The following is a 69,149-nucleotide window of genomic DNA, read 5'->3' as shown; positions in this document are numbered from 1 at the left end:
GTCAAGTCAGCAGCGGCTGAATTTATACTGACTTCAGTGTTCCAGGCTCAAGAGGGCCGGAAGAAACTCCCCCCCCCCCCACCCCAACACACAGCCGAGTCTTAACCAGTTCAAGAGATTGTGCCTAGAGGATGGAAACTATGGGCAGAGGAAGCAAAGTTGACTTCCTGAGGGGATGGGACGGTCAGGGCAGAGGAGGAGTGGATTCCATTCCATTCCATCATTTATTAAAAGCTCTAGAACTCTCGGCTCGGGAAATATAAGGATAAAATCAAAGTCTCTGCTCTTAGGAAGCTTACGGTCGATCTGGATGGGATCATGGGATCACAGAGGGACAGATGGGAGGGACCTCAGAGACCCAGGCTCTCATTTTCCATAGTAAGGGGAAACCGAGGCCAGGAAAGGATTTGCTTCAGGACACACAGCCAAGATTTGAATTCAGGTCCTCTGACTCCAAGTGGGGCATTCTGTCTCCCGCACCACGTAAGCAGACAGAAAGAGGAGGACTTGGCCTTGGGGCTGGCAGCTGGGTAGAAAAGCCCTTTGCTTTTGTCTCTTCCCCACTCCCATATTTTCCTGGCCTTTGCCAGGAAAGGAGGGAAGACCCTCACCAGCTTTCCTGGAACCTCGCTCCCACCTCCTCGCCAGCTGCTTCCCACTCTCTCGCTTTCCCTTCCATTCCCAGGAGGCCTTGAGAAGATGTCATCCTGCCCCTCCCCATCTGACTCCCCTGAATTCATTGGGTGAACCCATGGATCATTCAGGGGCGTCTTTTGGGAGAAAGGGGGGTGAGCAGTGGCCATGGAGGAGGATGCTCCAGGAAGGAGCAGAAGGCGCCCATCTCCCCAAGGCTGATGGATCCTAGGGGAGTGAGCATGCAGGAGGCCTCCAGGTTGCCATCACCATCTGGGTCTGAGCCAGCAGACCCACTATCAAGTGTCCCCTTTGAGCCCCTGCTGCTGCGGGGTCCCCAGAATCTGAATGGTTGTCCAAGCCCCCCCCCCATGTTTTATAGACAGGCCAGAAAGAGGCTGCCTGCTGCGGGTGTCCGAGAGGTTCCTGGGAGGAAGGGGCTGGGGGAACAACCTCCCCACCTAACTCCACCAGCTTTTCTTGGGGACCCAAAGCCCTATGTCTGCGAAAGCTCCTCCCCCCACCCCAGAATAGAGCCTGGCCTCCAGTATCTGCCATTCAAAGCCTTCCATAATCTGCCTCCAGCCTTCACTCCCAACTGTTCTACACTGTCCAGAAATCCTTATCCCAAACTTCCTGTGCTCTATTGTCTCCTCTTCCTCAGCCACTGTGAATGCCCTGTCCCCCATCCCTCTACCTGAGGAAATCCTCCCAGATCCAGCTTGGGATCCCCCCTCCAAGAAGCCCTCCCTGATTTCCTGCTTCCTCCACCAAATCTGGGAGGGATTTTCTTCCTACATCTCCAGTATCTGGGCTGGTTTCTTGAAGGTCCCTTGAAGGCCTCTCCCTCCTGTCTTTGTCCGGCATTGATTTGTGAGCCCGATAGGGGACGGCCCATCAGCCCAGTGCTCTGCCCCTAGGTGTAGACAGCCAGTCTTCTCCTGGCCAGTAGAACGGGACTCCGGAGCTGGAGGACTGGAAGATGGCCAGTGTATCTTCCTCCACCAGGCTCTGGAGAAGTGGGGTGGGGAGCTGCTGCTGCTGTCGCTTGAGCACCTTGAACTTGAGCTTGAACATCCCATTGGTACCTTGGCCACCCCCGGATATCTAGCATTTGGCCCCAGTCCTTTCAGGAACCATTTCTGCCCATCAAGGCCCAGTGGGGGCTTCTGGAGCCCCCCTCTTCCTAGGCCTGAGCCCACCCCCTGTGGGGGTAGAGGGCCGCGGACCTTCAGGATCTCAAAGTACCCGGAGCTGGAGGGATCAGAGTAGCACAGGAGGCAGCAGCCCAGCAGAGTGGAGAGCCCTGGATCCTCTGGGCCTCAGGTAGCTCAGCTCTCCAATCCCAGGAGCCTTTGCACATTAGAAAGCAGTGAGTTCCCGAGTGTTAGTGTTCTACTGGAACCGGAATGGCAGACCCTGCCGGGGGCATCCTGCAGACAGATGCTGCTCTTGTCCAGCCCCTGGCGGCGCCATCCCTGCCTTAGTTCCTGACCTGGATTGCTGAGGGAGGGGCTCGCTGGATGCATCTCTGGGAATGCACCTTCCATTTTTGTCAGATCTCTGGAAAAGGGGAAACTGAGGCTCCCTCACAACAGGGATGGGAGGGAAGGGCTCCCTGCATGCATCTCTGGGACTGCACTTTCCATTTTTTTGTCAGATCTCCAGATGAGGGGGGAAACCGAGGCTCCCAACAGGGGCAAGGACTTGGCAGAAGTCACCCAGGGAGTCCACAGGGGAGCGGGCCAAGGCCCTGGGCCCTTCCCTGGAAGTCTGAGGCTCCTCCCCACGCCTGGGGGCGGGGCCTGCCGGGACAGGACCACTGCTCCCAGCTGTCTGTCCATGGAGCAGGGGCTGCTATTGAAACCATATGAGCCCGGGCTTTTTTCAAGGAGGGGAACTGAAACCAGATGCTCTGGGAAGGAGCCCAGGGAGAAATCGCAGCAAAGTCTTGTTTTCAGTTAACTTGAACTATTTTATTGGCAGAGTTCCTGCTCTTCCCTGTGCAGTCTGCTCCTCCTCCACCCCCTGCATCTGCATGAACCCCCCCCCACCAGACAGGCCTAGTTGGGGGGGGCAGGATGGCTCATCCTGACCCGGGGGGGGGGCACTAGGCAGGCTGGTAGCTTACAGATGTTCCGAGTCTCTGGGGCTTCCCCCAATCTTGGATCCGTCCTCCAGCCGGGCCTCTCAGCACTCCCCTTTCCTCCTTTTAGGAAGGAGACCGGTTGGATCTGAAGGACCATCCATGTTACCTCCTCCCCTTCGGAAAGAGAAGCCTGCTTTAAATCTCCCATGATTCCCCTTGCTCATTCATTCAGCAGCCTCCGATTGAGGGCGGCCTCTCACCCCAGCTGGAGGTGCCCTCCTCTTGCTGCAGCATCCCTCAGAGGGTGCTTCAAGAGCTCACTTCCATGCCCACCTCTGCTATTTCCCACCTGTGTGACCTTGGGCGACTCAGAAAAGCTCCCAAGCCTCAGTTTCCCCTGCGGTAAAATGGGGAAGTGAGCCTCCCACAGCCTTCCCGCCTGCCCGCCAGCTGGCCGTGGTCCCAGGGCTGGGGGGGGGGGCTGGATTTGGGGCTTTTTCTGAGTTTGTGCATTAGAAGTCAGAAGGCATTTTCCCATAGAAAAACGGTCATCAACTGGGGTTAAGTTACCAGGCTAATAATGAACCTGTAACGAGCCTGAAGTCGTAAATCCTCGGTTTCTGTCTTCGTGCCCAGCTCTCGGGGGAGAGGGCGTTTGGAAAGCCAGCTCCGGGTCCCAGGAACAGATCTCCCACCTCAGTCGGGGTGGAGGGTGATCCCGGCCAAGGGTGGGGGCAGGGGGTAGGGTAGTGCCCGATAGCAGGAAGGAGCCCAGTTGGTCCCGAGTTCCGGTCCTCACTCTGCCTTCCTAGCCAGGTGACCTTGAGCAAGTTATCTCCCATGAATCCTCCATTTCCTCAGTTGAAAATCGCAGGGATGGGACCAGACACTCTTTAAGGGACCTTCCAATTTGAGGTCATTTGGGGAGGAAAAAGTCACATAGTCCTGCAACGAGAGGCAGAAGAAGACTGGCCAGGGGCTCCCGAGAGCTCAGAGACCAAACGGAAGCTAACCCGCGGGGCACCAGAGCCCACCCTGCTCCCCAGTCTGGCCACTTCCCTCCTCCCCCTCCCGTGGCCTTTCCACTCCCCTCCATACTTAGTGCCAGGCCCAGGCTAATGTTGACTGGAGAGTCACTGGGTGGGCCCTGAATTTCTCTGTTGGGAAGTCCACCTCAATAGTTACATTCCCCAAGAGGTCTTCTCTGATCTATCGGGCAACCGGTAAGCATTTATTAAGCACCTAGTGTGTGCCAGGCAATTTCTCAACTGTAAACGTGTCTGCCATGGGCAGGTTTATAGGTTTATGACAAAGAAAATGATTACAAAGTAATGTGGGACAGGATTCTAAGAGTTGGAGAAGAGGCAGGCGTGAGGGAGTGGCCGAAGCAGAGGCAAAGATATGGGGAGAAACAGAGGACAGGACGAGGAACCCTAAGAAAGCCAAAATGACTGGATTTTAAAGCCAATGAAGGGGAGCAGAAAAGATTGAGCCAGGTTGCTCCTGGAGGTGATAGGGAGCCACTATTGTTTCATGAGCAGGGGAGTGACCTTGGATCTAGAAAAATCACTTTGACAGCTGAGTGGGAGATGATTGAAGTGGGGAAATACCGCAGGCAAGGAGACCTTCGGCAGTCACTGCCATGACCCAGCTATGAGGTGATGGGGACAGAGGCTGTATTAGAGAAGGGGAATAGTGGAGAGATGCCACGGGGGCAGAAACAAGAATTGCCTCCACTGCCACCCCACTGGGCTGGTGGCAACCTGCCCCCTCTGAACTCACGTATGAATTAATTGGTCAACTGGGGAACAAGGGCAGAAAATGACCCAAGATGTCTTTATTGTAAGATTTTCACAGAGGAGTTTATATATTTAATATTTATATATATTTACATATTTCAAATCTATATTGAATTTATATATATCCCAGAAGGAAGAGGGAGTCACTGGAGTTTATTGAGTAGGAGAGTCACTGAGTCACAGCTTTACTGAAGGAAAATCACTTCAGGAACAGTAGGGAGTAAAAAAGAAACTTCAGACCGGGAAGTCAACTGGGGGATCACTGGAAGGACCTAGGCAAGGCTGGGAAGGATCTGAATCGGGGGAGGGGACCCAAAGAGCCAGATGCGAGCAATCGTGGAGGCAGAAATGGCAAGAACTGGCGTTTGAGTAGTTGTGTGGGGTGCAAGGAAGAGGAAGCCAGGAGGCAAGTGGATGCTGTCAGACTTGGAGTGAGTTTCAATCCTGCCTCAGACACTCATTAACTGGGTGACTTTGGACAAATTGTTCTCTTGGTGCCTGGGTTTCCTCACCTGTAAAGCGAGGATGTGCTAGACAATGGCCTCTAAGAGCAAATCTCTGATTTTGAGACTATGCCAAGTTGCTGATCCTGGGGGACCAGAGGGATGATGAGGCTTTTGGGGGAAATGGAGAAGGTTGGAAGAGGGAGCTCGGTTGTGGACATGTTGTGTTCGGGTTGCCTAGGGGATGTCCAGTTTGAGATATTCACCAGGGCCTGAAGCTCGTGGAGAGCCAGGGGCCTGCTATGTGAGCCTGGGCAGCCTCTGTGGAGAGGCGATCATTCCACTTAAAGGAAGGGAAAAGGCCTAGAGTGTCACATTCACTTTCACGGGGCTCCCTAATCCATGGTGGCACACTGGCTTTTGCCTGTATCAAGTACCCATGTAACAGTATCCGTCTTTTTGGGGGCCTTGGGAACTGTGTCCTTAGCCCCTGCTGGAGCAGTCTCCAGGCCGCATCTGCCCAGGGGTTGCTTCCCGGGACGATGGTTCCAAAGATTCTCAGGTTCACGTCTCCGTTGTTGGCAAGATAGTGGCGGCCGCGTGACGTACACATGCTGCCTCTCCCCTCTCCCCCAGTGTGCCTTGCTCCTTCAGCCAGGCTGACTCGCAGGCCCCATGGGTGGCGGTCGGGATTGCCGGCCCCTTTTTTACCAGAGCCACCTCCCCGTTACGGCGGACCCAAGGACTAGATGGATGGTCTGGGAGATCCTGATGCTCGCAGGGCTCCTGTGCCCGCAATTGGCGGCAGCTGAGGTGGTGACGAGGAAGGTAGGTCCCCCCCCCCAATGACGCGTGTAGGGGCTGAGCTGCAGTGGGTTGCTGACCTGGGAGTCGCCATTTCCGAGGTTTTTGGGTGCAGGGCACTGGACTTTCTCCGACAGGGCCTGAGGGGACATGGGACTAATGTGGTGGAAGCAGGACCAGGAGTGTGGGAAGTGTGATAGCTCTCATTTGCATATCACTTTAAGGGCCCTACTATGCTCTAGTGACAGGTCTGTCACCCAGCATCGGAGACTTTGCATCTCTAATTGTCAGAGAATGCAACTCCCAATGCTCCCAGTATTCCCAGGCCGTGTTCACCCTTCAAGCCAAAGAAAGACCAAAAGGACCCATGGGTGCAAAGAGATTTGGAATGGCGAAGCTGGAAAGCGAGGGGATGCCCATCTGTTGGCAGATGGCTAGCCGGGTTGTGGTGTGTGAATGTGCTGGAAGAAGCTGTGTAGTCAGTGGTCACATAAGGCCCTCCTCGGGACCATAGACCAGAGCCGGACCAGAGCCAGACCGCCCAGACGCCAAGCGGCCCCGGGAGGAGCTCTTGCTCATGGCCCGTTTCTGGGGCGTTCTCGGGGAGCAGACGGCACATGTCTGCCTTGCCTTTTGTGCTGGGGGCTTCCCCAGAATTACAAGGGATACTCAAACTGGGGGCTTTTTCCTGCTGCTTAAGCCTTGCCCCTGGATGGGTGGGCAGGCCAGAAGTTAAACAGCAGGATACTTGTCCCAGTTGCCCTTTCTGCTGACATTCCTGTTCTGTCTCCTGGGCCTCTGAGCCCCGGAACCCTCTCTGATGGCCTTCAGCGGGAAGGCCCAGCACACAGAAGGTGGGGAATAAATGCTTGTGGATGGCACGGAACCGGAGCTGAGGCCGGCAATAGAAAGGCTCCTCTTCATTTTGCTGCCGGTTCCCGGTGCCGCCCAGGACCACAAGCTGGGGCAGTTGGCAGGAAAGCAGCTTCAAATCCCCCAACGGCCTTTGTTTGGGGCATCTGGCAAAGCGTGCCGCGATGGGCAGGGTGGGGGGATCATCCGTACGTGCTGTCGGGGAGGGAGGCCGCTGCTGCTTCTCTTCAGAGGTTCTAGTTACCAGGCACCAGCTGAGGGAAGTTGGGTTGGTAGCCGGGAGAGAAAGGGCATCGGCTCTGGAAGAGCCGTCAAGTGGCCTGGGTCTCGATCTCAGGTCTGCCACTTACAACATGCTTTCATGTTGTGACTTTTTGTCCCTCTCTGGACCTCCGTTGCCCACTTTGTAAAAATGAGGGGCCTGGACTAGATTGGACGTGGCCTAAGGCAACCCCAGTGTGGCCTGAACCCAATCATAACATCATGGGAAAACGAAACAGCTAATGTTTGTGTGCGGTCTCCTGAACCAACCTGTGGTTCGTGGGGGTCCTTATGGAGGATGGAGCTCGACCCTCTTGAGATGGCTTTTGGGTCACTTCCAGCTCGGAATCAGCCCATGCTTCCTTGGGCCACTCATTGGAGTCTGTCTGGGGAGCCCTTCCTTAGAATAAGGTTTGGAAATGTGGAAATCCCAGAGGTCTTTTTTTTTTTCCCATCCAAGGTCCCAGAAGCTCCGGAGGCTGGCTAAGGCCCTTAGCTTTCCTCCCTTCCTTGATGCTTCAGAGAGCTGGATACTTCCTCCCTTCCACCCAGGTACAGGATGGGCTGGACAGGGCAGGGGGGGGGGGGTGTCCCAGCAGTTCCAAGCCCTTCCTCCCCTCAAACTAATATGTCCAATGAATGCAGGCAAGTCTCTATCCAGTTACTGATGAGTTCAGGAGGGATTGTGGGAAGGTGTGAGACCCTCCCATCCCCAGCCAGATGTTGCCAGCATTTGCAACCTTCAAGGTAAGTTGATGTGGAAAGCTGGCAAAGTCACAAAGTGTCCAGGACCTGGATGATCTCATCCAGACCAAATCCTCATTGCAGAGGGGGAAACTGAGATCCAAAGAGGGGAAGCTATTCAGTATTCAGGCTGGATGGGACATTTGGGACCACTGAGTCCAACCCCTTTGTGTAGCAGTGGGGGAGAAACTGAAACTCAGAGAAAGAAGAAACAGCTCAGAGAAGGAAATGGAACTTTGAACCAGGAACTACTAGAGGACTTAGAGGAACTTTTGGGATGATTGAGCCCATATCCCCTCATTTTATAATGGGAAACTGAGGCCAAGAGAAGGGGAAGTGATTTAGGATTACCAACTACAGTGGGTGGAAGGGATTGAATTAAAAAGAATATAGAGGGGCAGCTAGGTCGCACTGCAGCAGATAAAGGACTGGTCCCAGAGTCAGGAGGACCTGGGTTCAAATCCAGACTCAAGACACTTACTAGCTGTGTGAATCTGACCCTGTTTGCCTCTGAAAAACATCCCCCAAAATAAACCCAAAAAACCACATTGGGGAAAAGGAGTATAGAGTCCACCTGGCTTTCCCTTGTGTTTTAGAGGGAGCCAGCACAGGATATCGAGGGAGAGTGGGACCTTAGACACCGGGTGCAAGTCCCTCATGGCCAAGAAGGCCACAATTCCAGAAGGAAAAGCACTTAGGAGCACCCAGGGCATTAGGGATAGCCGGGTAGGACCTTTGACATCAGCTACTGGAACACCCCCATTTTAATTTTTGATGTGGAATGGCTAGATTCTCAAGCCTCCGTTTATAGCTGGGAAGTTGAGGCTCAAGAAGAGGATGAGGTTTGGCCATGCAGGTAGAGAGCAGGGGATCTGGGGTTTGGACCCAGGCCCTCAGGCTCTCCAGCTTTTCCCCACCAACCCAATGGGCAAGTGAGCAGGAAGGTGCGGTCCATCTCCTGTCTTGGAGCATTTGGTGGGTGTTGTCTATGTGAATTGTTCCTCCTGGGGAATTCTGGTGAGCTCTTGGCTCACGCCCCATCTCTCTGATAGGCCCGGCAACGTCTCTACCCATTTACCCAGTCAACTTCACGTCTCCACAAGAAACCCTAGAAGTCAGTCACTTGTGCCAGTGTGACTAGCTAGCTTGCTCTGTGTGTGTGTGTGTGTGTGTGTGTGTGTGTGTGTGTGTGTGTGTGTGTGTTTGAGGGGGGAGGCTGATTTGCTTGGTATAATGAGCTCCTTCAACCAAAATTTCTGAGAACAAGGGCTCCTCCAAAATGTCCCCTTCTCTATGTGGCTCCTACGTTCACCAAGTCTGGGCACAAAAACCAATGGGATGTGTCCCACATGAGAATGGGCCGCTGGGTCTGTGAGGAGCCTGCCTTGTTTTCATGTTATAGACATGGTTTAGTTTTAAGGCTTTGTGGGGACTATGTGTCTCGATCCCAAGGAGCTACCCAGATAAAATCTGGAAGGCACGGGCCGTGGGTCCTTGTTTGTGGAGGCGGCCACGGCACTGAAGGAAGAACTCGACGCGTTGTGGAACCCCGATAAAGCAGACCACGAGTCAACGGCTAGAGAAAGCTTTTATTGGCTGTTATCAGGATAGAACAGGACAGTTAAGACTAGAGATAGTGAAGGACGGCTTGGGACGGGAACAGGTGTCAGGGGTCAGCCCGCCGCCCAACTCCCTCCTTCGGAAAGCATTGGCAGTAAGAAGGCAGACATTTTAAATAAACTCCTTCGACACACACATTCACGCGCTTGCACACAGAATCACATTTTTTTTTTAATTTGAGATTTTATGGCTACTAGAGAGGATGATATAATTTATAAACTAGTGCATATTTACACACTTTCGGAATTAAAGCTGCCTCGTTCGTTCGCAGATTTTCTAAGGGCTCTTTAAGAAGCAAAAGCAAAAAAAAAAACCCCTCTCCCCCCCCTCTCCCTTCCCTCTTCCCCCCCCCCACCCCAAGGGCAGCCAACTCCACCCCAAACTCTCCCGACAAGACTTAACCCAACGGTGCTTCCCACGATTACCTTGGCTTTGTGCCCCCCTCCCCCCTCTTCTCCTACCCCTTTACCCCCAAACTCAAAAAAGCAGCATTAAAAGTAAAGCCTTCATCGTTACAATACCAAATTCAAAATATGCACTTTGCTTAAAAAAAAAAAAAACAAGAAAAAGAAGAAGAAAGGAAAACCCAAATCCTAAAATACATCTAGTGGATAGAAATCAACTCGATAGAAATGTTACTGATTAGCTTTTCGTATTGTTACTTCGGACCGTTGAAGGTGCGAGGTCCAGAAGTTATCACTGCCTTAAAGTTTCCCCCCCCCCCCCCTCCCTATGCAAAGCCCCCCATCCTCCCTCCCCCCCACCCCATCCCCAGTAAGTAAAACAAGACCTCCCTCCTAGTGAAGGTGCCAGAGAAATGCATAGATAGATAGGGGCCGGAGAGAGGGCCCCAAGCGGCCACTAACGAGAAACGGGAGGTTTCTCCCATAAGCCTGAAATCAGAAGCAGATGAGACCCAATGGAAGGAAGGGAAGTGTCTGGGTTTGTTCGGACCCCGGCTTCTTCAGCTGGGGTTCGTGTCCCCGTACGGGGTCTTGTACCTAAACGTGGTGGGGTCGCAAAATTGTGATTTCTCATCATCGGGAAATGTTGGCTTTGTAGCCCAATAAACTCGGGGTTGTATACGAATTTTTTTTGGGGGGGAAAGGGGTCATGGGGGAAAAAGTTTCAGATGCCCTGATTTCGACAGCTGCTGGTGAGAAACTGGGGTGGTGGGGGGGTCATGGAAGCCCCACTGAAATTCTGAGAAAAACCTTCCCTGATGGCCCAGTATCTAAGTCAACACGATCCTTCTGTGATTCTGGGACCTTCAGGGAAAATGGAGGAAAGAAAAGGAGAGCTGGGGAGGGGGAGGCTGTCCTGGGAAGCCTCTCCTCAAACCCCCGTCTCAGGGCTCTTGAGCTCCAGGACGGCAGGAACGAGGAGAGGAGCAGCTATATCACAATGGTTATCGGAGCACGTGACCGTGGGCCGCTGTGCATCGGGTCAGCCGAATGGGTTGCCCAAAAGCTGTAATCGATGACGTCGTGCCACCGGGAGAGAAGAGAGCCAGAGTCTCTCTTCTCCGAAAGGAACCCGGACTGTAGGTGGCTCAGGGTGCAGGTGGATAGAGGGGCCCACCTTGGAAAACAGGAAGCAGGGGAGACGTGGCAATTCTAGCACACCCACGGGTGGCCCGAAGCTGGCCGCGTCTCCCCACCTCCCCTTCTAGCCCTGGCTCATTAAATGGGGAATCCTCGAAGAAGATCCCCAAGAGCGAGCGGAGCAGTGCGGTGCAGTGGAAGGAGCATCGGCCTCCGTTCCAGCTTCTGCTCTGCCACGTGCCCTCTGTCTGATCTTGGGTGCTCCATCGCCCCCCACTCTGAACCTCAGTCTTCTCCATCATTTAAAATAAATGGGGACAAACTAACGACTAAGGTCCTTCCTGGCTCAAAGATTATTGTATTGATGAATGTATGGATGGATCAACATTCTAATTATTATGGTCTGAGGAACAAGCCTGTTCTTTTACCTGCTGGGATTCTACCGCTAAGTCCCTTCGCCCATCCCCTCCCCCTCTCTGCCGCAATGACCTTGAGTGACATTGCTCCTGCTGATCCCCCTGAAGACTTCCCTCGCGGGGCGGGGGCCCGCTGCGGGAAACGGGACCGCTCTCTAACAACTCCCGGGCCTCCGATGCTCTCAGGTGGACGAAGCATCTGCCCTACCGGAATCCCCTGAGGTAGGTCCCATGAGACTAATGTCTCCCTTTCCCAGTTGTGAAAACTGAGGCTGAGGGAGGAGAAGCGGTTTGCTTCTAGTCCCACAGATAGAAAGTGGGGAAGCCCACTTCTATCTGTGACATTTTGGAGAGATGTTTCTCAAGAATATCTTTGGTTCCTCCCCTTACACCCGCCTATCTCCCTGTTGCTTTTGAAAGGTCTCTTAAGGCTTTTGCCCCCAGAGTGATCAAATCGGTGAGGAGAAGAGGCGGACGGGGACGGCCCGTGTCCCACGTCTTCCCCTCACCGCACGTTTTCAACGCCATTTCTGGCCTTGGTAACGGCGGGAGCTGACACGGGTGGTTTCTAGAACCCATTCCAACATCTCAAAGGATACCGTCTGCACCAGACGCATCCTTTGGTCTTTGGAAAGAGCTCGCTGGAGGTGACGTTGCTCTTGGACCACGCAGAATCTGCAAGAGCTTGGGAATCCCTCTCCGAGCAATTTCCCGATTCCACCCCGTTCCGGAGGACGGGGAGGGGGTGTTTTGGGGAAATCTGCATGCAAAAAGCCAGCGGCCAGATTCTCAACGCTCCAGATGGATTCCATTCTTTAGCGCGAGAAAGTGGCAAGGGGGTGGGGGAAAAGGGACCGGTCCCGGTTCTATCCCCCAGCCCCCTTTCCAGGCGCCATCAAATGGCACTTTCTCCGCACATTGGCCACGTGGTCCAAGCGCGCCTCTAACTCTCATTTCCATGTCGTGAATACATTTGTCAATGACAGGATGACAAGGTTGAAAGTGACAAGCAAACCCGGCGCGTTTAAGACGAGGTTTCCCAGCCAGACGCGAGTACTTCCAGCATTCAAACAAGCGAAAATCCAATCCCAACCTAACTCGAAGCACGTCCTAATTACTCTGCCTTTGAAGGTCTTATCACTAAGGGTTTGGGGGGGAGTAACTATTCTTCACAACTCAAGGACTGCCCTGTTTCTAAACAAAACGACTTTCTGAAAAATAAAAGAAAAGAGAAAACCCGGTTTGGGGCGACCGGCTCTTTCTCTCGGTTGGGCCAGTTTAGATGAGATACTCCACAACTTCCAGATCCAGGTGGTCTTGTCCCAGAGAACGGGCGCCCACTTTTCTGTCCACAGCAACAGGGCGGATAATGGGTCCATCTGAAGGGAAGCAGAGACAACAATACACACACACACCCCACACACCCCACACAACACACACACACACACACACACACACACACACAAATTCAAATCAGTTTCTTGGGACAGAAAAATAAGCTTGGGGAACCCTTTAAGTCACTAGTAGGATGGAAGCAGCCCATCCTTGTTTCTACTACCCCCCCTTGCTCTGTTGGGGTTCCAGTCCCTTCTCGGAAGCTGTGCAGACTGGACGCCAGAGGCAGGATCTGCCAACTTTGTCCCCATCCATTCCCCTTGGAAGAGCCTATGAGAGATGCACTCGATGTTATCAGCAATCTCCCTGAGAACATCCAGGTAGGGCCGTCCTGAGCCGTTAGGCCCCAAAGAGACCCGACGGACCCCAAGGGCAAGCCAGGAAGCTCCACAAACTCTCGAGGGAGCACGTTACCCGATGCAGAGAGTGAATCACCTACCTGCCTTGTCGGAATTATAGGCCAAGTTTGGAGTAGGGAAATGAGCCGGTCCGTGGCTGGCGGCTGGATGGAGAGAAGGCGGAGCAGCGGCCCCAGTGGCGGCCCCAGCAGCGGCCCCAGCAGCAGCCCCAGCGGCGGCCCCGACAGCGGCCCCAGCGGTGGCCCCGGCAGCAGCGGGAGCAGCAACAGCGGTACCGGTGGCGGCGGCGGCGGTAGCGGCGGCAAGAGTGGGAGCTGCGGAAGGGATGTTAGCCACAGCGGTGGCCGCGGCCGCTGCCTCGGGCCCGGGCCCGGCGATGGTGGTGGTAGTGGCAGGGGCAACGGCGGCAGTGGCTGCGGTGGCGGCAGTGGCATTGGCGGCGGCGGTTTTGGTTGGGTCGGCTCCCCGATCCGTCTGGGTGCTACAGTCACGGCTGCCTGTCTTGGAGTGAGCTGAAAGTGGTGGGGAAGATGGGATAGAAGGGATGCATAACTCAGAGTGGCATTCTGTGCCCAGGAGGACACCTGTGAAGGGAAGAGGAGAAGGGATGGGAAACCCTCTGGTGACTACAGAGGTATACCAATCGGCGTCCTTCCTGCGAGCCAAGGAGAGTCCCGTCCCCTTCCCCAATGCCCCGAGAGTCTGTCTGATTCCCGACAGGAAATAAGGCGGGGAGGCTTTGCAGCCCCATCCCTACGCTGCCCTCCATCAGGGAACAAGCAAAGCTGAGGTGTTTCACTAGGAACTGTCTCGTCTATCCTGTTATCCGAGCTAGAAGTTGTTATGAAGACTGACAACAGTAATAATACCATAAGCTGCCGGTCCTCTCACATAGCCCAATTTGGGAAGCAGGACTATTACTAGCCCCATTCTAGAGATGAGGAAACCGAGGCAAGCTGAGGTGTGAGAGTCTTTGCTCAGGGTCACACAGCTAACCAAGATCTTCCTGACTCCAAGGCTAACGCCACCTACCGAGGCACACTGTCTCTTCCCTTCTTGTGATCAAAGCTACTAGGAGCCGGTCAGGGACACTCAGACCAAGGCCCGCCAGCCCCACGGAGGGATAAAAGGCAGGGAAGACAAATGTCCTGCCGGAGCTCCAACAAGCCCGTTTTCTCAAAGCACAACAGCTAGCACACTACCCAAAAGGCCTCAGCCCGGCATCGAATGGGGAACCGCTGGATCGCTTGGAGAATTTTCTCTCTCCAAATATCGGGGGCTCTAAGCGTCCCATCATTCGGCCAATGGGATTCTTCTCTTCCGGTCTGGCAAAGCATCCCCAGCTCTCCCCCAGCTCTAGGAGGGGAAGGCAGAGAGGGAAGGAGAAAGGAAGGGAGACAGGGATGAAGGGAGAGCAATGGATGGGGAGGGGAGGAGATGAAGGGAGAGCCAGAAAGAGAGAGAACAAAGGTGGAAGGAAGGGAGGGAAGAAAGGAGGGAGAGCCGGACACGCAGAGACAGAGATAGACGTGGAGCAGTTTGATTTCACTTTCTGAGAAACTGTAAAAAAAAAGTCTCTTCTGTGTATGTGAGAAGAAGGGGAGGAAAGAGAGAGAGAGAGAGGGGAGGGGAAGACAAAGGAGGGAAAGGAGAGAAGGGAGAGGGGGAGCTCACTTAACGCCCCTGAGTGGGTCTGAGGCTAGACCTGGGAGACAAGAAAACAATCCTGCCGGTGGCACCCAGTAGCCGTGTAAGCTCTCTGAGCCCCGGGCCGGTGTAAGTAAGTTGCTGCACTGCACAGATGGAGGGACCTTCCGCACCAGGAAGTTTGAGGTCCCGAGAGTGGCAAGAACAAAACGCCCTGGGACCAGTGGGCTGCGTAGACTTCCTAAGTCTTGCTCGAAAGAGCAACCCGGGTCTTCTTGAGTTGCAGTTGTCCCGCATGTGGGCACCTGCAAATCCCGCTCTTTCGTGTAAAAGAAGAAAAGAAATGCCTTGAGTTCAGGTCAGTGGGACAGCAAGGGACCCGGGAGGGCAAAGGTCGCTCTACTTGCTGAACCTGGAGCTCAGATCCATCCTCCCTCCGGCTCTGCAGGAGCAGGGGTCATCTAACGGAGGGCACCGGGCAAAGCCATTTCAAAGACTCAGTCTCACTTGCATTGGAGGTATTGTCACTGACTCTGGGAGCAGTGAAGAGAGCTGGGAGAGATGCACTTTGACCCGGTTGCTGTGTGATCCTCTCCAAGTCCCTTATATCTCTCAATGCTCTGGGCAAGTCTTAAAAGACTAAAAGTTCAAATAAGTCACTGATGGCTTTCCACCGATAAAAACGACAGCTTCCTCTCCACACCTCCGAACAATGGGATTCTAAATCACTACAGTGTTGTGGGAGTATGTTCAGAGGGGGAAAAACCATGTAAATCCATTGCTTATGAGTTAACAAGATCAATTATATTATTTTAATAAAATCTGGAAATTTAAAAACTGAGGTTCGTTTCAGATCAGATAAACATAAGTGACTCTTACTGTGTAAAAGGCCCTAAGGTCACAAAGGCACTAACAAAACAGGCCCTGCCCTTAAGGGCTCCTGGCCTTCCCCGGCTTTCCCACTTTGGTGAGTCCACTGCAATCTCGGCCATTTTCCCAGTCAACCCACCGGGTGCCGTCTGTGGCCTCGGGAGCTGAGCCGGAAGGGCCTTGATGCCTGAAGCAGTACTCGCCCTACCTGCCGCACGTATCATAGAGATCTTGTAGACTCATCAAGACCCCCTGGCACGTGGGAACAAGCTACAATGTCCTCACTTTGGGGAATACTATCCTGAAGAGGTCAAGAAAGACCTCCACGACTAACGTGGAGCCAGGCCAGGCTGACCGGCAGTAGCATGGCATGTCCAAATCTCCTCCTTGCCCCTACCCAGCAGCCCCAGCTTCATGCCCCTGGCCATGGCCTCGACAATGGAGAGTTATTAAGTGCCTGGGCCACAGGAGACATCCCTGCTGGATGGTCGTTTGCCGTAGCCTGCTCCTAGCTGCTGGACAGCTCCCCTCCCCTTGCTGGGTGGCCAGCCTCCCTGAGGAGCATCACTTCTCCCAGCGGCTCCCTATTCATTACCTAAACTCCCCTTCCAGCTCTTGTTCTCTCTCTTCTCTTCCAGGATGGGGGTGCTGCTGAGGGTGGAGGAGTGAGGAATCAAACCTGAGCCGGTGTTGGAAATGGACATCAGAGACTTTGCCGGACGCATGGGTGTCAGCTGTTCGATCTTGCTGGGCTCCTTCCGGGAGCGCTGCTGGAGGACTTTAATCATGGCGTCCTTTTCAATGATCTGGGCATGAAGAGTCTTAATCCTGTGGGGGAAAGCGTGGGAAAACAGCCTTTGGGCCTTGGGGGACACTTGGGCCAAAGCAGAAATCAGCAAGCGTGGGCCGTTTGGGAGAATGATGGGAAAGAGACAGTGAGAGGAGTGTCAGGGGATCGGGGACCTCTTCCCGAGAAGTCAGAAATCTTCGGGGGCACCAAGGAGATGGCCGAGAACGGCCAGCGTCTGGGGAGGGACGCCAGCTTGGAAGAATCTGGGGGGGGGGGGAAGAAACGTGCAGGGTCTAGCTCCTCGCTTTAATCGCTCGACTTCATCCCTCTGACTGCAACGACCAGAGAGTGGTAACGAGAAGATGAGGGGATCGCATCTTCTCGGGAAAAAGGGAAAAAAGATGGCAACCGAATTGAAAGGACGGGCCAGGGGGTGATACTACAGCTCCACTGGTACCCCTGGGCCTGGCGCCCAGGGGATCCAGATTGGCGCCGCCGCCCCAATTACCTGCCCTCCATATCAAGGCACCTTCTGTTGGCCAGCAGGATCTCTTCCTCCTCCTTCTGGATCCGTGCCTCCAGAGACTTGTCATAGCTGGTATTGGGAGAGTGGCTGCTGCCACTGGTCGTGTCCCTAAATCAGGAAAGCATAAAAGGATGGTGGGAGGGCCGCCAAGTCCAGGAGGGCTCTCTTCCTTCAGGGGAATTTCCAGAAAGCTTCGAACCGGAGTCAACCCACTTGAGGGTGGTGACCCAGAGAGACTCCGGATTCTGCACCCAAGTTCTCCCATCTTAGGGCAGGGTTATAGGAACAATAACTTGGACTAGATCACCGAGGACCATTTCTGAGAGCCAGGAACCATCCTCAGGAAACAGGTCAGTTCCCTCAGATGATGGTCCACTTCCCCATCCCAACTCAGGTCTTTAGCTTGGGCCTACACACTCCAGGGAGGTCTAGCTTTGCCTTTCCTTCCAGCCTCCAAGGTAAGCAGGACACATCCCTTCCTGCCTCTCTTCTTCCTCCCCCTCCCCCTGCCACAAAAGGCCCTCTCTTCTGCAGCCAAGCTAGAGACCAGAGGCAATATCCAGCCCGCATGGAACAGACAAAGCCAGGAACCTTCAGGAGCGAGGGGGAGCACAGCAACAAACAGGACACGGGCCCTAAGGACCCCTCAAACGTCAATCAGCCACACAGTCCCCAGCTAGTACCCAACACCTAAGGCTCCCCCCAAAGCTGCAAGAGTCCCAGAAAGAACCATCACACTGCTGCCGCTCCGGCCCTCTGTTTGGCAGGAATCAGAGCGACACGGGCTCCTTACCAAAGGTAGTCTGGCCATGGGCTGTTGAGGGGAGAATTGGGGCAATCGGTCATTGGGAGGCTCCAGGACTCACTTGAAGCACACCTGGGCCAGCAGCGGCCGCTAGTATCACTGACTACGCCTCTGGTCTTCCAAGGACCCGAGCCCTTTTCAGTAGGGCACTCGATCTTTGCTCCTGATAAAGGGGGACTCCACTACCAAAGCCTGAGGCTCAGGGAGGCCATGGGCCTCCTGTACATCTGGGCCTGAAGAAGGAAACCAGGCAACAGGTCTAGGGGAAAGTGGGGGAAAGAGAGAAACTAGGCCAGGAGAGCCCAAACACCAGGAAAGTGCTCAGAGGCCCAGAGGCAGAAGAGGGCACCTCCAGTCGCAGCAGCACCAGAGTCGGGGCTGCTAAAGTGGGTCCCAGTGGCTGACTGTGTGCCTCAAACAAGGTAGCGGATGAAGGGACTGTGTCAAGTGACCTCTAAGGGTCCTCCCAGCTCTCGGCCTGGGCTCCTGGATCTATGGGAAGTAGGCAAAGGCTAATTTTACAGGGAAGGGCTGGGGCCAAGCCAGGGCCAGCTGCCACTCGCACCGAGTAAGAAGCTACTTTGGTGGCCCTGAGCCTCGTCAGATAATTGAGATGGAGAATCCGAGAACCTCAGGCATGATGCCTGCAAACGTGGGGTCACTGGAAGAATTCTTCAGAGGAAACAGCCAGAGAGGCCCCCAGCACGAGAGAGGGCTCCCTTATCAGCTTGGATTTAGGGGCAGAGCATCTAATGCCAGTGGGAAACTGAGACACAGAGAAGTGAAGCGACTAGACCAAGATGACCAGCGGTAGCGAGACTATGGTCTTCCATCTCCCCCAATCCAGCGCTCTTTTTCTTAAATCGCACCACTTTAAATGAATTCGACCAGCTCTTGGAAAGCACCTACTATGTGCTAGGGAGAGCACTAGGCCAAAAATGGAGCAGCTCCCACCCTCGAGCATCTCTCTCCTGTTCACCGGGAGCGGACCCCCATGTGACGGGAGGCCGAAATGCTCCAGATCTGCTCTGGCGCACGCAACATCTCCTCTATCGTTAAGACCCATGAAAATTTGGTGCTGGGGATTCAGAGGGACAGTGCGGCAGCAGGAAGACAAGGACTTCACCGGATGAAAACAAACACACGTTCCATCGAATGACACGCAACATTTAGCCTCAAAGAAACTGCTTGGGATACGCCATACTTAGTTTCTAAGAATTTCTTAGAAATTCTCCAAATGAATTTCTCCCCTGCTGATATTATTAGCATATGAAAATAGGTAAGGAGACTCTTCAAAATTCTAAGGTTCTAATTTGGCTCTAATCTCCATTTTGGGGGTGTATTGGACGTAGTCCTCACCTCTCTCTAAAAATGTAACGTGTCAATACAACTACACCGTGGCAGTCGGAGAGTATAAAATCGGCAGATATGCAATAATTCTTGGGAAACGGAAATGCGACATGAATCAAAGGAAAGAACAACATCAAATATAAGAGAGACCTTCTGTGAAGAATATTCCACCATTCCTGAGGTAGACCTCTCTGAGTGGAGCCTTCACTGATGTGAGATCTAGTGAGGGAAGGAAGATATATGAGATAAAAAAAAGCTTATTATGACAGCAGAGCAGAAGGGAAACCCGGCTAGGGAATTAATTATTCAGTCATCACTCTTCGGATGGGCCCTTCTGATGGACATGCAACAAACTGGATCGAGCAGATCGAAAAACCGTATCTCAAAGGCAGGCCGCCCAAGGCCTCGACCAACATCTGAACTCAGAGCCGCTTGCCTTCTATCCGTGTCTGGATGAACGAAGCTTAGGCACCCCCCCACTCCAGCCGTGTAGCCACCTCCGGCACGGAGATGAAGCCCGGTGCTTCGGATGCTCGGGACCGCTCCTCAGAACAAGCTCCTCACACAAAAGGGCCGTGCGGAGGAAGCGCTGGGTTTCGATTCGGGGTGAATTATTATCCCTAGCTTAGGTTGCAAGCCAAAATGTGCACGAGCAACCAGTGTACGTGATGGATCCATCGACAGAGCTCCGAGTTCAAATTCCAGCTCTTCCACTTTTAAAACTCTGGCTAAGTCTTTTGGATTCAGTTCTTGCCTCTGAAAAATGAGGCAGTTGGACTAGAAAGCCTGGAAGGTCCTTTGTGGCTCTAGACCTAACCAACGAGACTGAAACACGTCCTGGGTGCTAGTGCTACAAAAAGAGCTGTGAGGTCAGAGGCCACCAATGGGAAAGAAGAATTATAAGAAAGAATGGACCAAATAAGTGATTAGGAGAGAGAGGCACTTTTCACTAAGCCGGAGGTTTTATCTCACTTCCTTCAGACTGTTAAAGTTGAGGGAACTCAAAGCAGGTAATTGTTGGAGGGGCTGGGGAAAACCAGGTGCTAGAACATACTTTGGATAGAGCCGTGAACTGCTCCAACCGTTCTGGCAAATAAGCTGAAATTCTACCAGAAAAATCACTAACTTGGCCATGCCCTTTGACCCAGAAACACCAGTACAAGGTACCCCCCTCCAGCAAAGGTCAAAGAGAGGGAAAGGTTCCATATAATACCGGATTATTTATAGCAGCACTCTTGACGGTAGCAAGAGAAGCAAAGCCAAGTGCCCAGCGAGAGGACAACAGTGTGACCAATTGGGCCATAAGAGACAGTTTTGTTTGTCTCTGCAATAAGAGGTGTTCGCCCGCTGCTTCTCGAATGACCGGATTTGAGTTAATTTGCCCGTCCCGCCCAAGACACACACTGACTAACCATACATGTCGGGATGCTGGATCTTTTGGCCCGTGATTCTGGCTAAGGAGGAACACGCTATCTGTCGGGAGCTGAGCGACCCCTATCTTTCATCTAAAACTTGCCATAATTCGACTGGTAAAGGAAAAGAAAAAGAAAGTTCTTTTCCATTTTTCCCTCCCCCCATCCTCTCTGAGAAGGAGAAAGAACCATCAGGCCCGCTCATTTACTGGCGGCCAAGAACAGGGCCTTCAGATATTATTTCCCAAAGGGCAAGAACGGCCTCATGTTTGGTGCACGCCTCCAACCCTACTTGGCTATGGAATGGCGATGGGCCCTCCCCACCCCCGATGGGCCCAAAGAACCGGAGTGGAACAGAGATGGGAGCCACCCGATCTCCCTGGCTCTTTTGGAAAGCTGAGCATGGATTACTTTGGCCTAAAATCCAATCGGTTCTCAACGGTGTACCTGCTCGCCCTCACGCTCTGCAGTGGATTTGATTCAAGCATCTAGAAGGCTCTTTGGGTTCTAGGTACTGGGATATGGGACACAGAGCATTCCCACCCTCAAGGAGCAGTTTGATGGATAGAATGCTGGGCCTAGAGTTGGGAGCTGACATCGAGCCTCAAACACTCACTAGCTGTGTGATTTGGGGCAAGTGTGTCTCTGTTTCCTCTGCGGTAAAATGGGGGTAATAACAGCCCCTCCCTCCCTTGTGGTGGAGAACAAATGGGATCCTAATTGTAAAGCCTGGCACACTGTAAGGGCTTAATCAATGCTTAACCCCGCCCCAATTACACAAAATAATGGTAAGCAATGTCAGGAGGCTGCACATACTAACAACTTGGAAGCTTGAGAAAGACCTGAGGGAAAAGGAGGCACTTGAGTTGCGCTAAGGAAGGAAGCGAAGGCTTCTGAGCCATGGAGGTGAGTACGGAGGACATTCCAAGTCTGCGAACCAGCCTACACAAAGGCAAGGAGGCGGGAAGCAGAATGTCAAGAGGCTCGGGACGGCCAGTGGGCCGGTTTGACGGGAACTGGATCGGAGGCCCGCGACGGCTGGCTGGCAGAAGGAGGGGGGAACGGAGCCCCGAGTGGCAATACCGGGCGTGAAGCAGCCACTACAAAGACTCCCTCCCGAGTCTTCCGAAGGCGGCGGCAGCAGGGAGGGAGCCGCAGAGCCCCCACCTTTCTTACCTGTGTGCGGCTACGGTGGCTGCGGTCTCCAAGGCAAACTGCCTCATCACCGTCTCCTCCAAGTACTTCTGCTCCCACTTAGTCATGTCGGCCTCCAGAGCCAGGATGCGTTCTTCCTTCTCGCGGAGGAGCTCCATGAGGGCCGAGGCACTGTACTCCGCAAGGTTGGTCACCTGTGAGGTACCCTGACGCTGGCGGCACAAATCCCTCAAATTAGGGCCCGCCTCATTGGGCAAAGGCGCCTCTTTTCTGGGCATGGCCAAGGAAATCGAAGCCTTCCTAAGGCCACCCAACCCTGACAGAACCTCGCCAAGATGGACCTTCAGGAGAAAAACAGCCTTCATCGCATGCACCAGGATTGAAAGCCACAAGAGACCTCCTCCCTTATTGTGAGAGAAGGGAAGGGGCTTACCCAAGGTCCCATGGGGCACAGGACTCAGCAGAGGCAGGATTGAAACCTGGGTCCCCTGACTGAATCCAGAACACTTTCCACCCCCACCCCCCACCACTGTTTGTTGGTGGCCCTACTATGGTGAGATTGTGGGGAAATAATGACTGGAGGAAGACAGGGGTGGGCGGTATCAGACATAGTTCCCTGGATGACCTTGGTAAGGCCCTTTACCTCCCTGGGCCTCAGTTTCCCTCTCTTCATAATCAAGGGGTTCAGCCTGGATGCCCTCAATGGTCCCTTACGGGCATTCATCTGTCCCTAGAGGGTTTCTAGTGGTTGTATGGAAATGATGCCACTAGCGGGCCCAGGGTACTAGAGCTCTGTGGCTAAAGGGGCTCTTCCTCTGCTCCTGGGAACCCATGCCTGAGTATCTATTTCAGAAGCAGCTCTGGGCTCAGGGGAGTGAGATGGAAGACCCTGAGCTTGGGGGAGGGGGTGAGATGGGAGACTCTGGGCTCCTCTTCTTCCTTAGGGAAGCCTCCCACCAGCATGCACTGTGAGGGAGGGAGCTCAGCCCAGTAACCTAGATAGTGGGAGCCGCTCAGCGGTGCCGCAGGATGCCCTCCGAGGGCCCCTGCTTGCCCCTACCTGCTGCAAGCGCAGGGACTCCAGCTCCCTCTCCAGCCGGGCCCGAAGGCGGTTCTCGAGCTGCTCTCGCTTCTCGCAGGCGGCCTGCAGCTGCATCAGAGCCTGCTGCATCTTCTCTACCTTCTCCACATACACTTGTTTCTTCTTAAGCTGAAGAGGAGGATGGCAAGGGGCAAGAAGGGAAGAGGCTCAGTTGGACCCCAAAGCCAGGCCAGCTCTGCCTCTGGGATCCAACAGGTCTCTCGCAGGGGTTGCGCAGGTGGGGAGGCCACAGCCAGAAAGTACTAGAATGGCTCCCGAGCCCCTGAATCCTCCAGAATCCCACCGTCCTTGTGCTTACCCCAATCTAGCCCACTCACAATCTCTGTATTCAAGGGTTGAAGAGAATCTCCGCCCCCCAAGAAAGAGTCTGGGCCTGCTGTCCAAAGGGCCCCAGAGGTGCCAGGTTCTAACTGTGCTTCTATGATGACCGGGGCCCATTGAGTTCCCTGGACTGGACCTCACTTTGCTCTGCAAAGTCTCGGGGCCAAACGAGATCCAGGAAAAGTCTGTGTGCTGTAAAGAGGTAAGTGATGTGCAGACAAAATCAATGCAGGGGAATTGGAAGAGGAGGAGTGGATCAGGAAAGGCTTCTCCTAAGAGCAGCTCCCCAAGTGGAGCTGTGAAGGAACGAGAGGTTTTATGGGAGGCAGAACCTTCCGGGGATAAGGGGCTGGTCTATACAAAGACAAAAAGGTGAGAGACGGACAGGATGTTGGATAGGAGAGAAGGGCAGGAATACAGATGAAGGAGGGATTATGGGAAATCAGGCCAACGAGCTTCCCTTCTGCCTTTGACTTTCTGTGATCTTAAGTCCCTTCCCGTCTTTGGGACTCAGTTTTTTCCTCAGTAGAATCAAGAGGTTCAACTAGACATCTCATAGCCCCTTTCAGATGTACAACCCCATGGTACCCCAGCCCAGCCTTAACCGAGTCCTAGTTCTTGATGTGCTGGCTCCCAGCACCTTCCTGCGCTCCCATCGGACTCCACCACAAGGAACGGCTTCCTTGTGACGTCGACAGCCCGGGCCAAGCCCTGCCTCTGGCGCACTGGCACGAGGCAGATTCCCGCCCTGAGTAAGGCGGAGTCACTGTCAAATGTCAAATGGAAAATGTTTCATCAAAACAACACAGGGCAGTGCAGAGAATATGGATTTGTGGCTTTCGAAGTCAACATGTGGCCATGGGGGGTGGATACCACGACTCTAGGGATTCTTTCTCAGACTAGAAGTAGGAGAGGCCGGCTCTGGGGACGGGGAATCTCCTCCTGGCCACTGGGCCTATCACAGGCCTGGGCCCTATCTGTATGTGAGACAGAGACAGACAGAGAGGAAGAGAGAGAGACAGAATGGAGAGAGGAAAAGAAAAACAGACACAAGGCCAGAAAGACAAAATGAGAAAGAGATAGAAGCAGAGAGAGAGACCAAGAGACAGAGACAGAAAGATACAAAAAGAGACAGAGACAGAGGCAGATCAAGGAAGAGAGAAAGACAGGGAACAGAGAAAGAAAAAGAAAGAAAAACAGAAACAGAGAGAGACTGAGAGAGAGGGAAAGAGAAAGAGAAAGAGGAGAGAGAAGGAGACAGAAACAGAGAGAGAGAGAGAGAGAGAGAGAGAGAGAGAGAGAGAGAGAGAGAGAGAGAGAGAGAGAGAGAGAGAGAGGAAGGGAGAGACAGAGAAAAACAGAGAGGAAAAGAAAGAAAGAGAAATACAGAGACAGAAAGAGAGATAGAAAAAGAGACAGAAATAAAGAGATAGACAGATACAGAGAGCGACAGAGAGACAGACAGGAAGTGAGAGAAAACAGAGAGAGGAAAAGACAGAAATACAAAGGCAGACAGAGAAAGAGACAGAGAAGGGGAGGGAGGGAGAGACAGAAAAAGAAAAAAGGGGAGAGAGACAGAGAGAGACAGAGAGAGACAGAGAGAGACAGAGAGATGCCCACCTGGCTGCCTCTTTTCCCATCTTCCTCCTTCACTGCAATCTCAATGGCCTCTATTTCGGATTTCTCTGACAGAGTCCCTCGCCTGCCCCCTGCACCATCTTGTTGCTGTCCTTAGGCTCCCCCAGCAGCTTCAGTCTTTGCCCCCCCCAGCTCTCTGGTGACCCCGCTACTCCGCTGACACTTCAGACTCAGTAGTGGCCTCCTCAAATCAGTTCAACAGCATCTTCTCCCTCTCTAATCTCCGGGATCCCTTGGACGCTCCCAAATCCCAGCATCCCGGAAAGTCCGTCCCTTGCTTTGGCTTGTACATCCTTGCCTTCACCCTTGACCTCTGGGGCCCCCTCCCGCGGCATGGCTTCCTCCCGCCCCCACCCCCTCAGCAGGACCCGGGGCCTCCGTCCTTGGCCCCCGTCTCCCTCCGCTCATTCCCCCAGAACACATTCCAGAGCGCCTCCCCGAGCCCTGCCTCCCGCTCCCCTTCCTGGCTCCGAGGCAGACGCTCCCCGGGCAGAACCTCAAGCTTCGCGGGGACCAGCCCCTCGCCACGAGCCCCCGAGCCCGCTCTCGGCTCTGCTTTCTCCTCACAGTCTCCTGTGGGGCAACCTCACTCTAGTTCTCCCCCCAGCTCCCAATGCAATAGCTCCCAGTCCCGCTCCTTCTCCCCTGCCATCAATCTTCCATCCGCCCCAGCTCTGCTCGCACAGGACGATCCGGGCCTCCCGCCTGGCTTGTTGCAACAGCCTCAAGCCGGCCCCTGTTTCCAGTCGCCCCATACAGGAGGCCAAGGTAATCTTCCCAAAGTCTCTCTTCCCCCCTGTCAACAATCTTCAACGACTTCCCGTCCCATACAGGACGTGGTCCAAACTCCTCAGCTGGCCACTCAAGGCTCTCCCTAATCTGGCCTTGGCCAGTATTTCCGACATTATCTTTGCCCCCACCCCCACCCCGATCGATCCCCCATCTGCTTCCACTGTCCCGGGCCGTACGGCCGCCGCCTCCCACGCTTGGATGCCGGCCCTCATTCTTTGCTATCTACCATCACCGGGAGTTCTTCCCTCCCAAGCCGCCCCCAACTCCCCACGTCTGCCTGCTCCCACCTCCCCCGCGACCAACAGAGCTGTTGTCAACATTCGTTACCCAGAGTTGGTCCCGCATGTACCATGCAAGCCCCACCTCCTGGGGCCGCCCCCCCCACCATTGGCACAGGATCCCCAATCTGAAGCCAGAGAGGCCCTCTGGGGCCAGCTAGTCCAACCCTCTCGGTTTACCCGAGGCCGTGCTCCAAACAGACATCACAGGCAGGATTTGAACATGCATCCTGAGAACCAGTGAGCCCTCCCCACCACGTTATCCCGTCTCCCTTCAAAACTCAGCACATAAATGCTGATTGGCTAAAAAAAATCAGAAATAATAACTGATGTCCTGTGAGGTAAGGGTCATTAAGTCCACTTTCCAGAGGAGGAAACTGAGGCACAGGGCAGTGCCTTTGCCAACTTAACTTTTCTGGACCTCAGTTTCCCTCACTGTAAGATGAAATGGTTGAACTGGGTGACTCCTGGGCGTGGTCCAAGGAAACCCGGCAGTGTGTGGGGGCAGAGAGGGCGGAAGGCTTTCCAAACTAGGCTCGGGGCCGGATGCAGGAGGCAAGGGAGGCTCGGCACGTGGCCGGGCAAACGCTCTGCTCTTTCCATCCCTCCACTGAAATCATCAGAATAGGGTCCCAGGCATTTGGCAGGCCTCCGGCCCGCCTTCTGAGTCAGGAAAATTTGATCCCTGCAAGTAAATACATGGTGCCATCCCTACTCCCCATCTGACAACTGTGAGTGTCGTTCAAACTGTGTGAGCGTGTGTGTGTGTGTGTGTGTGTGTGTGTGTGCGCTCGTGCACCGACAGGGTACACTCACCCCTGTGCCCTCCTGAAACTCTGCCTCTCTTTTTATCACCTAAAGAAAAAAAAAACTTCCTAAGTGACCTGGGTCCGTCTGTGGGATGGGCACGGGGCCTTGGGACTGGGTGCCAGCCGCCCACATGCTGGTTAACACACGGCTTTGAGATAAGTCCTTCCTCTGGAGAGTCGGGGGCTGGGCTATGGGCTTTCCAAGGGCCCCTCAAGCCGGCGATCAGTGGCCCTTTGGCCGTCAGGCTGGGAAACCCAGAGACCCCTGCTCAGAATCAGGTTTTTAAATCAAACATAAAAAAAATCAATTATATTGGGATCCGGCTGTCAAAATTAAAAAGCAGGGGCAGCCAGGTGGCCCAGTGGATAGAGCACCAGCTCTGAAGTCAGGAGGACCTGAGTTCAAATCTGGCCTCAAACACTTAACCCCAATTGCCTCAGCAAAAAAACAAAAACAAAAAACAAAAAACAAAAAAAACCCCCAGAAATTAAAAATTAAAAAGCAAATTTGTAGGAGCATCCCTGTTCTGGACCCTACAATCTTGCTCAGCAGCTGGTGAAGCAGAGGATCTCAGTTCAAGTCCTACTTGACCCTCACCAGCTGGGAATCTATGGGCAAGTACCTTAATCTGGGCCTCAGTTCCCTCCTGTGCCAGATGGGAGTAATACCTCCAAGAGTGGCTTCCTCACCCGAAGGAGATGGAGCCGAGAAAAGCTTTGTTTCATTTTGCTTCCCCTCCTCCGTCTCTCTTAGTCTGGGAATAATTCAGACACGGTCACAAAATGGGCCCAAATTCTCCCGTGCCACGGAGCCCACACGGAGCATGTGTCGGCTACTTTAAGGTGTCACATCCCGCTCCTGGGCTTCCCGTGGCCATGGCCACTTGCCCAGCACCTTTCCTGAGAGCAATGATGAGGGTTAAACAATCCAGCTCAAACTGGGGACAAGTGGGACTTCTACCTGGATAAACACTGGGGCCACAGTCTGAGGGCGCAAATATTCCCCATTGTGGTGAGGGTACTCAGGGGCGGCGTCCAGTAACACGGCCTCCGCTGAGGTCCTTCTGAGGCCATTGGCCGCTAAGCTGGGTCTTCCCCCCTTCTCTTATTCCCTTAGAGCCACCCCAACTTCACGCACAAAAGCCATTTTTTTCAGCTGTCCCCAAAGAAGCCCTCACATGCCTCCCCGCCCCTCTTCAGCCTCCTAGGGAATGCAGCCTCTCAGGAGCCTTCTGCAAGCTCAGCTGGGTTTGACTTAGCCCCTGGCTCCAAAAAAAGAGCTCTGCCCAAGCAATCTCGGGAATACTATCCCGTATTAGGAGAGCGGTCGAGCCCGCTGCCGGCTCATCATCCTGCCTTGTCCTTTCCCATCCTGGCACAGCCTGAAAGAAATCTAGAGTGGAGGAGCGATCACCTCAAGGAACTAGCCACCAAAGACCCAGGAGCTCCTGGGTAATGGCGAGGAGTCTGGGAGCAGCCCTCAATCTAAGGATTTTAAATGGCTTTTCCAAGACCGGCATCAAGGCAGAAATGAGAAACCCTGAGGTTGGAGATGGCTGACGGCAGCCAAAACTGGTGGGTCATTATGGTTCACAAAAGGGTCCGAACCATACCGAGATATGACTCCAGCCAAACTCACAATCCCTGCTCTGTTTATCTGAACTGGCAAGGCTCTGGGGTTTGGGGAATTCTTCTAGTCGGTCAGTGGACGGAGAGCTGTCTCCACCTTATGAGATCTGTCATTAATCATTATCGCTGGGAGGATCCAAAGACCGCAAGCTATCGGAGCAGGGAGAGACTTTAGGGGGCGGCCGGCACAACCCAATAAATGGCTGACCAAGAATCTCTGCTCTGCCATATTGGAAGGGCCAGGCGTCTGGCTTACGGAGCACTGGCAAGGGAGAACCTGCTGCTTCCTGAGGCGGTTGATTGCATTTGGGAAGAGAAAAGGCTCACTAAATCCCATTAGGAGTTCACATCAAGCCAAATGCCATCTCTCCTTCCCCTGGTGCTCCTCATCCTGCTCTCGAGGGCAAAGCGGGATAAGGCTAACCCTCCTACGCATCTTAAGTCTTTTCTTCTCCACACTGAACAGCCCCATTTCCTTGACACAGCCTCTCTCTGACCGACCCTAAGCCCCTTCCTTTGTTTTCTAGAAGACAAAAACAACATCCAAATAGGGTAACGGACTCAGGATCGCATTAGATCTGAGCCGGTAGGAGACCGGAGGGACTGGCCAATCCAAGCCCTCCGTTTTAGAAAGCAAAGCAGGGGCCTCCGCTGGGCAGAGGATTTGCCCAAGGTTCGAGAGCCATTGGCTATCAGAGCCAAGGCTTAAAAAGCCAGGTCTCTTCCCATCTTCTCAAAGGCCCCTTTGAACCAGTTGGCTGTGGCAGGAGTCACCCATCCTTATGGAAATCATCCACCTCCCCCAACATGACTCAAAAGAAGCCATGCAGAAATAGGGTAGAGTGAGTGTCAGCCAGAGGGGGGAGCAACCAGTGGGAAGAGCGACTTTTGTGGGACCACCGAGGAAGGGAGCAACCGAATGTCCGAAGATTCGAGCTTCCCCAAAGTCGATTCCCCTGGCCCTCGGTAATCAAAAAGGCGCCGGCTCAGAAAAGGTTAAGGTAGCTCCCTCTGCCCGTATTCTCCCTGGCTATCATGCCAGCCTGAATCTGGCAAATGGAAATAGCTGGCACTCTCGCCAGCCCTCCCACAGTCAGCTCTGTCCTTTCCTGTTGAACTCCACACACAGTCAAAAGGCCCACCCGCAGCATCTCCCTCTCCCATCCTGCCAAGGCCTTTTTTCCCACCATCCCGGCAACAATTACCCAAGCATCGGCCGGGCCCCGGATCCTCTTGACAGCAGCCGGCCAGAAGCCTGGGCAGCCCTGAGCCTCGTGGGCAGAGATGCCAGGCATCTGTTGAATCTCTGCTGCGAGGTCGGCTGGGGGCTGGGAGGGGATTCGAGGGGCTGGCGCCGGAGGGCCATTTGGATAGGAGAGCGCCACGGCCGCCGCAGAAGACCGAGGTCCTCGACGCCGGGCCCGAACGAGCCCCTGGCCCTCTTCGTTCGTACCTCCGTGACCCAAAATATAGAGCCGAGTCTCGGAAGACACCGGCCACCCAAGGTCCTGGCTGCTCACTAGCGGCAAGGCCGGGCTGACGAGGATTCCCAGATCAAATCCCCATGTGTCTTAGCCATGGTACTACACCATCTCCTCCCTGGGCAAGCATCCACAGAGGAGGGCTGGCGAGAGTCTCCGGACTGGACTCGGAGAAAGGCAACAGAACGATTCTGGAAGGGCTGTGTCAGCCCCTAGTACCAGCCTCTTCTAGGGCTCCATGCCAGTCTTTGGCCTGGAACGCAAGAGGGTGAGGAGCTTGGTGGGATGAAGAGGAAGGAACAGCCTTTGGAGAAGCCCGATGGTTCACCCCCAGAAAGAGGCGAGGCAGTCCAAAACAGAAGCTGATCACCAGGCTGTACCCCAAGACCTCTCGCTCCTAACCAATCAGGCTGCGGCCTTGTCTTGCCCTCGAACTCACTCCTGCGGCAACCTGTGGTTTTATCGGTAAGGACGCTCCCTCTCCCCTCTCGCTAATAACTCCTCCCTGCGTACACACATCACCTCCAACTGAGTAGATGGTCTCAGGCTGGCATGACTTGGACAGGCCATGAAGAGGCCCTGGGAAAACAGAACATCCAGAGTGTCCAGGGAAAGGAACAGTCGAACAGAAGCTCTGTGGGGACAAGGACGGCCTCACCTTTGTTTTCTAAACTCCCCTGCCTGGCACAGCGCCCGGAACATAAACTAGTGCTTGAGAGATGTTAAGTGAATTGTCATTTCCTTACAGAGAGTTCCCTATGTGGCTTTGGGCTCAGACTAATAAGACTTGGAGTAAAAGTCCAGTTGGACAAGTCTGTCTCTTGGTGCCTCAATTTCCCCAGGAAGTACTGCTTAGTTAAGGTCTACAGGTAGGCATCTACAGTCAAAACGCCCTGCCCATCACCTGTCTGAAACCTTCCCACTTTCACTTAACCCACAAGTCCCACCCCCTCCCAGAGGCCCTTGTTTTTTTGATGGATCAATAACAGCTCAGTGCTATCAGATTTGTGCTGAATTTTCATTCATTTGATCTGGACGGAGAAGACTGAAGTCACCCACATGTCCCGAGCTTGCTCCCCTGGCTCTGCCTTCCTGCTCTCCCCTCCCTTGTTCCTTTGCTCCTGGAGGAGCCAGGCCAGCTCTCGGGGCCCTCTGTGCCGTCACTTCTGGGAGCCGGCCTTGCTCACCATTTCCTCCCTTCTCTACCGTGTTCTGCTCCTCGTGCTGACTGGCCTCCTAGTTTGGGACTCACCGTCCCAGCCATGTGCTGCCAAAAACCCTTTGCCGACCTCGCTCAGACTGTCATCTGGTGCTCTGGCTCCTCAAAAGGGAACCCCCCCCCCCGCTGCCTCTGTTCCCTACCGAGCCGTAAGACCGGTCCCCATTCCAGTGGAACCACTGCTCCACTGCTCTCCAGCTGCCATTGCCAATGGCGTCTTCATGGTGAAAGTCAATGGTCTGAGCTTAGCCCTGGTTCTCCTGGGGATTTCTAGAGCCAGGCCACTGCTGGATCCTCTCTCCCTATGGGCTGCTCTGACAGGGCTCTCTCCCGACTCTCTGATCTGGACAGAGGGTCAGTCACTGGTTCATCTTACACCTAATGGTGGCAACAGGAAGCCTTCCCAAAAGGTCTCCCCATATTCCCCTGATCTACAACCTTCAGTGGTTCCTTATTGCCCAGGGGTAAAACACAAAGTCCTCGGCCTGAGATTCACTCAAAGCTCTCCCCGATTTGCCAGCTTTGCCAACATGGAGGAGGAGGATTCTGCATCATTTCCAAAGCCCCAGGCTGGATGTGCTTGGACTACGGAGGGCTTGTGGGGTCAGGGAGGGTTTCTCTGTCCATTTGCTTCTATCGTTCCCCCTTCACCTCTAGCGCTCACCCTGCAAGGGCCCTTGCCCCAAAGAGAAAAAGAATCGTCCCGTGGCCCCCCAGAGAGCCGGGGCTGTCACGACAGCCGATTCCCCTCGGGCCGGAGGAAACCGGACCCAAGCAGGAGCCCCGAATTCGGGCTGGATCGCAGCAGCACCGGGCAAGCGAGCCCAGGGCAGCTTCCCTTACACCGCACGAGGGAGACCAGGCGGCTGCCCCCCGGGAGCAGGCCCGGGTCTCATCTGCTGCTGGAAGGAAGGGGGCAGGGAACCGGGAGGGGGAAGCCAGTTGAATCTCACTAAGCTGTGGTTTCAAGGCTGTACACATGCTAGTGGTCATCAGGTCTGAGAATCTGGAAGAAATTATGGGGCCTCTGAGATTTTGCTGAGTAGGAAGTAAAGCAAAGACAGGATGTAAAACACACACACACACACACACACACACACACACACACACACACACACACGTAACCCCCTCAGGCTCTGGGCTGCTTCTCCCAGCCAAGAGCTGGTCTCATCAACTCCACCCCCTTTTACAACACAAACTTGGAACTTCTGTACAATTACAGAAACCAGGGGTCCGGCCAAGGCAGCCATCCCAAGGTGGTTCCCGCGGCTGGTAGCCACTGGCTGGCGTCATTCGGCCAGTACAATCGGAGAGGGCGCCGGGAGGCTTCGGGTCGAAGCCTCACGAGCACCTCGAAAAGCCGCCCCCTCTCTCTTGGTCTGCGCCCCTTCCTCATTCCGTGGAGTTTTGGATGGTTCCGCCCAGCTCGGACGACGGAAAGCCGTCACCTCGCCATCTCGAGGCCCCCTCGTTTACGTGATTACACTGAGAATCGCCCCCCCCCCCAAAGGCCCTCAGAAACCTTAACCACGCCATGGACCTGGCTGGGCCGAAGCAAGGAACAAAGGAGCGATTTCACAGAATTCTTCTACCGGAGCCAAACCAATGGGAAAGACAGATGCTCACCTCACCCGTTCCGTGGTTCTTCCGCTGTGAGCACAGCCTCCAGTGCTGGAGGCTGAACCCCCTTCCCTTCCTCTGGCGTGAGAAAACAAAAAGGAAGCAGAGACCCAAAAAGAGAACAAGCCTGGAAACCAACGCAGAGCCAGGGCACCAAGGGTCCCCGCAGATCTTTTGGTGTGCTGAGGAAACTCCTGTTTGAGCTGCCCCCCTGTGGCAAGGGGATTTGTACCCCAGGCAGTCGGAGGCAAAGCAAAACACAGGGCCCGGAAACCCTTCGGCTGCCCGGATTTCTCTCCACAGAGCAATGCTGCCCGTCTTCCCCCCTACAAAGTCCCCTCTCGGGTCCCTCCAACTCCCACCGCCAATCAACCCTCTAACCCCCAGCTGTCCAGGTCATTTCACCAGTGACCCTGCCTCCCTCCCTCCCCAACTCAAAAGGTAAAGCACCATGTTTACTCCACACCCCAGTGTTCTAGCCACGTGTCCCAGAGACTCAGTCCACTGGCAGGGAGCAGCCCTTGGGTGCCATCTACCCTAAGACTTCTCTGCTTTCACGCCCTCGTCCTAAGCTTCAGGGTCAAACCCAACCACCAGAGGGACGGGCAGCACAACCACTAGCCCACCGGGAATGGGCAGATAAAAAGCACTCTGACCTTTTGCCCTTAGCTTGCCAGGTACCACACTTGTAGACTCACTCAATGCCATCTCTTCTCTATTTGGTCCTTCCTCTCTACCTCCCCCCGCCCCGGGCAACCTGGACTCTGCCCCCGTGTCCCCTGGCTCTGATAGGTGGCTTCCTATTCCGGTCTATACCCCACTGCCATTTGGGAGCCCTAAGAATGGAACCCTAACAATCCTAACCTTTACCAGCTCTTCTCTCTGGGTCATGTTCCTCTGTTGGCATGGAAGCTCCTTGAGGGCAGGGACTGTCTCGCTTTGGGGGTTTGGGATCCCAACATTTAGCCAAGGCACCAAATAAGAACTCAACTGATGCTTTCTCTGTCTATCTGACCCAGGTCCAGCATGGGGCCACGGGACAATGGGAGGGTTTTCCAAATCTCCTTGTGTACCCTCACCCAAAGGTAATGTCCACAGGCACTCTGACGTCCCGCAGAAACCGCATGAGCGATGGCACCCATCCTCTCAGGAGGTGGCCAGGCCCCAGCAGCCACAGCCACGGATGGGAGGTGGACTTTCCTATCTCCTCCTGCCCCCCATACCAAACCGTACCTCATCCTCCAGCTTCACCACCTTAGCCTGGGCATTGTTCAGGGCCTGGTCCCGGATTTCAATATGGCGCCGCTGGTCCTCGTTGGTGGAGCGCACGGCTGTCAATTCGATCTCCAGCTTCTCCTTCTCCCGCTGGGTCTCTTTATCTGGCGGACAAGAGGGAGTCAGCACCGTCTCCCAACTCCTTGCCCGACCAAACCCCCACGAGCGACTCCATCGTTTCTGTTGGGACATCCCATGGCCCCGAACTGGAGAGAGTGGGCTAGAGGAGGGCTCCGGGCCCAGCGGCCAGGTTCTGGCCCAGACGCTTCCCATTTCACGTCTGAATTTCCTCACTGGGGAAAGCACAGTGACAGGTGCTGTCAACCCGATGGGGTTCCGTGGCCTCACCAAGATCAGATACTTTTGGAACCTCAGAACCCGACAGAAATATGGGCTGCTGCCCTGTGCTGTAAAAGGCTAAAGCCCTGGCTGCAAATGGCACCAAAAGGTGGAGAAGGTGGCTTAAGGCCCCTGCCTCTCGCTTCCTTAATGGACACGGTGTGCCAAAGGGGTCACCTTCCCAAGCTCTTACATTTTAATAGAGCAGTAAATATGATACCAAATAAAATGTACTTGAACCCCCAATCTGACCCTTTCAAGTGGAACATTATTTCTGGGCTGTGAGCAAGGCCAAAATTAGGTTTTCCCTGGAGACCAGATGTTGCCTGGGCCGACCGCCCTCCCCTTCTTCCCCCCCCCCCCCCCCCCCCCCCCCCCCCCCCCCCCCCCCCCCCCCCGGCCAAACTCTGCATCTGTTTTTCTCCTTGGAAGGCATTCCTTTTCCAAAGGTCTGGTGGCAAAATGAGAAGGTGTCCTCCTGCCTTCTGGGTCGGGCTGGAGAAAGCCATTACGGCCTCCCCCCTGTCTCATCCCCAGACTGGGCTGAATGGGCTGGAGAAACATGAGCTCTCCCGGGGAGAACTGGGACTAACAAACAAACAAACAAACACTTCCTGTCTGTGCGCCCAGTGCCTGCTCTCCTTTTCTGTGGCCGACGGTTGTTAAGTCCCGGCTCCCGACAGACTGAGCTGGGTTTGGGGGGCAGGGAGAGAGGGCTAGGGCTCCCATTTAAACCCCTGAGGGTGGACCTAGGCAGCAGACAGCATCCCACTAGCCCTTGGGTGAATTCTTTCTATCACTTATTCCTCAAACTGGGAGGCCAGGGTGGCAAAGGAGGGTGCCCCGTCCCCTGCCCCGCCCAGCCCAACCCTCCAAGGAGAAGCTGAAATGTTCGTATTGACCTTGCAAACAGTCTGGGAAAATCAAGCTCTCGTGGAGTTTCGGAGGGTTTGCCTCCAAAGTCCCTGGCACATCGTCGCTCTGCCTTTCATTTACTTAAACGGAAACAGTCGCCGGTCAAGTTTTAATGAACAAAGTGATGTTCAGAATCACTTCCAGGAAATGGATTAAAAATTCGAATGAAAAATCCAGTCAAGACCAAGGCCTGGGTCCCTGTTTGGTGGGTCCGTTGCTGCCCACCCTCTGGCCATGAGCGCCCCCTGAGGTCTGCCCTGGGGGCTGATGGTGACAGCGGCCCAGTCTATGCCAGCTTCTCTCCCAATTTAGCTCCTTGGCCCTTGCTTGGAGTGACCATGTAGGGTAGGTGGCTCCATGCTCATTTACAAGTGTGCTTTCTGAGCTCATTTGTGGGTCAACTGGACACACACACACACACGCACACACACACGCACGCACACACACGCACGCACGCACACACACACACAGCGAGCCCTGTCCGGGGTGGAAAATTCTTTTGGAGGCATGAGCTATTAGAGTTCTAAGACCTTTTCCAAGCAGGTTAATAAAAACCTGGTGTGAACAGGTGGGAAGCGGGCAGTTGTCTAAGTTGAGGTCTGAGCTCAGCTCTTTGGATTCAGGCCCTATCAAGTTCAGGCTGGCAGGGAGGGCCCTTTGCTTGGGTGCTCGGCATCCTGGGAGGGCTCAATAAGCACCACAGCCCTGTCCTGTTGAACCGGAGGGCCCAAAATACTGGCTGAAGGCAGCGTGGACAGAAAGGCAAGACCGGCCGAGCAAGGCCCACCGAGGTGGCCTTCCTCCTGCCTCACCCACTCCCAATGGGCTTTGCCCTTCCCCTTCCTCACAGCCCTGTCCAGAGAGAGAACCGGATCCCCAGTGTCCAGAGAAGGGCCCTCTCCTGCTCTCCTGCTTCCTGCCTTTATTCCTTGTTTCTAGCTGCACGTGCATGCCCCAGGCTGACTGGGCCCTGCCTCTAGCACCTGGCTCAGGACCCACTGCGTCGGCCTGTTGCCCGGCCCTGCCAAGTCCTCCTACATCCTGGGATGAACCCTCTTGAGACAAGTCCCTTCCTCTAGTCCTCTTCTTCTTCTTCTTCTTCTTCTTCTTTTTTTTTTAGAGGGGGCAGCCCTGGGGCAAAGAGTCAGCCCTTTGGGTTCTGCTTTGGCTTGCCGGGTGGGGTCAGGCTGGATGTGGCCAGGCTCTTCCTCTCTCTGGGCCTCAGTTGCCCTCACCTTAAAACGAGCCGATTCTTGCCCTGTTCACCTCACAGAGATAGGGGCTACCTTGAATGTGGCTTATTTTGCAGATGAGGAAACTGAGGCCAGAGAGTGAACAACTTGCCTAAAGGAGTATGGGAGGCTAGTTTCTCCAACTCCAGAGGCCTCTCTCCCCTGGCTGACAGATTCTCTTCTTCATGTTTCACAATTCCCTCCACGTGAGCCTTCCCCTGGCACAGCGGGGCCAGGACCTCGGGGCCCCAACGGCCCACCTGCCAACAGGCCGAATCGAGCTGAGGGTCGACGGGCCCCCTTGCTTTCCGTCCTCCAACCGGAGGGCTTGAGACACACAGGCTCGGTTAATCCCATCCGTAAAGGGGGCGAAGCGGCCTGGCCACGAGCTTCACCTTTCAAACCCAGAGCCAAACCCAGGCAGGAATATCAAAGGGGTCCCCTCTGCCTCCACGCCCTTTGCTCCAGCCAACCCAGCCGGGCTTTGCAAAGCCCCGCTGGAGGACAGACTTTCATTTCCCAAAGCTTGCCCCGCCAGGGAGCCGGCCCAGACACCCAGCCGGGAGAGAGTGAAAGCGACATCCTGGCATCGGGACACCAGGCAGACCGCAGGGAATGCAGATTATCGGCAGAGGAGCGGGCCAACGGCAAGAGGTGGCTGTGGGGGAGGGCCGTGGCAGCTTTGAAACCAGGGGACAACGACCTCACAAAAAGAGACCAGGGCGGCCGGGTCAAAGCCTCGGCGGAAGAGGCTGGAGGCTGCTTTGGAGGCCCTTTCCACCAGCCAAGCCCCAGTGGGAGCCTTTGGGGGCATCTACAGAGAGGGAGAGCATCCGGGCAGCTCTGCACTCACAGACAGACCTCTCGGAAGCTCTTCTGCACCTCCCCCCCCACCATGTGATTAGGACACTTGGCAGGAATTAAGCCTTATATGGCTGGGTGGAGCCCATTATGGACTCCCAAGAAAGGAGGGTGAATTCCCCGTTACTAACCAAAGGGCACTTGGAAGACAATGGAAGGCTATTAGCAGGCAGGCCCAGCTCCTCCCTGCCCGACCACAGGCCAATTCTGGCCAGGCAGTGCTCCCCACAGTCGGGAAATGCCCCACCATCCTCCAGACGTAGGCCGAGGGCCTTCATCGCTGAAGCTTCTGTGAGACTGGGAGCCTGGGGGGGGGGGCGTGCCCTCACCTCCCACCAGAGCCCCCGGGGCTCTTCTGAGGGTTGGCCAGACCCAAGTGGGCCCAGAGTCGGCTTTCAGGACGCCTTGGGGAAAACTGTTCGGTCGGGGTGCCAGGTCCAACACCCCAGGGCCCACTTACTCTGTGCGAAGAGCTGGGAGATGGTCTTCCGGGTGTCCTCCGAGCCCTCGTGCTCCTTTTCAGCAAGCTGCTTGTTGGCTGTCTCCATGCGCTCTGTGGGATTGCAGAGGGTCACTAGGCGGGCTTCCGACCACATGGGTTTTTTGCCCCTTGGACACAGTCCCTGCCGAGACCAGCTCGTTCCTTTCTTTCCAAACCCGGGAATGGGGGACTATTACTATCTGACCCCAAAGCTGAAACCCTGGAGGAAGTTGGCCCAGCAGGGAGGCAGAGGGAAAAAATCACACGACGCCATCTCCTCCTCCATGTTGAGAAAACAACTATGAACCAGTTGGACCCACAGCTTCTGTGACCTGAGAGGAGGAGCCTCATCCCCAGGGCAGCCCAGAGCCTCTGGAGCAACAGAAGTGGCGGCAGCTTGGCCCTAGGGGGCAGAACCAGCAACAGCGGGTGGAAAGGGAGCCATGTTCAGTCACAGTGCTGACCGTGAGAACATCCGAGTATGGTCTGGGCTGCCTGGGGGATCCAGGCCCCGAGGGGGTCACCAACAAGGGCCGGATGGCCGCTTGCTGGGGGCTTTGTCAGAGGGCGGAGCCCTGTCGGGCCAAGATGCCCTGTGGGGTCCCTGCCAAAACTGGGCCTCTAACTGAAGCAGATGAGTACCACTGGAAGGCAGAAGACACGACTTCGAAGGCCGGCTTTGCCACCTCCTATAGGGGCACTTAGCACAGCGCCTGGCACAGGGTGGGCACTTGGAGAAATTTCGACTGAATGATCGAGAATGACCTTGGGCTAAGCCCTTTGGATTTTCCAGCCTTAGTTTCCTCCTCTGTGGAATGGGGGAGGTTGGCCCTGATGGCCTCTGGACTCTGAGGTGATCCTGCGAATCTGAAAAAAGGCTTAGAGATCATCTGGCCCCATCCTGCCTCTCCCCACTTTACAGAAAGGAAATGAACTGGAGAGGGAACCAGGACCCAGATGTCTCCAGCTCCAGGGCTGGAAGGGATGTCACCATAGATAAGCTGAGGTCTTGGTCAGACGAGGGGCTCAGCTGGAGGGCCTGTACGAGCCTTTCTGGCCTATGGCCCCGGAGGCCGAGAAGGCCAAGCTGCCCAGTGGGCAGCTCCCATCCTACCTCTGGGCCAGATCTTCCATGCTGGTGTGGCTTCCCTACACTTCCTCTTCTCGGATGCAAACCCTGCCAGGGTCCTCCAACCCACCCTCCCGTGACTCTCCTAAGTGCTCAGTTTTCAAGAAGACAGGATCCAAAGGACCCTTGTCTCTCCTTCGCTCTTGCTCCTGGCTTTTAGGCGATGCTAGAAGTGAAAGCAGAGAGGGGCTACTAGAGTTACCTAAGGCTGAGCCCTTCCTGCCAACCCTGATGGGCAAAGGGGCACATTGGGGCAGGCCGGGGAGAATGCCAGCTTCAAAGGTGGGCACCTCCGCCACCTCAGAGTGGGCCCCTCCCCAGCTTTGTGGCAGATGTCAAATCACCCACTCTTTCACCAAAGAGAAAAAAAGACCCTCAGGAATCACTGGGTGGCTAAGCCTGTGCTCATCAGAAGGCTTGTATAGCTAGGAAGTCCCTCAGGTGTGCCGCCCTCTCCCCACCCGTGTCAGTCTGCCTGTCACCCTCCCTCCCCTTTCTCTATCTTCCCATCTGTCTCTTCTGTCTGTGACTGCCCCCCTCCCGCCCCATGGGCTAGACGAGGCCGAGGGAGCAGCGTCCCAGCCAGGAAGTGCTCAGTGTTCACGTTAGTTCTACCTTGGGAGCAGAGGAGCTGTCCCACAACCCTTCCGGTTCAATTCTGAGCTCCCTTCTTGAGGGCTGCCTACTTGGGCAGGTCCTTGCCCAGCTGGAAAGATAAGGAGGAATGGCAGAAAAAATTCTGACTTGGGTGTGAGGAACCCCAGATTCAAATCCAAGATTAGTCCCGTTACTACTTGGGTGACCGTGGGTAAATCTGGCTGTCTCTGAGCCTCTGTTTCCTCCTCTGTAAAATGGGGGTGAAGAAAACTAAATGGTTCTGAGATCCTCTCCCCATTCATCAAGCACGCCTCTAACTCACTTCTCTGCTCTATCCATCCCCAGAATTGGGGCCCACATCCCAACTGAACACATTCCACTCTTCAGCTCTTTTCCCAGATTCCCTGTGGTGTCAGCCTGCAGAGGAGCTCACCTCGAAGGTCCCGGTTAAAATCATGGAGTCTCCGGATCTCCCCCTCGAGCTTGTTTCTCATGGCTTTCTCCAGGGTCTCCCGCTTGGAAGAGGTCTTCACCAGGTTTTCATAGGCCTCTGAGACACGCTGGATCTCTGTCTCCAGCTAAAAAGAGGCCCGAAAGCAGAAAGCCACTTAGTTTTGGCGCACGGGAGGGAGAAGAAAGCATCAGCCTCTAGCTTGTCCCCTCGAGATGTGATACAGATGAGTTCAGGGAGCAAGAGGAAGCGCTGACAATACCACTACTAGGCCTGGATCCCAAAGGCATGAAAGAAAAAGCAAGAGGAGCCATATGTACCAAAATATCTGGAGCATTTTTTTTTGTGGTGGCAAAGAATTAGAAATTGGGAGGACGCCCATCAATTGGGGAACAGCTGACCAAGTGCTGAGACTCTATAGTGAGGGAATACTACCGTGGCAAAAGCAGCAGGCTTTCAGGGAAAAACCTGGAAAGACATGAACTGACGCAAAGTGAAATGAGCAGAACCAGGAAAATACTGTATACGGTAACGGCAAGGTTGTCCAAGGATTGACTGGGAATGACCTAAATTATTTTCGGCAATCCAAAACAGGCCCAAAGGCCTCATGATAAAAACCGCTATCTGCCTCCAGAGAAAGAACGGATGGAATCTCAACCCACATTGAAGCGCTTCCTTCCTTCCTTCCTTCCTTCCTTCCTTCCTTCCTTCCTTCCTTCCTTCCTTCCTTTCCTTTCTCTCTCTCTCTCTCTCTCTCTCTCTCTCTCTCTCTCTCTCTCTCCCCTCTCTTCCTTCCTTCCTTCCTTTCTTATTTTCCTTTCTCTCTCTCTTTCCTTCCTTCCTTTCCTTTCTCTTTCTCTCCTTCCTTCCTTCCTTTCTTCCTTTCTTTCTTTGCTCTCTCCCCTTCCTTCCTTCCTTCCTTCCTTCCTTCCTTCCTTCCTTCCTTCCTTCCTTCCTTTCCTCTCTCTCTCCTTCCTTCCTTCCTTTCTTTCTTTTTGTTAGTTTTCTTCCATAAAATGACCAATGTGAAAATGTATTTGACATGTGTAACCTATATCAGATTGCTTACTGTCTCAAAGAAGGGGGAGGGGAAGGGAGACAAATATAGAATTTGGAGCTCAAAACTTAAAAAAAAGAATGTTAAATTTTGTTTTACATGTAATTGGGTGGAAATGTTTTTTTTCTTTTTTCCAAGAGTAAGAGCTGACACGTCCACCAGAAGAGCTCTCCATTCTGGCGAGTTCGGAAGTTAGGATTTCCCCATGACCTTGGTTCGGCCTAGCTGAAAAAAATGGCCCCAATTTGTCCTACATAGCGGATCTCAGAGATAAGGGACCCACATGAGCAACAATGTCCGTGGCGGCCCTTTTTGTAGTGGCAAGGAACTGGAAACTGAGCCGATGCCCATCGTCAGGGAACGGCTGAATGAGTTACGGTCTATGAGTGTTCTGGAATATTCTTGTTCTGTAGGAGGATCTCGGAGTTGAAAGGGGTTCTGAAGGCTGTCTGGTCAACAAGTGAATAGGCTTTTGCCAAATGCCTACTCTGTGCCGGCCACTGGTGCCCCCTAAGGAAGGCGGTGAGCTCTGAGTGACCTGCACAAGTACGGGGCTGGCCCCTGCGTTACGTCGTTCGTTCCCGCTTGCAAGATCCCTGTGATGGAGACACGGAGATGACTTTCTCCATTTTACCATACAGAGACTGAGTGATGTGCCTAAGGTCACACAGCACCCCAGAGCTGGGACCAAAGAGCCTGGCCTGGAGTTCTAGTCTTTAGTTTGGGATACTCTTTCACCTCTCAGGAAAAAAAAAAATGAGATGGAAGCTTAGAAAACAAGTTCGTTTCTCACCTGGGGGCATTTAGAGTCTGGAGGAAAGTCCTGACCTAGCTCCCTCCAGCCAAGTTCTAGGTCCCTTATTGAACCTGGCCAAGTCCAGGACTATTTTCCTTACCAAGCTCCAATAGAATTGGGGCCTGGAGGCCTGCACTCTATACCTGGGACCGTCATGGGTGGATGAAAGGGAAGGCCTGGCTGGACAGTGGGGAAGGGATCGGTCCCTTGGCCCAAGGATCATTGGGGGCTGAGGTGAGATGTTCTCAGGACATCGGCAGCCTTGTGGGGCAGCCGGTGGGGCAGCTAGGTGGTCATGTGGACCCGCCGGCCAAGGCCTCGTCCAACAAGTTGCACTAGGCAGTGCAGGAGTCCCACACGAGCGTCTCCCTTAACTTCTGTTCTGTCTTACCTTGAAGTTACGTGACCTGGGTCTGCCCTGACTCTGCTATTCTGCACTTCTGTGTCCCTAAATGAGTCCCGCCCTCTCGGGGCTCCCTCAGCTTCCTTCTTTGTATAATGAGGGGACCGGACAAGACGGTCTCCAAGGCTCCCCTCAGCTCTATGTCTGTGGCCCCATGATGGACCCAGAAGCACATCTCCACCCACAATACACCTCTCTGTGACCCTTCCATTGGGCCACACTTAGATTCCTCCCCTTTGGGCTCCAGGTCAAAGTCAGAGCCTCCCACCCTCCCCATGGAGAGTCTGGCCATCCCTCTGGAAAAGAGGTCGAGAACATGGAAGGACTCCGGGTGGGGGAGGGCAGAGAGGGGAAGGCGGACATGCTTTGTAAACTCCTCGGTGCCCTCCCCCTCCCCCTAAACACAGGGCAACGGCTCTCTAGCACATTCCCTGTCTACCAATCCCAAGCAGGGAGCCGACTTCCTCCTGGAGGCAAGGCATCTGGGCAGCTCCAGGACGATGTCAACCATTAACCAGCTCGGCCGACTGGGAGGTTGAAGTAGACGCTAATGGGAGAGGCCGTGGTCGGCGCCCTCGTTGAACGGCTGCCCGCTACCGTCTCCCTGCTGAACAAGCCCGGGGCCAGACCCGGACGCTCAGGCTGTAAGACCCTGAGCCTCTGTTCAACAATCAACTTCCCAACTTCTCTCGAGCGTCTCCTAAGGACGCAGAGAGCACCGCTCGGGGGCTTTCCCCTCCCCGGCCCTACCTCCAATGCACACTCGCAGCTCTCCTTCCCCAGAGTTCACAGGGGAGGGAGGGTCTGTTCGGGGCCCAGAGGGGACATGGTGGCAAAATGGTGGCTCCGCTCACTGGCCTCCACGGGAAGCTGAGAACCAGTGGCCCGACTAGTGGAAGTGCTTGAGCCCCAGGCCTCGGACGCACATAGGACCGGTCTCTGAGTTGTTACCAGTCATGCAACTTTCGGAAAACCAAAACCCCTGACCCTACCAGAACCCCACCCCCACCACCCCAATTTCTTAAGGAGAGCAGGAGGGGCTGTGGTAGGAAATAGGTTCTCTCAGATTTTATCTTTTTTTTTTTTTCCTGAGGCATTTGAAGTTAAGTGACTCGCCCAGGGTCACACAGCCAGGAAAAGTGTCTGAGGGTGGATTTGAACTCAGGACCTCCTGACTCTAAGGCCCATGCTCTATCCACTGCGTCATCTAGCTGCCCGCTCTCTCAGCTTTTAAACAACTCTAACTGGGACTGGAGCTGAGGGCGAAAGGTGTGATCTCTCTAAGGAACGATGCTGCATTTCCCATCTCCAGGGCTCTGCCTCAGCCATCCCTCCCTGATGGAGACCCTACCTTCTGCAGCTTTGTCACTTTGTCATAGTAGGTGTCTAGCTCCTGGCGCAGGGAGCGGTTTTCGTCCGAGAGAACCTCCACCATCTGCTGCGCTCTGTAGACGATGGTGTACGGGTCCGACGGCATGGACTGGTAGGGCGAGGGGAGCTGCTGAGCCCGAGGCATGGCCGCGTAGGCTTCTCCCGGCTGCTGCTGGCCCGGATTGGGCTGGCCCTGGCGGTACGAATCCCCCTGGTGGCCCTGACTAGGCAGGAGCAGCTGCTGGGGTCTGGCCAGCAGAGGGTTGGGCTCTCCCTGGTTCTGGCCCAGGGGGTGCTGCTGCTGCGCAGGTGATGGCCTGGTCGTGGGTGGAGACTGGAGCAGGTTCAGGGACCCCAGTGACGTCACGGAAGATGTGGGGCTGTGATGGTGAGGGGTCCTGGGCTGCAGGGAGATGTCCTGGGCCGGTCTGAAAAGCAGGAAGAACACGTTTGGTAAATTTGGAAGCAGGGGGGTCGAGGAAAGGAGTAGGGGGTGGTCCCTGTGGGAGGGGGGAGGGGTAGGAAAGGGCCGCAATCCAACCAGACAGTCCATGCACCTTCAGTGTCCAATCCTCTGTCTGCGGGTTCCAGGCTAGAGGAAGCACTTGGAAGGGAAGTTAGAGTGGGGATTAGTAGCAAACCCATCGGCCCAGTATAAGTGGCTACGGAAGAGCCTTCTCCCATAAGCACAAGGGGCAGCCACCGCCAACACACTTTACGGATGAAGCGACCAAAGCTCGGAGGGCTTCCGTGGGAAGAGTGAACAGCGTCAGAAGCAGATCTAGGTCCAAGTCCGGGTCTCCTCGAGCACCTCATAGTGCGTCTCCGTCTCCCTTCCTGGGCCCTTCTCCTCAAAGCTCATGCCCGCTCTCTGTGATGGCCCGAGCTAATGGACCAAAACACGCTTGGGTCTCTTGTCTGTGAGCGGTGGGAATGAACTTTCACCAAAGGGGCTGCCCTCTGGCTTTGCCCACCGCAAGGCCTCTGTTCTGATGAGCGATTCAGCTCTGCCATCTGCTCGCAACTCTAGAGAATCAGCCGAATCACCCACCCTTCTCATGCTTGCTCTCAACCTGAGGACCTGAGTGCGAGTCTTGCCTGACGCTGCATCTGTGTGGCAAACCACAGCTTGGAGCCACGTGTGAGCCCTATTCACTCATGCGCTTGGCAGACATTGATTAAGGGTCTACTGAATTTAAGGGTCTGTGTCCAGGAAAGAGAACCTGCAACTATATCCCATAATCCCCCAGGGTCAGAACCTGAAGGCTACTCCAAAAGACATGCCCAAAACACCAAGAACACCGAACAGCCGGTGCCCGGCGCTTCCAATAGTGCCAGCTATTGGTGGGACCACCGCCACTGAGGGCCCCATATTTCACTCTATTTCAGATATAGTCAGAGCACTGTCAGCCAGACCAAGTCCCCCGCTTCACAAAAGGAGAAACCGAGGTTCAGTCACTGAGAAGTGACTCAGGCCCAGGCTTCCGTGGTGACTCGATGGCAGGGCCGGGAGCGGCCCGACCGCTGACTCCGAGGCCGTCTGCCCCATATCCCTATTGGCAGCCAACCTGCCGGCCATCCGTACTGCTGAGAGTTCTGAGTTAAGCTCTCATACGGGGCAAGTCCCAATAACAGAACCATTGTCCATTTTTCCCGTGGGGCTCAGGGCTAACATGACTAGAAGAACATAAGGGCCGGATGGTTTTGCGTCTCCCAGCGCCCAGCACAGAGCCCAGCACAGAGCCCAGCCCTAGGACAGATTAAGGGTCCGGCTTCCAGCGTCCAAGAGGGATTATTTCCTTGGACGGCCACACGCCTTACACCAGGAGACACGGATGACTGCATCCGGAGACCCGGGCAGCCACTCTGATTCAGATACTCAGTCTCCATGGGAATCATGGGACTCTGATGCCGGCTCATGTTCCTCCTCCCCGGACCCGGGGTTCGGGACTAGTCTAGGAGTACAAACATGGAGTAAGAACAGAAGCCGCAGAGGCAGGCTCTTCTGGCTCGGAGCCCCCCCGGGAGTGTGGGGAGTCAGTGAGCAGCCTGGGACACTCCTAGCGAGCCACCCAAGGACCTCTCCAGTGTAGCCAGGGGCAAGGATAGGGAGCAAGGATGGATACTTTAGATTTTGCTCTCCAGAGGACTTGGTGCCATTTCTTCAACAGAAAGACTGGCTGCAGGGCCACGAAAGAACAAGATCCTCCCAGAAACCTTAGCTCTCAGCAGCCTCGCCCTCCCCTCCCTTCCAGGCCACCTTCTTAAGAAGAGCTTGTCCCATGGACGTTAATGGGCCTGACCCACCCAGCACTCTCCTGGACTCCATCAGTCCAAATCCCGGGGTTCCGCTGTACTTTGGAGGGCCCCGAGTCCCCTTCCTTCCTGCAGCCTTTAGCCCAGGAGAGCCTCCGCCATTCCCCCTCAGCATTCGGCCAGGTTTCTGGGTCTCCTCCCGTCCCTGGCCAGGCGGGGACTGTCTCAATCCCCCTGGGCTGCTTTTAGAAAACAAAAGCCTCCCACAAACAGAAAGGCAACAGGAGAGCAGCCCCGGGCAGGAAGGTTTTCCTCCCTACTAGGCGGGTCACTTGACCTCTGTGTATTCAGCTCTCACATCTGTCTCCCCCTCCCCCCCCCAGGACAGCTAACTCACAGACCCCCTTTAAGGACTCCACCAGAGAATGCCCAGGAACCCAGGCGTCCTGGAAAACAAACTATGTAGATTCAAGAAGGATGGCTACGTGTATTTGTAAGGAGACCAAACCATCCCAGAACAGCCCAGGAGGGATTTGATTCCACAGGGGCCACCCGGAGTTTGCTCTTCTGGGCCCTGCCCAGCTGGGGGTGGGGGTGAGGGAGGGGGTTCTGACCCACCCCGGCCCTCTGGAAGCTTAGCATGGAGTCAGAATAAGGGAGGGGAGGGAGCTCGGCCACACCCGGGCCGTCCTCCCCAAGCTCACTAGCTGGAGGAAACACGGCAGCTACAGCAGCTGGACCTGTCAGGCTCAGCCACTCAAGGGTTACTCTGGAAGGGGCTCCTGTGGCAGTGGTGGTGGGGGGGGGGGGGCTCCCGTACTAAGGGGGTGTTCTCTTTCAGGCCTGTAGTCGGAGAGCAGAAGCAGGCTTCCCTCGGGCTCTCCTGGGCCCAATCAGGCCCTCGCTGAACAAGCTCTTCTGGCTTTCTGGGGCCTGGGCCTCCCACCTCCCCCTGTGCCGGCCCCTGGCCCCCGCAGCCAGACTGCACGGGCTGGCCAATCCTGGCCAAGGAGTCGGGGCTCTTCTGGGGGCAAAGGGAAAGGAGACAGCCGCGCCTCAGTTTCTCGGGCTGTAGACAGAAGGGAAGGGTGCTATAACACAGCCCTCCCCTCATTGGCTATTGTGAAGGGGAAGGGAGTTCCTTGCCAGATCCCATCTGGATCCCAGCAGCCACCCAGACAGGCAAAGCTGGCCGGCCTTAGCCGGCTCTGTGGCCAGAGCGAGACCTGAAGTCCCCTCTCTCCTCTCCCCCATCGGGCGGCCCCCCTAGGGAAGCTCCCCAGGCACCTCCCGGAAGCCGGCAGGGCTGACTCGCTGCCCCTTTGCAACGCTAACCATGCGAGCCAAGCGGGCACAGACAAAAGCATCACATGATCCCACCCCGACCTCACCGGTCCCCCGGCCTGCCGCCGGACGGCTCGATCCAGGTACCCCGGGTGCCCAGCCTGGAGCCCACCCGGCCTTCCTCGGTGCCTCCCCCCGCTCCCATCCCTCTGGGTCCAGGAGGGCGGCCCCTGGCACCGGGCGAAGCCACGGGCCTGGAAGCTGAGCGGCCCTCGCGGCGGGAGCCCCGGGCCTTTCTTTCCCGGCCTCTCCGGCGGGGAATCGGAGAGGGCCGGGCCTCCTCTCGCCCAAGCTGCACTGTAAGGTCACTCTTAAATTCCACCGAACAATGATTGAAAGAAACCTCAGACCTGGGCAAGAGTTCAACAATTGAAAGGAGGTGGCCGCTTTCTTTATAAACAAAAATAATCTTTTTTTTTTTTCAAAAGGTTTTCTTCTTTTCTTTGCTTAACAAAGCATTCAATCAATGGATAACCCTAGTGTGCAGAAAGCGTCCGGGTAGAGGCGGACAAAGGTTTGGAGCTGTTCCGGCGGCGTTCTTTCCCGGGTTCCCATCTGCAGGGTTATGGCGCTGACTAAGGCTCCCAAGTGGGGCCTTTCTTTTGCTCCCTCCTGTCTCATAGGGCGACTCGACAGCAGAGCTTGGACTAAATTACCAGCAAGCCGCTTTCCAACTCGAAAATTCTCCCATTCTGATTCTTCCCCTTTCTTTTCTGTTCTTTTCTTTTTGGGGGGGGGTGGAGGAGGGGAGGAGGAGGGAAATAAAAGGATTCTTTTTTCTCTCCAGCTCCCCAGTTAATCTCCAGGCCTTCCCAGAGCCTCCCTAGCAGAGGAGGATTTAGCAGCAATTTGCTACACAGTTACTCGACATCCAGCTCTGTCATTTGCGGATTAAGGACCAAATTTCCCCTTCTAATTGGTGGGCTTCCTCACAGAGCTAACCGAGCTCCGGGAGACGGGAGCTGGCCACGAGACAGCCCGCCACGGCCTCCTCGAGCATCGCCCGTCTCTCCGGACCCCTCCGACAAGCGCTTCCCACACGCTCGGAGCGCCCCCCCCCTCCCCGGAACAGAGCCGAAGCGTTCTCCCCCCACCCAAAAGGGTCCCGGTTCTCATCTCCACACAGCCCCAAGTCCCAGAAATGGAACCCCAGCCAGCAGCACACAGGGCCACGCCAGGCATACCCACGGAAAGAAATCCTGCCAAAAGGCCGATTTTCCCGGATTGGCTTTTTCCGGGACGGAGAGATCAGCAGATAGCTGAGGGGGGAAGAGACAATGACAAGTTATTGGGCCAGAGTTTCGGCAGTTACATTTCCCCGCTGGTTTAATCAGTAATGGAAAGGGGGGAAATGTTCCCTCTCGGGGCCTTTTATCATTTATTTAGGCAGATCAAAAGGCCGTTCCCCCTTCCAGATTCAAGCTGTAAATGCCATTGAACAATACCGGAGAATGAGTTCTGAAAGTAGCTCTCCCAGGAAGGCGGGTGGGCTACTTCCAGACCCCACCTCCCCGGCCCTGGCCCCCGGCCCAAGACACTGAGATTCTCTTTCCCTAACTGCCCCCCCCCCTCCCCGGCAGCCCCCGAGCTAACCAGATGCCGGCCGGGTCTGAGGAAGCCAGCCTTAGTTCCAGCTCCCACCTCTCCTCCCGCTTCAGCTGACGGAGCAGGGAGGACCTGGGCTCAGGCCCTTCATTTAAGCCAGACCGTGTAGTAACCCATTTCCCATTCTGAGCCGGTTATCAAGATGGTGGCTCGAGAGGGATTTGACTTTTGAAACTCGTGCAGAAGAGACTGCATGGGAATGAAGGAACTCCCAGAACTGATGGTTTACCTTCACCCTACGACTGGGCCCCTAAAGGAGCAGAGGCCTTCTCCAGAGGTCCCTAAGCGACTTGGGGACGAAAGGCTCTTTGCCTGCTGACTGACCCAGTAAGAAGAGAAACAGGGGACAAGTAGTGAAGCTCGAGGCTCGTGGGATTTGGTCTAGAAAGGTCCTTACGGAGACCTTAAGCCACAGCTTTGAGTTTTAGGGCAGAAGGACCTCAGCTCCAGAGAGCTGACGCACAGGAATAGAGCCCCCGTTTCCCAAGAGGATCCCAGTGCTTGCTCTACTGCACTACCGAGAGTAACGTTCCGATACTTCTAGGTCGCTTGCGTACTGAGCCTTCAAACCCAAAGCCGTATTTGCTCTGGTTGCAGAGAATGGGAGCAACGAGAGACCAACGCGTGTCGTTAGCAAGCATCGCACCGGGTCTTCCCGACTTCAAGGATGGACGAGAAGACAGCCACTTTATTGAGCCACCCCCCCGCACCAAGCTTCTTCCCCATCCCACCTAGCCAAGTGCCCCCATGCTAAAGGAAAATTCCAAAGCTACAGTATGGACAGGCAGAGTTGCGCAGGGCGGAGACACTGCTCACCTGCTTGCTCCATACTCAGGGGGATGCTGGTACCTCATCATAGGCCCCTCCATTCTCCCGGGCTGGCTCAGACGATGTTCACCGAAGAAGTGCCCGGCCTCTTGAGGCTTGCAGACCAGAGACGGGTTGGGCACACCCTTGAACGGATAGTCGGGAGGGGGACCCCGGTGCTCCATGGCCTTCATGCTGGGCTGAGCCGGTGCTGGTCCTGGGTTCTTGTAATAGTCACCGGAACCGGCAGGGTTTTTGTAGAGGTTTCGGGGCCCAGCTGCCCGGGGCGGGGAGGGTGGCCGGAAGCTCTCCGCCGGGGGGCGTGGGGTTTCCCCACCCCCCCGGGGCCTTGGTGGGGCCCAGCCCCCCCCACCAGGGCGGGGCCCCCTCGGCGGCCCCGCTCAGGACCTGGCCCTCGGGTGGGGGTCTTCGCTTTCTCCGGGGGGACCTTCCCTGCGGGACTTTGGACCCGGCCCCTCCGGCCCCCATTTGCTGGGGGTGAGAGGCGGCACGGGCGGCTGGTGCCCCGGGGATCTGGGGTGGTGGCTTCCCTGAGGGGAGCTTGGTTTCTTCGCACCCTCCCCAGACGGTTCCCCCCGCCAGGGGGTGGCGGGCCCCCGGCTTGCTGGGGGGAGGGTTAAGTTCTGCTGGGTGCCAGGAAAGCTTTCCCTGCGGGCCAGCCCTGGGGGCCGGGGGTTTATCATCCCAAAGTCGGGGCCTTGTGGGCTGAGAGCGAACGTGGCTGCTTGGGCTGCCCTTGACCTATAATGGGGACACAGGCAAAGTCTGAACCGGGGGGCCCCTGGAGGGGCCCAGCGGGCCCCCACCCACCCACTGGCACCCAGCTGACCGCTGCCTGCCGCCCGGGCCTAGTGACCAGAAGGGCCCTGGGGTTTAGGCCCCCAACCCGGCACCCCCGGGCCTTCCCCACAACACAGCAAAGCCATGGACCTTTAAGGTTAAAAGGGGCCGGGGTTTAAAAAAACCCAAGGGAAAAGGGGGAGGGGGAGAAAAAGAAAAGGGAAAAGGGGAAAAAGAGGGGGGAGGGAAAAAGGAAGGAGGGGGGGAAAAAAGGGGAGGAGGGAGGAAGAAAGAAAAGGAAAGGGAGGGAAAGGAGGGGGGGGAAAGGAGGAGAAAGGAAAAGAAGGGAGGAAGGAGGAGAGAAAGGAAAGAAGGGAAGGGAGGAAAGGGGAAAGAGGGAGGAGGGGAAAGGGGAGGGGGGGGAGGGAAGGGGGAGGGGAGAGAAGAAGGGGGAAAGGAAAAAGGGAGGAGGGGAGGGGGAGAGGAAAAAGGGGGAAGGAGGGAAAAGGGAGGAGGGGAGGGGAAAAAAAAAGAGGAGGGGGAAAAAAGGGGGGGAAAAAAGGGGAAGAGGGGAGAGAGGGGGAGGGAAGGGGAAGGGGAAGGAGGAGAAAAGGGGGGAAAAAGGGGGGGGAAAGGAGGGAGGGAGGAAGGGGAGGGGAAAAGGGAGGAGGGAAGGGAAGGGAGGGGAAAGAAAAAGGAGGGAGGGGAAAAAGGGGAGGGGAAAGGAAAGGGGGAAGAGGGGGAAAGGGAAGGGGGAGGGGAAGGGGGAGAGAAAAGGGGAGGAGGGGAGGGGGAAAGGGAAGGGAGGGGAAGGGAAGAGAAAAAGGGAAGGGAGGGAAAAGGAAAAAAGGGGAAGGAGGAGGAGGAAAGGGAGGGGAAAGGAGGGAAGGAGGGGAAGGGGAAGAAAAGAGAGGGGGAAAGGGGGAAAGGGGAAAGGAGGGGGGAAGGGGAAGGGAAAGGGGAGGAGGGAGGGGGAAAGAAAAGGGGAGGGGGGGGGAGGGGGAAAAGGGGGGGAAGGGGGAAAAGGAGAGAAAGGGGGGAAAAGGGGAAAAAGGAGGAGGGAGGGGGGGAGGGAGGGGAAAGGAGGAAAGGGAAAGAAAAGGGGAAGGGGAGGGGGGAGGAGGGGAGAAAGGGGGGGGGAAAGGGAGGGGAAAGGGGAGGGGGGGGGAAAAAGGAAGGGGGGGGGAAAAGGAAGGGAGGGGGGGGGAGGGAAAAGGGAAAAAGGGGGAAAAAAAGAGGGGGAAAGGAAAGGGGGGGGGGGGAAAAAGGGGGGGAGGGGGGGAAAGGGGGGGGGGAAAAAGGAGAGGCCCCGGGCGGGGCCCCCCCCAAATTAGGAGGGTTTGGGCTTTTTATTTGGGCCCCGGGGGCTTTCCCAAAAAGGGGGGCAGGGCCCCCCCTCCCGGGGGCCCGGGGCCCCCCCCCGGCCCAAACCCCTTTTCCCCGGGGGGTTTGGGGTGGGCCCTTTCCCGCCCCTTCCCCAGCCCCCCTGCCCCCTGGCCACCCGGGGGGGCCCCCGGGTTTACCCCCCTTCCCGGGGGTTTTAAACCCCCAAAAATTTTTCCCCCCCAAATCAGGAAAAAGGGGTGGATGGTTCAGTGAAAAAGCTGAGGCTCAGGCCCTAATGAGTAGCCTGCTCAAGGCTACGCTTTGGGAGGCTTGTCTTTAGTAAGTTCTGCCCGGCGGTGCTGGCCGCTAAAGGCAGGAGCTCCCAGGCTGCCCTGGGCGGTGAGCTGACCATACCCATGGTGCAGACATTAGTTTTCAAGTGTGTTGGAGTTTGGAGATGGAGCCGATTCCAGGGCTGGTTCGGGGCCTCACATGCATCGTCAGTGTTTCTTGAGCCGTCGGGCCAGAGGTGGAGGCCACGGCCTCAAGAGTTGGCCAGCCCCGGCATTGCGGTAGTGGAGGCTCGGGGGCCCGGCATCGGAACCCTCGCCCACTCCTGCTCTCCACCAGAAGAGGCCATTGGCCGGTCCCCCTCACAGGGGTCTCACTCTGCCAGCTCCCTTCCTTACGCCTTTTCCTCAGATCAGGGGTCCTCCAAGTACGGCCCTTGGGCCAGATGCAGCAGCTGAGGACGTTTATCCCCCTCCCCCAGGGCTAGGAAGTTTCTTTTTTTAAAGGCCCCCAAAACAAAGTTTTTGTTTTTCCTCTAGTCCGGCCTCCGACAGTCTGAGGGACAGTGACCTGGCCCCCTAGTTCAAAAGTTTGAGGCCCCTGCCTTAGATAGTCAAAGAACCTTTCACACTCATGTTAAAGACCAAGGTGCCAGGGGTCAGGTACTTGGGCCCCCAGCCCTTTATCTCTAACCACAGCCTTTCAAATCTCCCCCGCCCCTGGCTCTGCAAACACAAGCCCCTTGCCTCCGGGTCACCGTGGGAGTGCAGGCAGAACCTGGGGGGGCACAAAGGCTGCCTTGCCCCCTAGTCCCCCAGCCACTTCGCACCCCTGGCTGCCCTCCCTGGAGCCTACCCCAGGCCACAGGCCCCTCCGGGAGTAACTGTCATTCCCATTCCTGGACCTCTTCCCCCCTGGTGGTGACCCCCACTCCTCCCCACTCCGTGCCAACTCCATCCCATCCCAGAAGCCCCCAGCTGGTAACTGCTGTGTCAGGCCTTTCGTAAGTCCTGAGCACTTCAACATGCAGACGGAGCCCTCTGAGTAAAACCCCAAAGAGTGCTGGGACTCTCTCCCCTGCCGCCCCAGACAAAACAAATGGCGAAGAACGTGAAGGAACCCAGAGGCCGAGCTACAGCTGCTCCCCATTATTTGCCTCTGTCACCCCCCCCCCAAGGAAAGGGAAGTTGTCCTTACCTATTTCTGCTCTCCTTTGGGAAACCTTGGAGAAGGAAGAGGCTTTTTGTTCAAACACTGACCAACAGCCTGGTCTTCCTGCCACTTGGTCTGTCTCCCTTACCCAAAGGCCTTTGCGGTTGGGTAAGGCTGATCTGATCCTGCTGGGCGTCCAACCACTGGCCACTCTGAAATGATCAGAAAAGGAAGGAGGGGGAAAAACAACCCATTCCGTTTAACTATGGGCCAGCAGGCACCCAAAGCAGCCCTTTGGGTGTCCAGCTCCCGCTTCCTCCCATAATGCAGACTTTTAATGAGTTACGGATTGCCTCCACTGGAGCAGAAAGGGACGTCAGAGTCCAACAGCCGGGTCTGAACGCTCGTGTGTGCCCTGAGGTGCGGGACCCGAGCTTGTTATGTCTGGGCCTCTAGGAGCTGGGAAGGGGCAGGTCATGCCCGCAGCAGCGGGCACCTCCAATGATACCTGGGGGCACAGCGGGAGCAGCCCGTCAGCAGGTCATTAAGGCCTTCAGAGGGCAGGGATGATGCTGGGCAGTGTGTTCCCTCCTCAACCGATGGAGCCGGCCTCCGCTGAGCACTAAGTTGGGTCCCAGGGCCATCACCTTATGCTTTGAAGGGGCTCTCTGCTTGGGGAAGTCAATGGCAACCTGCCACTTGGCAGATGAGAAAACTGAGACTCAGGAAAGGGCTTGCCCCAAATTATTCAGCTAATATATAGCCTGGCTTAGACCCAGACTTGATGCCAATGGTTAGAGAAGGCATACCCGGGCTCCCTAATGGACACACTACCCTGTGGGATTTGTCTTAACCACTCAGGGCGCCTCCCCCTCCTGTCCAGACTGCCACCCGGCCAGGCCACATCCTGCAAACGGACCCTTCCTCTATCTCAGTGTGGCCTGGCTCTACCTCGGTCCCATCCGGCCACCTCCAAAGCCACGTCTCCCCAGCAGCGAGAGCACGGGAGAGTCTCGGGTGAGACGCACACGAAGCACGTGGCCGACAATTCCCCAGGCCCGGCTTCAGTGGGCGACTCGCGTCGCTCCCAGAAAAAGCTGGAAGTGGAAACCAAGGGCAGAGGAGTCCGGGGGCTGAGCCAGGTGGCCCACATTTTCAAAGCACAACCCAAACAGTGACGCGCCTAAAAGCAGCGCGCCCAATCACAAAGCCCGCCGACTAACGGAACCCGCTTTCCCAGCACTGCTGCCAACAGGCAAAAAAGAAGAAAAGATTTAGGAGAACTTGGCAGCTACCGGCGACCACGGCCCGGGGCAAAATGGTGGCCCACTGCGGCCTATATATTCCAGGGCTTGGGTCCCAGCTTGGGGGCGGCTTTGAATCAGCCCTAATGGGAAGATGGGTACTGTTAGATTCTGCCCCGGGTGTGTGGCCCCCCAACCCTAAGGATTCTCCATCCTATAGTCATGGGAAGGGAGGGCTGGGGCGAGCTGGGGAGGCAGCTCTCAGGGTCAACTCCCAGCTCATCTCTTTTTTTTTTTTTTTCTTGAGGCAATTAGGGTTAAGTCACTTGCCCAGGGTCACACTGCTTGGAAGTGTTCAGTGTGTGAGGCCAGATTTGAACTCAGGGCAGGGCAGCTCATCACTTCAGACCAACGGCCATTCCCGATTAACTCTCCCTCATCTGGACCCAGCCGAGCATCCGGCCCCGGGCCTTCAACGGGCAGGGTTGCAGATTGCTGTTGAGGCTTGAGCGATTTGGCTGGGATGAGGCGACAAGTTCCTCCCCTCCCTAGCCCCCCGCTTTATTTTTTTTAACTTCTACTTAAAAGAGGAAGAGAAATCAGTCTGAGGAAAAGCTTGCCATATCCCTTTCTAGTTTACAGAATTTTCTCAAAGCCTCATGGGTCAGCTCCATGTCAAGAGGCATAGATTGAAGGGGGAAAACATTGTTTATTTTGCTTTTCAGAGAAAGAAAAGGAAAAGGAGCCCTGCCATGTTCAGAAACGAAAATAGAACGAGCTCGGTGGCCTTCAAACAGCAAGCCGGCCCCAAGCACGCCACGGCGTCGGACGCGGCACCGCTGGGGAGAAGGCCTGGGAGGGAAGGATATCCGGGGTTCTCCCTCCTTGAGGAGCGGGGATCACAGGAAGAATAACAAGGTAGTGGGCCCAGCTAGAGCCGACCACTCCCCTCCGAGGCTCACCTCTGACCTCTCCCGCCACACACCGAGGCCGAGTCCCTGAGCTGCCGCCTTGCAAGGCAGGCATGGGCAGGGACCCCATTTTCACCGTCAGAGTCCATTGTGGCAACCCGAGCGGGCAGGAGAGGCCCTCCCCCACGGCCTACTGGGATTTGCCTGGGAAATCCCAGTTAGTGCGGCCCGTCCAGCCCGACCCCCTGCTGGGAGTTAAGGGAAAGACTTAGGGAACACCAACAGACACACCCACGGCCCCCCGCATCCACACCACCCGCCTCAGGCAACAAGGGCAAGATGGCAGCAAAATGTTCATGCTGTTCTTGCCTCCGGCCTCGGACACACTCGGACTCAAGCTGCCCCACAGACAACGTCCCTGGACAAGTCAGGAAATGTCACCCCTTTGGGCCTCAGTTTCTTGTTCTATAAAATGACGTCCAAGGCTCCTTGTAGCTCGGAATCTACGAGCTCACGGGCCTGATCCATCTAGCTCTGGGGAAGAAGACAAATGCAACTTGAGGCTTGGTTTCCCCTGGCTAACTTTCTCTAGGATTCAGTGACAATTGTGGCCTTGGGCACCAGGCTTACTTTGCCCCTCTGTTCTCTTGGACCAGACTCTGAATCAAAATCATCTCCTAGAACTTAAAGCCAGAAGCCCCGTGGGGCAGAAAGAACAGCTGATTGGGACCTGAGGACCTGGATTCAAATCCTGGCTCTGTGTGACTCTGGGCAAGTGATTCCCATTTCAGGCCTCAGTTTCCTCCTCTGTAAAATGGGAGAGTAGGACTAAATGACCTCTGAGGTCTTTTCTAGTTCTAAATCTTCCCAAACCCAAGCTTTGGGCCAAAAGATCACGTGAGGGCCATTGCCCCCTAAGTCAATGCCCTCTCCAGGCCACATCTATAGCGTCATCAGGGAAAGGGGCTACAGACTCTGCCATGAACACCGATGCCCTCTGGGACCACAGGGTTGGGACCCGCCGGGCCAGGGCTGATTGGCAGCTGCTGGAAAATTCCTGTGACTCAAGCCCAGATGAGGGCAGCAGGCCGAGGCCCGAGGCTCCGTGTGCACTCTTGGGTCTCATTAGTGGCGGTGGGCTCCAGGGTGGGTGGGCTCCCGGCTCTCAAGGTCCCCTCCTGGTTTTTGGTCCCCCAAAGTAAGGGAGCATGAGCCAGGCCCCCCCGTACTCTAGGCCTGGGGAAGGCCACGGTTGCTGGACCACCCCCAGAGAGGCGCCCGCCCCCGTTCCTAGGAGACGAGGAGCTCTTTCTGTACATCTTGTTCCAAGTCTTATCTGAGTCAAGATGGCAAAAGCTTTCTTGGCCAGCTCTCGGAACAAGAAGAGACCTTTACGAATGTGTCCCGAGACTGCTCGGCACCCTCCCTGTGGCCCCCCCCAATCCACCTTTCCAGAGAAGCCACCCCACCGTCCCCCGTGGCCTCCTGGGCAAGAAACCAGGCCCAGGGGGGGCTGGGGTATCTCCCTGGGGTCACTGAGTTTAGGCTCCATGTAGAAGACAGCTTGTGGGTACACGTCCCAAAGCATGAGCCAACTGAGGCACTAATTAGGAAAAACAGGTTTCTACGTGGGGTGCCTTCCGCTGGGCACAGGCTCTGCTGGTGGCTTGAAGGCCCTGTGTTCTGGGGGGTTCTGCTTGTAGCAGAAAGCCACGGAAGATCAGCTCTGGAAAGAACCCAGAATTCAGGCGTTTCCCAAACCTGTTCTGTGCATGAGCACCCGGGGCCATGTGGGAACAGTGGACGGAGCCACACTTCTGGGCACGTGGCCTTTGTGCCAAGGGACTGAGCGGAATCTGGCTTCCGTAGTCACTCTAGGACTCGCTTCGGCCCAGATGGGCCGAGCAAAGGAGATCAGAGTGGGGGGGGGGGGGGCTGAGCGGTATAAGGGACGTGGCTTGTGGGAGGGCCACAGCCTAGGTGCCGGCCATTCTGTGAAGCCCAAGATGCTTCCCCAGAATGGGAGCAGGGGCCACGGGAGGCCCATGTGACTCGGCTGGGGCTGGGGAGCAGGACAGGAAGTGTAGCTTCACAGGAGCTTTGGGTAGCAGGCAGAAGCCGGGGGTTATGGGCTCATTGGAGGCTGGCCGGGCCCAGATGTGTGCCCACCAGATTCTCAAAGAGCCCACCTTCTTCTAAGGGACTTGGGCCTCTCACCTTCATGTCTCCTTCATAGCCATCCCAGGATGGGTACATTATTGCTCTTTAACAGCTGGGGCTACTGACATCAAGGGTTCAAGGGCCCTCCCTTCCCCCTGTGCTGTTCCTCCCTGTCCCCGTGGGCCTGGTTTCATCCTCCCTACAATAAAGGTACTAGAATACCGAGGGGGGTTTGTACCTGTAAACTAGAGTCTGCCTCAATTATCCAATGGGACAGGGTGGGGGGGGGGAGGCCAGGACCCCAGGGTCTCCCAGCTCCGGGCCGTCTGCCCCTTGGAAACTCAAGACCGAGTTTTGTCATCTCGTCTGGGATTCTCAAGGGGCTGGCCCCCAAGGGGAGCACAGCAGGGCCAAGCGAGGGCCGGGGCGGGGCGGGAAGGAGGCTCCGCGGACGCCACCATGGATCCTTGGCCCGGGAGCCAGGAGAGCACAGGTGTGCCACGGAGCAGGTGCAGGGCTGACAGCCAACGCTCCAGACGTTCATACCTGAGGGCCTGAGTCACTCCATAGGAGACGACTGCAGAGCAGAAGGGGAGAGAGGCGCGGGAGCCGGGGAGAGGAAGTTTGGCTCCTCCCACCCCTTCCCTCGCCTCCCGCTGCTACCTGTCCTCTCTGGCCCGCCCGGGGAAGGCTTGGGCGGAAATCAGCTCAGCACAATGAAATCCTCCGGCCAACTTTCTCCCCTCACAGATCCCCAACACCCACCTGACCTCAGGAAGCCCCAGAAGAACTCAGACGACCAGAGTTGCCATCTTGGGCACTTGGCCACAAATCGCAGGCCATCAGCCGCCCTTCCCTAAAAGGAGCCTGGGTTCGGCACAGACGGAAGAGACTCTTTGAACTCCTCACACCCAGAGTGCAGAGGAGGGGCCTCCGAGGCAACCCCCAAGACAATGACAAAGGTGTGGCTGGAAGCCGGCCCGGCTTCTTCCACACTGGCCCGGAGAACCAGGGGCCCCCGGCCTCTCTTTCCTTCAGTGGGCTCCCGTCCCTCCCTCGCCCCAACCCCACCAAAGAAGGAGGACGCCTCACGGGAGCGAGGCCTCCTCTACGCCAACGGTCCCCAAAGCGTCCAGAGGCCCTCGAGCACCCACCCAGCCGCCTTCAAACACAGGTTTGGGAGTAGACACCAAAGGCCTTTGGTGTGTCTTTCATCAAGTCAATCCAATGCCACGTGGCCGACCGGACGCCAGCCCGGGCCCCCAGGAAACCTCAGGGAGAAGAGGGCGAGGAGGCCAGCAGAGAGAGGCCAAATGGACGACAGGGAAATCAGATTTCTCTTAGAGGAATCAATGCTCAATGGCTCACGGCCTCGAGTGGGCACTGGGGAGAGCCAGTCTCACTAATTTGGGACAAATTTCAACTCTTTGAAAAAACCCAAATGAGTGCGGTGGAGTGGAATGGGCTGGGGGAGGGGCCGCAGGGCCCGTGGGGACTTTCTAAGGGCCAGTCTGCCCCCCTCCCCAAAGGACTTCATAAAAGGCCATCTGAGGGCCCCCATCTCCATGGCCTAGCTCCTCGTTTTGTAATAGAAAATAAATCAAATCAAATAATAAAATGGAAGAAGCGTAGCCGGGACACGGGATTTTTCACCACTGCCCCTGTTAACGCTCAGCCCAATCCGTTCTGTGATGTCAGCAACCCCCTCCCCACAAATATGTCAAGCATGCTCCCCCCCCCTCACCCCAAGGCCTGGGGTTTCTTGGCTCCTTCTCTGATGGAGTCCAGGCCTCCGGGATAATGAGGACCATGTGCAGGAAAATGGGCTTTGGGGGGACACCCCCCCATGCTGCAGCCTCGACTGCCTTAGGAAGAATGAGCAAACTGCTTCTGGCAGATCATTTGTCCTTATTGGGGGGATCAAACCCCAAGCCCCCCGGGGCAGGAGGCTGTGTAAGAACGACGGCCGAGGAGTCAGACCGGAGGCTCGGGGGGCGGCGGGCACAGAGTCGCCGGCCCCCCTTCCCCGATTATCCACCTTGACGTCGTGTGTTATTCCTGACATCCCTTTGAGGGGATTCCAGGCCCGCGTGCGCGGCAAACGCGCGTGCCCCAGAGAGGCCGGCGGACGCACGTTCCAGTCCTGTCGTGGCTAAGCCGGCCTCCATTCCTGGCTACCGTCAAGAGGCGGTACGAGACAAATCGGCCTCCCGAAGCGTGGCTCGGGTGCCTCCCTGCTACCCTGGTTCTTTTTGTTGTTTGTTTTTTGTTATTTATTGCTGAGGCAATCGGGGTGAAGTGATTTGCTCAGGGTCACCCAGCCAGGAAGTGTTCGCCACCCCATTTCTTTAATTTTTTGGGCAAGCTTGAAAAGCTTTGGAACCTCCACTGGACACATTCTATTCCTCACTGTCCCGGTATATGTGTCATAAGGAGATGTTGATCTACGGGACGAGGTCTCAGAGCCTCAGCTTGGGGGAGGGGGAGGAAGCAGGGGTCTAGGCGAGAGAGGATGGCTGGACAATCCTATCTCCAATCAGTTCTGGCTGTGAGCCCCCATGGGCACCACGCATCAGGGAAGAGAAGGGGGTGGGGGAGAAGGGGGTGGAGGAGCAGGAAAAAAAGGCAAGCTCATTAAAAAGAGCAAAGGTCCAAGACCCTGCTACAAGGAGGGGGTGAGACTCATTGCGGGACCTAGGACTCTCTTTGTTCAGGAGCCCTGGGTTAGAATCCCAGCTACCTGTGTAAATCCTTTTTTTCTGGCAGCCTCAGTTTTATCCTCTGAGAAATGGCTCTAAATTGATAGTTCTATTAAAAAAAAAAATCTACCCAATGATCCCTAAATCTGTCATGTGGCAATCATCACAGATTCGGAGACAGCTGGGTCTTCAGAAGTCATCATCCACTCCTTCTTCCAGAAAAGGAAACCGAGGCGCAGAGATTGAAAAGCCTCAGAATCTCTATGAATTCATGAGTTGCTGGCACTATACAAGCCGCCACGTCCAAGCCAGCAGGGTCCGAGTAACAGATTTCCAGGGCTTTTGTTAGGAGTAGCCGCCATGTATACACACTATTATCTTTCTTCAACCTCCCCCCAAACCCAAAGAGCTCCCCTGAACTCCCACCATCCTTTTCTACTGGGCTTCAACTGAGAAGACTCGAGTGAATTGCTCAGGGTCACACAGCTATGATGAGTATCCGGGGTCCAATCCCCACGGGGTTATTGGCTGTCTCTAGGTTTGCCCTCTGGGAGCTCTTCTACCCATTTAATGATCACAAGATCCTGGAGTTAGAGACATAAAGGACCTTAGAGAGTGGGATCATTTTCAGAGGTGGGAACCGAGGTCCAGGGTCACGAAGTACCTCGCCAACTTGGATCGCCGAGGTGGCAACGGACAGGGTGGGCATTAGGAGCGAGGGTCTCAAATTTCAGAGCCTGAGATTCTCCCTAACCCTCAGAGCCCCAGCCTTTCCATTCCAGCAGAGGCAATCCCAGAATTCATCACTATCCAGGTTTTACGCAGCCAAAGCTAGAAGAAGCAGGTGCCGGTTCGACAGGGACCCCCAGAGGGCTCGGCCACACAGCCTCCGAAGCCGAGAGCTGTGTCCCGGATGGGACAGGTCCCTCACTCACCTGCCCAAGATGGCAAGCTCTATGGCTCATCTGAAGCCCCTCCCATTCTTCCTCCCTTCGGCCAATCCCGGGGACCCCAGTCACAACGACTTTCCCTGTCCCGGCTCGGGTATGTTCCCATCCATGGAGGCGGGCCTCCTGGGCAGCTGCCCTCCGCCCCGACCTCCCGAGCGGACAACCCCAAGCCCAGGCTCTCGGCCAGAATCCCAGAAAAAAAGCTCATTCCTGAAAAGCAGCAACAAGCGGCAAAGGACGCCGGCAGGCTGGTCCCGAGCCTCCCTCCTCGGAGATGTCCCCTGAGCGAAGGCCCTCCGCACGGCACCTGCGGAGCCTTCCCCGGTGCTTTTCCCTCCTTTGTCTCCTTCCCATAGCTCAATCTCACTTAGACAGGTCCCATTATCCGCAAGGTCGTTAAAGCAAATGATTTGTGTTTCCCCTTCTCCTCCTCCCGGGCCTCCCTCGTTCCGAAGCATTCCTGGCACACCCAGGCCGAGGCCGTCTTTACAGGGGTGTCGTGACACCCTGCCCCAGGCAGCCCTGCCAAATGATTTAGGAACAAACCACAGCCCTCGCCTTTTCCTGGGGGGCGACCACAAACGATGGGCCAGAAGATACGGCGGGGGGGGGGGGGACTCACCAAAGCTCTGAGGCCTTGAGGTTCTCTCGGAACTCCAGGAACGGAGCCTTGGACGAATCTCCTCGGGACGCACGGAAGCGGCTTCCCCGGCGCACACTCACGCGCAGGCCTCTGGGACCCGAGACTGAAAGGCAACGAGCACAGTGGAGTTAAAGGCGAGGCAGCTCACGGCCATCTCCTTGTGCTTTCTGCCTCCCCCCCGACTGGTCACCCAAGGGAAGCGCTGAGGTCCAGGCAGAAGTCCAGCGGGCGAGAGGGATGAGCGACTCCCCCTCACGGAGGCAGAGCCCGGACTCCAAGGGACCTTGGGAGTCAGTCGCTCCGGCCCGGGTCACAAGAGCCCAGGCAAACGGGCGGCGGCCTCTCCAGCACGGAGAAACTTGGCCACCTCCCCAGGCAGCCAAGTCCGCTCGGGGCTAGCTCTAGTTATGAAGGAGGTGACATCTAGCCCCAACCAGGCTGGCTGCCTCGGTCTCTCCTAGATTTCTCTCTGTCTCTGAGTGTGTGTCTCCTTTACCTCTGTCCCTCCCTCTCTCTATCAGTCTTTTTCTGTCTCTGTCTCTTAGATCTCTGTTTCTGTTTCTCTGTCTCCCACTAACTTTTTTCTGTCTCTGTCTCTTAGATCTCTTTCAGTCTGTTTCTCTGTGTCTGTCTCCCTCTGTCCCTCCCTCTATCTTGTTTCTGTCTCAGAGCTGTTTGTCTCTTCTGTTAGAAATCTTTCTGTTTCTTAGATCTCTCTGTCTGTCTGTCTCTGTCTCCCTCTGTCCCTCCCTCTCTCTATCTTGTTTCTGTCTCTGTCTCTTACATCTCTTTCAGTCTGTTTCTCTCTGTCTCTGTGTGTCTCCCTCTGTTCCTACCTCTCTCTATCTTTTTTCTCTCAGTCTCTTAGATTTCTGTCTCTTCTGTCTGTCCCTCCCTCCCTCTCTCGTGTCTTTTTCTATCTAGACCTGTCTCTTAGATCTCTGTTTTTTGTTTGTTTCCTTCTCTCTTTTTCTCTGTCCTTCTCTCTGTCCCTCCCTCCCTGTCTTTTTCTGTCTCTGTCTCTTAGAGCTTGTTCTGTCTCTTAGAGCTTGTTCTGTCTCTTAGATTTCTCTTCTCTTTCCCTATCTCTTTTTCTGTCTCTGTGTCTTAGATCTGTCTTTTTGTCTCTGTTTCCTTCTCTCTCTGTGTCCCTTCCTCCCTCTGTCTCTCCTTTTCTGCCTGTGTCCCCCCCCCACCCGGTGTCCCTCTTTCCCTCCCTCCCTGTCTCCCTGCTAGCCCCCACTCCAGCTCCTAGTGCCATTCCCTCTAAGGTTACCCACTATCCATCTGCTCCGGCTCTCCCTGACACCCACCCCTCTAGGTTCACGTCGTCCACTCTGTTCTGGCGTGAGCTCCCAGAGGCTGGGGCCGGCCCGTGCTCCCTCCAGCATTTAGCACCACGCAGGGGAACTGCTGCTTCGTGGCCGCCTCCCCTTCCTCTCCTTGTTCTTCCCTCAGGGGTCAAATGGAGCAGCCCAGCCCTTCTGGGAGGTAGTGGAGCACTTGCTCTTGCTCCCCCCCCCCCCACTGCAGCCCACCTTCCCTCCCATTTCTCCCATAGATCCTCACGCTCTGGCCCACCCGGGAAGGGTACAGGGGAGCACCACCCAAAGCTCGGGATGACATCCTTGGAGCTCACCTAGCCCGACTCCTTTTCAGGGAAGAAGAAACTGAGGCTCTGAGAAAGGAAGGGCTTTGCCAAGGTCACCAGGGAATCACTGACAGAAACGGGCCTTCCCAGTACAGTGCACGTGGCCTAATGTTACCCCTCTGTGCCTCAGTTTCTGTCCCAGTGGGTGGGAAAACTGTCCCATCCTGGGCTCATCTCCTGCCAAAACTTGGGGGAGAACGCCACCGCTTCAGACGCGGCGGCGACCCGTTCGTTGCCATCCCAGGTGCCCCTGCCTCCGTGAAGAAGGAACGGAGCGAGTGTGGCAGGCGCCCCCATCCTCTCGGCTTCCTGCACTTTCCCCCTAGACTCGTGGAGTCTCTTTTCTTCCCAGAAAAGGGGAGGGGGGCCTCCCCCGCTTCCCCTGATGGGAGACCCCTGGGGCCGAGGCCATTTGTCCTTGACTTGGGACGGTGGGCCGCCCCCCCCCCCCAGACCCCGCGGGGTCGTCCAGACCGCAGCCCTTAGGCCAGGTGTCACAAAAAGGCGGCTAAGCCAGAGCTCGCTCACTTTGCCAAGTGGGCCCCCAATCCCAGGTGCCTCTCCCAGGCCCACAATAGGTGTGGCCCTGAAAAGGCAGCATTGCTGCCGCTGCCGCTGCCGCTTAATTGAATTGGTGGAAAGCAAAGGCCTTTCAAAGGGAGCTGGCTCCGGCACACAAAGCCTCCGTACATTCTTCCACAAAGCCAGGGGCCCCTCAATGCTGATTTGGGGCATCTCAAGGGCCCCTCTGCACAAAGGCCGGCTCCCACTAGTTGCTAATGGGCTTCGCTTTAGCCTGTTTTCAGCATTCATCTTTGGCAAAACATAAGGGGGGAGGGCAGCAGATAACATTAGAGCCCCAAAGAGAGAGGAGGCTCCCCTCCTCTCCCTGGGCCAGCGGAATCAAGAGGAAGGGGTGGGGGAGGGGACGGCTTCAAGGCCTCAGTGGTAGCGCTGCAAAGTTTATATCGTCTCCCTGGGTCACCCCTTGGGAGATGGGTCTTCGTTTTACAAATGGAGAAACTGAGGCTGGCTTAAGCATTTGAAGTGGGATTAAACCCACAGCAGCCAGTAGCTCTAACCACTGAACCTGCTGCCACCCTAGCTATACAAAGTTTCTGCAATGGTAACCGACCCTTCCATCTGCAGGGGAACTGGCCGTTTACTCCGTCTCTTACTTGGGCACCGTGACGACCTTGGGAGAGTTAGAGGGGGGAGAACCTGCCACTTTCAATGGGCAGGAACTCACAGGAACTTAGCAGCTCACTTGTTTGGAAACGGCTGAGCGGCAGAAGACAGAAGACGCCCAGCCCGGGAGCACGGGCGTATTCGCCCCATCACCGGCCTGAAAGACCTCCCTCCATCACTGCGGCGGTTCCAAGCGGGCCGGGCGGCTGCAGAGGCTGCTTCCTCCGGCAGCCGGCCCCCGAGGAGGCCAGATCTCCCGGCTCCAAAAGCTCAGTCACCGTGGAGGAGGGTACCTGGCTGCAAGCATTTCTCTGCTTCCTGCAGATCAGCCCCCCCTCACCCTGAGTTCTCCCCCCCACCCATAGAAATGCAGAACTTGGGGGGGGGAAGAAATCAACGACACTGGGGGAAGGAGGGAAGAGTGTGAGAAACTCATTTTGAATCCAAACTGGGATGGGGCAGGGGGATGCCTTAAAAAGCTGGATCAAAAGAAGAGTGACAGGCAGGAGAAGGGCCGAGTAATTACAAAGCCACCCTTTTAAAGGATGAGCTGGACCCGCACGGGAGCACGGGGACTGCCGGAGCTGCTCTAATTCAAGGAGTGGCTGGGATCAAGAGGTCAGGGAGTCCAAGCCCCTACCTTCGGGCCCGGCAAAGCGCTCGGCCCCTTCTAGAAAGAGATCATTGCCCTTAGCCTTCCAAAGCTCCTCCAGCTCTAGCCGACATCCCCTCCCGCCCCAACTCGGAACTGGGTTTGGTTTCCCAAAGCTTAACTTTGCAGACCGGAGAACTGAGAGGTCGGATGCTGTGAGAGTTCTGTCTAGTCCCCGAGCCCCGAGCCCAACACTTGGAATACTCCCAACGCTCATGGATTGCAAGGGCAGTTTTTAAGCCCTTCCCCATCAGGTAGAACGTCTGCGATAAGATCAAAAGCAACAGAGGTGGGAAAAAGACGGGATTCCCTAAGGGTCCGAGGGATTGCTTTGGGGTCACTCGGGCCTGTGTTCTAGTTGAGATGGGCTTATTCGGGTCACTTTATTTTTCCTAAACCTCAGACAACAGCCCTGAGTCTCTCCACCAGTTTTTTTTAAACAAAGACAAAAACCTGCAAAAAGGGCTGGCATTAGTGCCTTCTATTGGATTAAAGCAGAAGTCTTTTAAGGGGCGTCTGTGTGCGGGTGCGTGTCCACTCGCGGTTGTCAGAGCAAGGCTGGGGATCCACTTCAAAGCAAAGAGTTACTTTCTCCAGTGCGGCTTTAGATCAGTCATACTTGGATCATGTAACCAAGAACTTAGCCATTCACTGAAGTGTGACCTTGGCCAGATCTTAGGTGGCCTCGTATTCTTCCTGGAAAAATGGAAATGAGACTAAATGCCCTCCCAAGGTTCCGTTCCCCCCCCCCCCCCCAGATCTGAGAACTGCCAGCTTTTCTGAAGAAAGGGAATTGGGGGAAGTAGAGGCATGGAGAACGAGAGTTAAGGTCGCACCCAAGCCTCCGGATCTGGGCTGAAATTGGAGTTAGCAGCTGGAAATGAGGAGTCCCTCCATAGAAGCACCTGGCCATTAATGAGCCCCAGGCTGCCTATAAAATGCACAATTTGGTCAGCCTAAGTCTTCTCTCCCAGCTGATCTGAAATGCTATACCCTTTAAAATTGGCACCCAATAACCTCCCCTTTCCCCTGCTGCCTGTGTGCGAGCCCTCCCCTGGGTTAAGCAAAGGAAAACTCTAAAAGGCAATCCAACACAGCTCGGGGGGCAGTTGGGCTGGGACCACAACCACGGCCACGGTCTTAGTGATGTCCTAAAAATAACAGAGGTAAAGAGCCCCTCCCCACCTCTCCTTTGCCCCAAATAGGATTCCAAACCACTCTGCGGTGCCCCCCTTGCGGGCGCTGCCTCAGGACTCTGGACACGAGCAGACTGTAGTCCCCTAAACGGGTGTCCCCTAAATGGGGGCCACAAGCCTAGCCTGACATGGCCCTGGCTCTGGGAGCGAGGGAGGCCGCCCGGTTAGTGAGCCGGGCCATTCACGCCTTGGACACAAGCTAGCTGAAGCCTTCCCTGCACACTCCCGGACAGCAAATGGCACAAGTACAAAACGTCTGTGGGGACTGGAGGAGGAAACTGAGGCACAGAGTGGGTAAATGACCCATCCCACGTCCTGAAGCACGGAAGTATCTCAAGTGGGGTTCAAACTCCTGCCTTTAGAGTGGGAGCGTCAATCCCCAGCTCCCCTCCCACCCAGAGGCGCACCCCCCCTCCACTCCCTCCACACCGGGTACCTCGACCCAGCCTTGAAGAATGGCTGTGATCTACAAGTGGGGGGGGGGGGACTCAATCGGTGACTATCTGCAACGACTATACCATTCTATTCCCCCCCCTTCTCCATCGCCAATCCAACGGCCTTGGAGAAATCTCCGAGTTGAAAGTGCCATGCTGCCAGGGGCCCTCTTCCCGGCTCATCCGGCCCAGGATGCCCCGGGCTCTAAGTTCGGTATCTGTTGGTGACACTAACTGGGGTCTATCCCGAGCGTCACCGAAACCCCAGCCGCCGCCCCCCCCCCAACAAGTACAGTCGTCGAAGAGGGAGGCACCGGGCGCGCCTGGCCCACATGCACCGCGGCTTCCTGCCCAGACACTTAGCAGCGAGAGGCCGAAGCGCTCTTGCCCCGGGGCTACCTTGGACCCCCGACGGAGGTGGGGCCGGGCCGGGCCGGGCTTCCCGGGGCTCGTTCGCGCGGAGCTCCACCTGCCCCGCGGTACCCACGGAGCCCGCAGCGTAGACGAGGCGCGCGGGTGCCCACGCCCGGCCGCTCGCGCCGTCACAAGTCGGGGGCCCCCCCCCCCCCCCCCCACCCTGGGCCGGTGACGCTGCGCCTTCCCCGCTCGCTCCCTCGCTCGCTGCTTACCTCGGGCTCAGGTGGCCGGAGCCGCGGGCTGGGCGCCGCCTGGGCCGCCGCCGCCTCTGCCGCCCTGCAGCCGGGGCTCGGGTCGCGGACAGCTGCTGGAGGAGGATGCGGGCGGGCGGCCGCGGAGGGGAGCCTGGGGCAGGCTGCAGCGCCGCGGAGGCAGGGACTACCCCGGCCCTTCGCGGAGGGAAGGGGCGTGCCTGCTTCGAAGGCGGCTGGAGCCAGGCGAGGACTCGGACGGAGCGCACCGAACCCCGGACGGCCGGAGCGAGAGACAGACACCCCGACACACCGAAGGTAGGGAGCGACTGCGGACCACTGGGTGTCTGGCTATTATTCTTCTAGTGGGGAACAGCTCGGCCCGCCCCCGGGCAGGGGGGTGGGGCAGGGGGCGGCAGGGGGCAGGAGGAGGAGAGGAGGGAGGGGGGAGGGGAGAGAAGGGACCCAGTCCGGCCCGATCGGCCGCCGGGGTGGGGACGGAGAGGGAGGGGACAGAGGGGAGGGGGGACAGGAGGCGGAGAGGAGGGAAGGAGGAGGGGCCGAGGGGCGGGGAAGTTTCAAACAATTGAGCGGCGGGGTCCCGGGGACCGGGAGAGGGCGGAGGGAGGAGGGCGGGGGCCGGCAGGCCTCCCGAGGGGGGGGCCTCCCGGCGCACCCAGAAACGTGGCAGCTAGAGGGGCCGCGAGCCCCCGTGCCATCCACGGGGTGGGCACCCGGGCCGGAGGCCGGCAGCAGCCCTGTGGGCCGAGGAAGGGCGGCGGGGCCGGGGGAAGGAGGAGGAGGAGGAGGAGGAGGAGGAGGAGGAGGAGGGCTGGGAGGAGAGGAAGAGAAGGAAGAGGAGGAGGAGGAGAGGAAGAAAGGAGTGGAGCCGAAAAGCGGGGAAGCCGCGCCGCGCCGCGCCGCTCCTCGGCGCCGGCCCCCTCCGGCGTGCTCCCGGGCCGCTCGCTGTGCTGTCGCTGCCGCCGCCGCGGCGCTGGGCTCCGGCCCGCGGCCCCGGCCCCGCCGCGCTCCTCCTCGGGCAGTCCCCGCAGGGGAGTGGAGGCGGAGCGCCGCCCAGTGCCCACCTCCCAGGCGGGCCGGATCTCGGCCCGGCCCGGCCCGGCCGGTTCGCGGCGCGGCGGGATGGCAGCGGACGATCGCAGGGGACGGGGAGGGGGAGGGGGCCGCGGGGGACAGGGGACCGGGGACGGGGGACCGGGGACGGGGGGGATGGGGGCGGGCGGGCGGGAGGAAACCGCGCCTACCCGCCCGATGCCGCTGCCCATTGGTGAGGCTCGGCCCGGGCGCCGCGGCCCATTGGCCCGCGGGGCCGTCCGTCATCCCCCTCCCCCCCTCCGCCCCGACCTACCTCCAAATTAATAAAGGCAAACAAGAGGCTATTGTCTTTCTCCCGGAGCTCGGCGCCCGAGGAGGGAAGCCTGGCCCGGGCTCCCGGGGCTGGCGGCCGAGGTGTGACACTGGCATGGCCGCTGTTCCCTTAAGGCCTGGCCAAGGCGGCAACTCCCTCCCCGCCCTCCCTCCTTCGATCAGCACCGGGGGAGGGGGCACCCCATGGAGTGACTGCCCAAACCCAGAGAGTTTGGGTTCTCGTGGCGCGCTCGAACGCTCCCGGCCGAGGACAAGCAGCCTGGCCTCAGTTTCCTCATCTGTATTTAGTGATGGGCCGGTGCAGATGATTTCTCCCAGCCCTAAATCCGTATTAAGAACCAGGAATCCATCGGGGGCGACCGATCCTCGCAAAGGAGACCTGGCCGTATTATAGGGATGGGGCAAACTGAGGCACAGGAAGGCAAAGGAGCGTTCTTGGGGGACCGCTGCAACACTGACTCTGACTCAAAAGCTCCCCTAGATCAGGGGGTCTCAAAACCAACCCCAGGAG

General features: G+C 56.3%; 1 protein-coding gene across 7 annotated transcripts; it reads right to left on the bottom strand.

Annotated features, from left to right (window-relative positions):
* Nucleotides 1-9,215: 9,215 nt before the first annotated feature.
* AMOT (angiomotin) lies at nucleotides 9,216-67,610 on the bottom strand. 7 transcript variants are annotated; one of them, XM_031945124.1, is made up of 12 exons: nucleotides 67,271-67,610; nucleotides 43,312-43,759; nucleotides 39,687-39,831; nucleotides 37,507-37,599; nucleotides 33,658-33,803; nucleotides 22,596-22,745; nucleotides 21,557-21,876; nucleotides 19,119-19,187; nucleotides 16,796-16,921; nucleotides 16,093-16,325; nucleotides 13,061-13,564; nucleotides 9,216-12,605 (listed from the first exon to the last, which is right to left on the bottom strand). In XM_031945124.1, the coding sequence occupies exons 2-12, from the start codon at nucleotides 43,474-43,476 to the stop codon at nucleotides 12,505-12,507; spliced, it is 2,052 nt and encodes a 683-aa protein (XP_031800984.1). In that variant the 5' UTR covers nucleotides 43,477-43,759; nucleotides 67,271-67,610; the 3' UTR covers nucleotides 9,216-12,504. The 7 variants fall into 7 exon arrangements, with proteins under 7 accessions (XP_031800984.1, XP_031800981.1, XP_031800982.1 ...); XM_031945121.1 differs by lacking the exon at nucleotides 67,271-67,610 and adding an exon at nucleotides 49,353-49,602 and having other exon boundaries at nucleotides 13,061-13,492; XM_031945122.1 differs by lacking the exon at nucleotides 67,271-67,610 and adding an exon at nucleotides 49,353-49,602 and having other exon boundaries at nucleotides 16,177-16,325.
* Between the last annotated feature and the right edge of the window lie 1,539 nt (nucleotides 67,611-69,149).

The sequence above is a fragment of the Sarcophilus harrisii genome, chromosome X, assembly GCF_902635505.1.
Source record: "Sarcophilus harrisii chromosome X, mSarHar1.11, whole genome shotgun sequence".
NCBI classification, from domain to species: domain Eukaryota; kingdom Metazoa; phylum Chordata; class Mammalia; order Dasyuromorphia; family Dasyuridae; genus Sarcophilus; species Sarcophilus harrisii.
This window is presented reverse-complemented; position numbering and strand designations above follow the sequence as displayed.

Coding starts and splice junctions, on each gene's coding strand:
- AMOT (XM_031945118.1), bottom strand. CDS start 49,537: ATGAAGGCCATGGAGCACCGGGGTCCCCCTCCCGACTATCCGTTCAAG. Junction 33,804..37,506: donor CTCCCAGCTCTTCGCACAGA/GTAAGTGGGCCC, acceptor CTTGTCCGCCAG/ATAAAGAGACCCAGCGGGAG. Junction 19,188..21,556: donor GCCACCGTAGCCGCACACAG/GTAAGAAAGGTG, acceptor TTCCCTCACTAG/ATCTCACATCAGTGAAGGCT.